The sequence below is a fragment of the Bidens hawaiensis genome, unplaced genomic scaffold, assembly GCF_021521415.1.
Source record: "Bidens hawaiensis isolate Kalapana, Puna unplaced genomic scaffold, B.hawaiensis_p1.1 tig00022676_1, whole genome shotgun sequence".
In the NCBI taxonomy this organism is placed as follows: Eukaryota; Viridiplantae; Streptophyta; class Magnoliopsida; order Asterales; family Asteraceae; genus Bidens; species Bidens hawaiensis.
Window position 1 is genome coordinate 54669 of NW_027493539.1, and position 72089 is coordinate 126757.

General features: G+C 36.4%; 2 protein-coding genes and 1 pseudogene across 5 annotated transcripts; 1 reads left to right on the forward strand and 2 right to left on the reverse strand.

The window, feature by feature from the left end:
• Nucleotides 1-10640: 10640 nt before the first annotated feature.
• On the reverse strand, nt 10641-20618 carry LOC143566027 (dammarenediol II synthase-like; annotated as a pseudogene). Its single transcript, XR_013141170.1, has 13 exons — nt 20411-20618; nt 17627-17815; nt 17029-17118; nt 16751-16945; nt 16563-16647; nt 15923-16089; nt 15322-15510; nt 13528-13884; nt 13301-13450; nt 13182-13228; nt 12960-13103; nt 11872-12130; nt 10641-10957 (listed from the first exon to the last, which is right to left on the reverse strand). The product of XR_013141170.1 is annotated as a dammarenediol II synthase-like (transcript).
• A 20831-nt stretch (nt 20619-41449) lies between these two features.
• Nucleotides 41450-47640, forward strand: LOC143566028 (uncharacterized). Of its 3 annotated transcripts, none has more exons than XM_077052816.1 (11): nt 41450-41640; nt 42405-42581; nt 42695-42747; nt 43881-43946; nt 44049-44156; nt 44256-44322; nt 44977-45061; nt 45162-45322; nt 45898-45999; nt 46276-46495; nt 47356-47640. In XM_077052816.1, exons 1-11 carry the CDS (start codon nt 41602-41604, stop codon nt 47487-47489), a joined length of 1212 nt encoding a protein of 403 aa, XP_076908931.1. In that variant the 5' UTR covers nt 41450-41601; the 3' UTR covers nt 47490-47640. The 3 variants fall into 3 exon arrangements, with proteins under 3 accessions (XP_076908931.1, XP_076908932.1, XP_076908934.1); XM_077052817.1 differs by having other exon boundaries at nt 42704-42747; XM_077052819.1 differs by having other exon boundaries at nt 42432-42581.
• Nucleotides 47641-48419: 779 nt separating this feature from the next.
• Nucleotides 48420-51398, reverse strand: LOC143566022 (uncharacterized). The gene is made up of 5 exons (XM_077052814.1): nt 51247-51398; nt 50842-50991; nt 49698-49937; nt 49544-49603; nt 48420-48629 (listed from the first exon to the last, which is right to left on the reverse strand). Exons 1-5 carry the CDS (start codon nt 51355-51357, stop codon nt 48525-48527), a joined length of 666 nt encoding a protein of 221 aa, XP_076908929.1. The 5' UTR covers nt 51358-51398; the 3' UTR covers nt 48420-48524.
• Nucleotides 51399-72089: the final 20691 nt, after the last annotated feature.

Here is a 72089-nt window from a genome sequence, read left to right on the forward strand (position 1 = left end):
TCTTTGACTATGTTTGAAAACCTTCCAGAATGTTTTGGCCACACATGTTATTCTTCATGTGACCATTCTATACCTACTCAGGTACTTTTTGCCACACTTTGAAAAAACTGTGACAAAATCTAGCCACATTATAAAAACGTGTGGTGAAATGTGACCTACAGTCATAGTTTGTTTGATCTTTGATACATGTGACCAAAAACACCTGCATTAGCCACAAACTGTGACATTTAACTAGCCACATGTTTTAATAGTGTGGCCAAATGTGACGAACGACTACTGTATTGATAAGAGATGTGTATAAAAGGTAAAAGATATAGCCACTTATATTACGTTGTGTGGCCTAATGTCACATTTGTTAGCCACATTATTAATAATGTGGCGAAATATGACGAACAACCATTGTATTTATTAGTAATGTGGCTAAAACGCTTATAATATATGGCCACTTATACGAGGTTGTGTGACCAAATAGTAGTTTAGTTTTATATGGCTACAACGCTTTATGTTTCCTAAGTACCATCACCTTCACCTCCTCCCAATTACAAACCTAATCCATAAACATCGATTGAATCTCATTACTCTTCTTCATCACTTTGATTCTTGCTCCAAACTTCATCAATCATCCTGCGATCAAATCTAACGGGGGTTTTCAACATGATTAATTAGAACCCTAGAGATGTCAAAAAATGTTAGGGTTTGAGTTTTGTTGAGATCAGTTGGTTGACAGATTCGTTCTCGTTTATTGATTGGTCTGTAACTCGATTTTAAACAACGATTATGTAACATCCCAAATTTCAAGATTTTTATAAATATGGATTTTAAACCAAAGAGGGGTCAAAGAGGAAATAAAACAAAAGGGTGGGTGATGTATATTTTTGTATGTTCTGGATGTGTGTGTGGACAGAAGAAGAAAACAAGCAAGAAGAATAGAACGAGCAAGAAGGAGAACAGATGATTTCACTTCTCAAATCGATTATCAAATCGAGCATTAGAAAATACATAATCATCGTCTAGTAGATGGATTATTGGGTAAGTGTTTCTAACCCTAAAGTTGGGGCTTTGTTATCTACACTTCATGCATGATGATCTAGTACGTGTTTTATGTGATTATTGATGAACTGATAGTGATAATATTGATTATGTGATCTATTACTAGTTATAATTGTTGATTCTATCATAGTAGTGTCAAACTGTGTTCAAGAGTATACCATATTTGATGAACACAGTTGATAAATTAGAGATCTTTTATGGATGTGGTTAAATGATTATAATCTGTACACATAAGTTTATTGTTGTAATGCATCAAACATAAGAGGTCATTGTTAAAATGTGTGAGCAAATAGGCATTTCAGATCGTGTGTAGAGATTTAAAGTAATGATTTCAAATGAATGCACACAAGATGTTTGTGAAAATGTCTCAACCAACAAGGAATTAAAAGAGTTGTTAAGATGTGAAATTCATATTACTGCTGTCAATAAAGTTCGTATAAAATCATAGAAAAATCGGGTGAATGTGTATTATACATGCTTGAAAACCTCTTTTTATGTACTAGGTTTCATCTTTGAACACGATAAGCTAATTCAGACTTAAAACGGATCAAAACAGTAGATTAAAATGATGACAGCATGTTGTTTGAAGTTAAATTATGTTGCTGTCCTGTTCTTTGAATAATCATATAAAATAGTATAAAAATCAGAGAAAGATGTATTTTATATTCTTGAAAAGCTCCTTGAGTCTACTACGTTTTATATGTGAACATGAAAAGCTGTTTCGGATGAAATATTGTTCAAAACAGTTAGGTTCTAGAGCAATACAGCAGATTCAGCATACTGTTTTGACAGAAAATAGGTTGCTGACCTGTTTTGCTAAAAATCACATATAATAAACCGTAGCTCCGATAAAGGTGAACTTTATATGCTTGGAAACCTCTGTGAGTTTACTACATTTTACTTTTGAGCATATTAAGTTAGTTCTAACTTTTAACTGGTCAAAAGTTGAGGTGAATAGGTGCTGCACAAAAGGTGCAGTACTGAAAATAGTTTTTTTCATAATAATAAATGGTGTGCGCACTTGTTTAGAAGAGATTATGACATAACTGCTTTAATGTAAATTAATGCCATAATGTATGAAGTTGCTAAGTAGAGCCTAGTCGTATATGTACTGAGTTAACCGTTAAAACGGGGGAAGTGGATAAATGACTTGAAAATGTTTAACTGATAACTTGATGAACACATTGATGATTCTTGGCTTGTTAATTATTTGGTATGAATGAGAGTGGTATGAAAATATAAATAATACTAATGCCGAGTGTCCACATTATGTATTCTAACTTGTTGAAAGTTGACTTTAACAAGCTAGGTATGTTGAAGCTTGGAAGCCAACGAGTCAAATGGACGAAGTGTAATCAAGCACCTACGAACAAAGGTAAGTTTATCTTACATCTATTTAAAGAAGTTACAAGTCTTATTAGTATGTTTTGATTTATTATGAATATCAAATGGATACGGGCCGCCTTGACCCATTAACTGAAAGTTGATTCTTTTGACTATACTTAGTGCGTATTGGTTGTTTTAACTCGTTACAGTTTGAAGTTTACCCTACCAAATGTCTAAGTGGGAATTACTCATGTCTAGAATATAAATAGTACTAGCATTGTGTAGTACGGTTTATTTGGGTTTCGGACCACCTTGTCGATTATAAGAATAATATAGTAACTAGATGAAGATTTAACTCGTTGGTGAAATATAAATTAGTAGCATGATTTAATTAGAGAAATGATTCGTTAAGTTGTTTAGACGGGTTGTAAATAATATGTTGAAAAGTTGTAACCGTTTCTAAAGTTGAATAATAGTTGAGACGTGAAATAGCATTAAGATTAATTTAAATGGGTTGTAATTATGTTGATGGGTTATAATCATGCTGATTAGAAACAGGTACGCGAATCTTATGATCAATCGGCGAGTTAAGATACATAATAAATTGAATCTTTGGAGTTGCATAACGGTAGCCGGCATAGACTACGCTGGACCTGGTTTGGCTTAATATTTTGATTAATGTTACTCCGGGATTAATATCTTATTTATATATAATATTTAAATATTGGCAATAACTAATATTTGGTATTGGATTGCTTTAGGCGAAGCCCACAAATGGAAGCGAAAATCCGAAGATCAAGTGCTCGGATTTGGACACCAATACACATCAAAGTGCAAGTTTCTAATATTGATAATGAATTATGAATAAGTTTTAAAATATGTACTATCTTTGATTAAAAGACAAGTTTCTACGGATATTATACGTGATGTTCGGATATTATACGTGATGTGTGGATACATGTTAGGACTTTTGGTACTGTTGACATTACTTATTATCACCAACGATTTTTTTAATTGAGTCGTTCCGACCCTGACCTGTTTCGACCCTGACCCGTTCCGACCCATAACCCATTTCGACCCAACCCAACCCATTTGTCACCCCTATGTTTAATGTATATTGACAGGTTAGGCGAGTTGTACCTCTTAAGACACAATTTAAAAAAATATTCAAAAATAATAAGAAGAAAAATCATAAGTCAAAATATAAATAAAAAACGGAAAAAGTAAAAAAACTAAAACATTTCCTCCGTTCTCCTTGTTCAAAAAAAAAATCGACCCGAAACATGTTTTGACACGTTCCGACCTTGGCCCATTTTGACCCGGACCCTTTATGACCCGAACCTTTTAACCCTGGCCCATTCCGACCCGAACCATAACAACCCCTTTTTTTAATTGACCCGTTTGGACCTGACCCGTTTCGACCCATAACCCGTTCCGACCCATAACCCGTTCTGACCCAACCCAACCCATTTGCCACCCCTATGTTTAATGTATATTGACGGGTTATGCGAGTTGTACCTCTTAAGACACAATTTAAAATTATATGCATAATGGGCCCATTAAAGATTTCAAGGCCCAATATGATCCATTAGGACATGTATGAGTTGTTTTTGTCTATTATGGTCTAATATGACTCCCTATAACACGATATAACCCTTAAATATCTAATGTTACATATCACATGCCATAATAGACCACTAAGAGATTTCAAGCCCTAATATGACCCATTAGAGAGACTATGACATGAAAAAGGCTATAATGGGCCACTAACACCAACAAGGCCAATAAGACCTATGATGAAAGTATCACATGTTATCGGCCATTAACATCTAACTATGACTAATGACATTCCTATACAACCTTCTTAGAGCAACTATGATGTGATAAATGCTATAATGGGCCAGAAACACCAGTTAAGGTCCAATAAGGCCCATTGATGAAAGTAAGACATTTTGTTGGGCGTTAACCAAACTATGACTCACTAAACTCATATTCAACCCATTTAGAGCAACTATGATATGATAAAGACTACAATGGGTCACTAACAACAATCAAGGCCCAAGAAGGCCCATTAATGCAAAGTATAACGACCAACTATGCCTATGGCTCACTACACTCATATACAACTCTCTTGTAGCAACGGGGACATGATAGATGCTATAATGGCCACTAGTACCATTCAAGGCCCATTGATGAATGTATGACATGTTTTGGGCGTTAATATCTAAGTATGACTAATGATAGTCATATACAAACTTCCTAAAGCAACTATGACATAACCAAGGGACACTAACATCTAACTATGAGTCTATGACTGATGATAGCAAAATAAGGCCTATTGACGAAAGTATGGTGTGTTTCGGGCGTTAACATCTAACCATGACTAATGACACTCCTATACAACTCTTTTAGAGCAACTGTGACATGATAGATGCTATAATGAGACACTGACACCGATCAAGAACTAGGATGACCCACTAATAAGCGTATGGTTTATTATTGGGCATTAACACTGATTACTACACTCTTATACAATTCTTTTAGAGCAACTATAAATATCATTTGTATTTATTTCATATGTTTTTATATTTAAAATACAATTTGTTATATTATTTAAGGTTTCATTAGTTGTTATACACACACACACACAAACATACACACACACACACTAACAACTCTTTATTTTAATTAAAAATAAAAATATTTAATTCTATTTATTTCCTATTAATTTTACTTCCCTCAAAATTTCAAATTAAATTCACCCCCTCTTTTCTTCAAAAAATTTTGAATTACCCTCCCATTCTTAAATCTAATTTCTAATTTACCTACCTTTTTTTCTTTCTCTTCATTACTTCTTATTCTTCTTCTTCATCTCTCTACACCCACCATCTTTCATCTTTAATTCTCTAACTCACTCAATTTATAACCAAATCCTTTGATTCCGGGCTCTAATCTTATTATTTTTGCGAGAGGAATTCACGTATGGTGTCGGTTTCCATCAATTTTATCTCGATTTTTGCCGGATTCGTGTTGAGTGTGAAGAACCCTAAGAACCAAGTTTGGGGATTTTCAATTTTAAGTGTTATTTTTTGTAATTGAAGCTTAGTACATCTTCTTTCATCGCTAAAAAGGTATGTATTTCACTTGTAATTGAAGCTTAATACATCTTCTTTCATTGCTGACAGATTCGTTTTTGTTTATTTATTAGTATGTAACTTGATGTTAAACGATGATTATTGAACGATTGTTGATTCTAGGATATAGTATTATGAGTCTAGTTTCCAGAAAGGTAAAATTTGTAATTTTTGAACGAGTTTTGAATAGTTTTTATAATTTTACAAAAACACTGGTCAAAGCTGATTTGGGGAGTTATATTCTTGCCTGTCTTTCCGACACCATAACTCCCTAATGACAAAACCAAACGGGTTGGTTCCAGTTCTGAAACTTAGTATTATGAGCTTTGTAGACAACCCAATTGGTCTTGCACAATTTGGATTAATGAGTTGATGGAACCATTAAACAAGTGTTTGTTGTGCAATCTGCTAAATTGTTGGTATATATCTTTAATGCTTGAATTATTGTGAGTTTTGTATGCATGAGAAAAATATAATAAAAATTGTTTGAGACACTTAATTCAAATATTCTACTGTGGTAAATTTTGTTGAATTAATACTTCATCTTTTCATAGTGAATAAAATCAGTTTGTACATGTTATAATCTGTCTCGTGAACTAAGTGATCATATGTTAAGTTGTATGATGAATGTTTGGTTGATTTGCCATGATACGATGTGTGAATACATGTTAGGACTTTTTAGTACAGTTTTCTAATGTGATTGTGCGTGAAGGTCGTTGTGCTATGCGTCGATTCAAGTTTTTATTTTTATATTTTTACCCTATATATGTATCATATATTTTTCTCTCTTTATAGGGTTGGAACACAGAAAAATGGCTAAAGAAGTCCGCGAGTGGGAGAGACAACCGCACGAAAGAGGGTAATGATGGCAGTATATCTCAGCATACGGGCGGTTCAATAGGGTTTGATGAGCATCGTATCCTCTTGGTAAGCTAGTTTTATTTGTAAATTCAATCTTAAAAAAATAAGTCAAAAATTATAATTGTTTGTGCTTTAACGTTTATTACATTACTTCTTATTAGGAAAAAGAACATGGTCGAAAATTTAAGTGGATTGAAGTATTCTTAGATACCCACCTTAGCAAAGAAAGCAAGAAAAAGTATTGGGTGGGCGAGCTCAACATTAATAGCCTTGTTGGATTTGATTTTTGTACGGATGAGTCAGAACACGCATTTGTAAGTTATCTTTATCAATTTTCGTTTTGTTATATAATTAGGTATAACATATCAACCAGGGGCGAGCAAATGAAATAGACCGTTTCATATTTCATATACATGTGGTAACATAAAAACTGCTAACACTATAATTTAATATACATGTGGTATAATCATAAACGGGTTGGTTCGGTTTATAACTAAAAATTTAAATGAAAATTACATACTGATTTTGTGGGTGTAATATATAAACGGGTTGGTTCGGGTTCAGGTCCATGAAACCAAACCGTTAGTAATGGTTTGGTTTGGTTCGGTTTAAAAGTTATACGGTTTGGTTTTGGTTTACATAAATTAAAAACCGTTACCAACGGTTTGGTTTATAGTTTGACGAAAAACCGCGAAAACCGGACCGTGAACACTCCTACTTGGCTTTGAGGTTTTGCCTTACATTAACCCTTTATTAGTTATGATGCTAATATTTTTAACAATTTTAGGTTCAAAAAGTTAGAGCCGAAATGGAAAAAGAACTAGAAAATGAATGGAAGTCAAGAAACGAGTTGGAAGAACGAGCAACGAATGGAAAAAATGGAAAAAGAACGTAAGGAAAATGAAGAAAGGAGGCAAAAACAATTTGATGAGCTTATGAGAAAGTTTGAGGTCGGTAGTAATTAGTAGTAGTTTCAAATATTTTGAATTTATAACTTATTAGTGAAGGTTTGGTAATGTAAACCTGTTTTAAATTTATGTTGTTAGGTTTGTTAAACTTATGAAAAAACATGTTTTGAATTTATGCTAATGTGTTTAGTTACATTTTTAGCCACATTGACAATAACCTCCAGTGTCTATATGATATAATTGGCCACGCAATACATCACTATGTGTGACGAAAAGTTTGACATTAGCCACACTTTAAATTAGGAAAAACATTATGTGTGACAAACGGTAATACAACAGCCACACCACAAACTACAAAAGAGTGTTTGACTGGCAAGTTCACATTTTTAGCCACATTGACAATAACCTCTGGTGTCTATAAAATATGACTAGCTACACGGTACCTCACTATGTGTGACGAAAAGTTTGACAATAGCCACACTTTAAATTACGAATAACATTATGTGTGACAAACGATAAGACAATGGCCACACCACAAACTACAAAAGAGTTTTTGACTAGCAAGTTCACATTTTTAGCCACATTGACAATAACCTCCAGTGTCTATATGATATTATTAGCCACACAGTACCTCACTATGTGTGATGAAAAGTTTGACAATGGCCACACTTTAAATTAAGAAAAGCATTATGTGTGACAAACGGTAAGACAATAGCCACACTATAATCTACAAATGAGTGTTTGAGTGGCAAGTAAACATATTTAGCCATTTTTAATATAATATCCAGTGTCTATATCATATAATTAGCCACTATATTATTAAATTTAAGTGGTCATCTCTTTGCTATATCCACACGGTATAGGTCATAATGCAAGCTTAACACAACCCTATTGGCCACATTAATATAAAATTCATGTGGCTGAAGCATGAATTCATGTGGCTATATAGATGCAATGGTCACTCATAGTAAATTGTCATGTAACCATTTTCTACCGTTTAGCCACACTTATTGGAGAGGCTTCTTGATAGCCAGCAACTAATGCCTGTACCCTTTAGCCACACTTATTAACACATAAGGCCACTAAAAACTCGGTGTGGCCATATCATACCCACGATGTCGCGACCTTTGGCCACATATGACCTGAACCAAATGTGCGTGGCTAAAGGCCTACGGCCACACTTTTTTCGTGTGGCCGAAGGTCAATTTTCACGTAGTGAAATTAGCACAAAAATAAGGAGTTCATATTATTTTTTTAAAAAGTTGCGTTTTTTTATGATTTCGAGTTTCGGGTTTAGGGTTCGGGTTTAGAGTTTAGGGTTTATGGTTTAAGTTTTCGTGTTTCGGGTTTAGGGTTTTAGGTTTTCGAGTTTCGGATTTACTTTGTAAAAGATAAAGAGGTAAAATAAGGATATTATAAATATATATACTATTAAAATTAAAAAAAAGATATTACAAATATTTACAATATTAATACTAAATAAATAATTTAGTAGTAATACTTGATAGTTTTTAATCTGATATATGTAGTGGAGATTATTAAGTAAAAAAATTGTTGTAGGGACTAATATGTATATAAATAATGTTAGGAAGTAATAATAATTTATCTAATAACTTAAGGGGTGTATATTTAGTAAAAATTAGGGGTGAGCAAAAAACGGTTCGGAACCGTCAGAACCGAGGAACCGGAACCGAACCGGTGCCTCAGAACTGCTAATGTGTGTACCGGTTCGGTTCTTGGTTCTCAGAATTTGCATTAAACGGTTGCCAGATCGGTTCCGGGTAAAACCGGTGGTTATTGACTTGGAACCGAAGAACCGGAATATTCAAAACGTTTTAAATAAATTTACCAATCCCCATTTCTAAAGAGTAACTTATTAACCGGCATCCATTCAATCATTTTCTAATTTAAATCTTCTTTCTTTACGTTGAAGAGCTAGCACCCATGATCAATTTTGATTTAAGCTATCAAGGTAATTTAATATAAAATGATATGATCTTCCATTAATCTATCTTTTCTAATGATTTATTTAACTTAAACACATTGGTTTTAATAAAAAATATAACGGATGTTCATGTTGTAAACTAAATTAGTTTTACCGTGAAAGAAGACATACAATTGTATAAACTTGTTTTGCAATTTGCAAAGTTTGCATAACTCATTTAATAAATAAATGATCGAACCGGTTCTAGACAGAACCGGCTTTAGCGGTTCTGAAACCGAACCGGTTTACTATAATAGGTTCCGGTTCTATTTTTCACTCATTTTCGGTTCCGGTTCGGTTCTTGCGGTTCTGAACCGTTGCACAGCCCTAGTAAAAATGGTGTAAGGAGGGGGTACGTTTAGCAGCTCCCATTATTTAAGGTTAATCAATTTAATGCCGACTTGTCTTTGGAATCATTTTATTGTAAAGGAAAGTATCATTTAATGCACATTTACTACATAATTACACGTATGGAAACCAGGTTAGACATTAAAATTATTTTTAAATTCAACCCGGTTTAAAACCAATTCAAGTAAAACCAATTTGGAATTGACCCCAACCGGTTACACTAGTTTCGAGTTTCCATAGCTTCTAATTGGTTCGGGTTCTGACCAGTTTTGACTCCTTTGACTGAAAACAGGTTCGGTTTAACTCGAAACTAGTTTAGGTTAAAAAAATGTTCTGTGCACTCCAATCTCTATATGTCACGAAGCTAATCACGCCATCTATCCATTGTAGATTCCTAGGTCACATACATTTTCCACCCACTATAAAAGTAATTATATTCTATTCGCCCAAAATTCATATAAACAACAAGGCCGTGTAGTCTATGAATTACAAAATAGGACGACTTGCAATATGTGACGCACGAAGTTTTTGTTTTAAGGATGCAAATACACCTTTAGTTAGGATCGTCATCAGCCAAGTGTTAAGTTGAGACTGTTATTTGCCAATGGGGCGTAACTGGATTGGGATTATTTGAAACCAATTTTTCTATTTTTATTAGTTCTTTATGCTTTCTGTTTTTATGCCTTTAAATATGTATTCTTTTTATGGAGTTGCAGGTCTTCTCTATCTCCTAGATAGAGATATGATTCGCCTAGATCCTTGCATCCCCATGCATTACTAATAATTTTGCCACGAATGAGATTTCTACTTGGTATGAGTATTGTTGTTTAATGTGGGAACTAGGAACTAAGTTAATTATACTAGTTGATCCTCATAAATGTGAGGCTATGGGTTTAAATTCTTGCAAGTGCAAGATAAAAATGATATTTTGTTGTTAAAAAAATCGATAAACTGTAAGCCAACTTAACTAATGAATTAGAACTTATTTTCATATAGTTTATTCTTCGACCTGACAATAATTAAAGCGACATGAGGTATTCGGGTTTGACCCAAACAAGCAATTCTAGAGTATATTGTTACTTAACCCAAAAACGCTTGCGATATTCAGAAAGTGCCAATAATGGGAAGATATTTCTGTATAACGGATAATGCAGCATGCAGTTCCTCATCGAGGCTCCAGTCATGTTCTGCAAAATCGTTTAATTTGTTAATAGAGTGATTATGAAAGTGTTTCGATGCCCATATATTCGAAGCAAAGCTACCTCTTGGGGAAAATCTCCATTATCCATTTGTGCGTTAATCAAGATCTTAGCTGCTTTGTGCAATGGCGCCGGGTCTCTTTCAGACTAGTCATTAGCCCAAAACCCAATGTTAGTTGCTTACAAGTCATGCACCCGATAACCTTTCATTCACTACAACAAATATGCAGTTCACATACATTATGTTTTCTTTCGTTGCCCAATAAATGGTATAATTAGGGTGTCACGGCACGACATGAACCAATAAATAAATTATGGGTTTATGTTTAGCATAAATGGATTTGGGTCAGTTTCATGTTGAACCTAGCCACCTAGGAACACGTTTAGCTAAACACATTGTGTTCCCGTGACCGGTTGTGCTTTCATAGTTTTTTTCGTATGTGCTTTATACCACAACTAAAATTATAACATCGTTTTGAGCTAAGTTTATCATTCGACTTGTATCCTCCTTCCGATCAAAAACCCTAAAAATTAGTTTGAAATTCTATTAAAAAGTTAACGTTGTTAATTATTTATCTTAATAGGGCCACTAAGAGCCATTTTTTAAATTTGGGACCATCAGTGTTGATAAACTCAGTTGGGATTATTATCGGCCAATAGCCTTTAATTGAGATTATTAAAATCCAATAAACCATTTTTTAGGAGTATTAAGATCAAAGCGAGGAAAAAGGAAAGAGAAAAAAAGAAACTAAAACAAGATTAAAATTTTTGGTTAAAGTAGTATTCGTGTTAAGCAAGGTGCCTGGCAAGATATTCGGGTTTATATCGGTCTAACCCATGAACACATGACACATTTTAACACCCCTAGTGTGAATTTTGTTAGCTTATTTGCACTTGTAACATTTAAAGGAACATGATCTCTTAATTTGTAAGTTTCGATTATGTCCTTACCGCATTGTAGACTTGCAGTATACAACGTAATGTACGATGTATAGTTCTAAGTAACTGAAAATAACATGTATGCTTTAGTTAACGTGTGGTGGTGCCTAGAGAAAGCTAACCTGCCCGGCTGACATGAGACCAAGCATAGCCCACGACGTTTGCACTATGTTAGTTCGATTTCCAGCTAACGGTGTGTATACTTCACTAGGACAAGATTTGTAGCTCTCACCCCAGCCACCTTCTTCATTACGGGTTGAAAGTAAAAACTTTACCCCTTTACGAACCGCTTCACAATTGTTATATGTTTTTCCAGCTGATTCTAAACCTCCTAGCGAAAAGAATGCACCATATATGAAACATATCCCCCAATAGCCATACCTATAGATATTATAAAGTTTTTAATATGTGAAATAGAGGCATCATTATTAAATAAATAAACAGCTTCAAGAACGGTATAAACACTTTATGTGCTGATATACTATGATAAATAGACGGTCAGAAAACAATATAACAGCTTGTGTTTCAGTGGCGGATCCATAAACTTTCACCAGGGGGAATATTCGATATAAACACTCGGTTGTACCGGGTCAAAACAGGTCGAATATAATGGGTCAAAACATGTCGATAGTGCAAGTTTTGCTTTTAAAAGCTACATTGTATAAATCAATTCAACTTAAGGGGAAAAAAACATGTAGAATGAATAGCCATTATGTTCGGACTCTGGAGCCTTGTAGTTGTATAGACCTATGTACTCCATTGTCAGTTACCCACTTACCCGTGCATTAAAAATATATATGCAGAAACGTAATAATTAATGCATACTATTGCTTTAAGGGTTGATATTATAACCAGTTCATTTAAAAAAAAACAAGAAACTGATTTGATGTTTTCCGTTTCCAGTTTGTTAGACTAAACTAAACACACTAGTTAGGATAAATTAGAGCTTCTCATTTGGGCTTTCTAACGGCCAAGGTGCATTCTTAATTTTTTCGTGGGGGGACATGAGGATTATTTCTTGGATTCCACTAGCGTATTAAGTTTGATGGGCTAATTTCAGTGGGGTCCCTCTCCTCCCCCTCAAGCATGAATGAATCCGCCTATGTTGTGTTTCTTTCTCCCAATGTATCTTTACGCGTATAAATGATTTTGATGGTTTATGAGATTCTCTATTTAAAACTGATTATATATATATAGTTCATAACATTACCATGAACCGTCTTTCCATTGGGTGTTCTCTAGATAACGCACTGCTTTCGTGACCGAATTATCTATTTCTTTTTCTCTATACCCGGGGTGCAACCGTTTGAACGCTATAAGAGCTTGCATCACAGAAGTTGTGCACTCAACATGCCTGATTTGATCACCGAGAAAAGAAAACTTAAGGATCTACACAAGTTCTTTAAATTTTACGATTTGTAAGAAACTTTACTCTCGTTCGACGACAATGTCAGCAAACATTTCCGAAGGATTCAACATCTACATGTAAGAACACAAAATATGTTTTATATATTAACATATCAGAAAGCTCTAACAAACAAGTTCATGTACCTGTAAATATGGTTGTGGGATTGGTGGTTCCCAAACTGCGAAACCTCCGTTTGTCGGACTTTGTACATAAAGTAGAAAATCGACCGCATCATATAACCGCTGCGTTTCAAACTTTTCGCCCTCGGGCATTTCAGATAGCAACAACAAGCACTGTAATATATTTACCATCAAAACAATATTATCTCCAAAATACGAAAAATAAACATAAGACAAGGTTAAATGATCACTTTCAATGCCTCCCCAGTGCAATCTGAGACGGGCCAACCATGATCTTGATCTGAAAATGTCCATGCCCCTTTGCTAAACTGTCGACACATTTTACTAAAATCGCTGGTCGGGTTCTGCCTAACTTGTGATTCTTTAAGATAGAAATGTGCTTTTTTAAGGGAATCTCCATATTCATCGGACATGTTACTTGCGATTATTGCTTGAGTTGCGAATGCGGTGATCCATAATTGGCTACCGAATGTTTGGGACTTCATTCCGTCTTCTGCTAGCCATAAGTAATCAGGTACTCGAGCTAGGTGACGCTTAAACTCGTCCCCGTTGGGGTTCTCTGCCCACCAACACATCATTTGGAATCCCTGTCTCGTTAAAAGAATTAATTACCTGATGGTTTTGCGACAAATAAGGCTGTCGCATATCTTGTGAGTTTTACCACATACAAGTACGGTGCTAATTTTTGGTCTGTTTGTACACCGGTTCGGTTTTTGGTTATTTGGTCGAATCATAAAACCGAACCGAACAGAATTCAGGTAGATCCAAAACGAAAACTGAATTTGAATTCGATCAGTTTTAACCGAACAACTTTTTTACCTTTTAAAAACTTTCTACTTTTTTTTTACATTTATTTATTATTAGGTTGAGTTGGAATAAAGATATAATTGGATTGAGCTAAAATGATAAATAACCATTTTTTTTTCATTCAGGTTGAACATAATTCAAAATTTTGTGAAACCAATAACCGAATCACTAATTCAGTTTTAGTTTAAAAGCGAACCAAAAAAGAAACTTATAATTAGTGTGGCTTTGATTAATTTTGGTTCGGTTTAACTGATTTTAAAGCACATAAGGAACACCCATAGTTCTGAGGAAATTTTGTGACCAAATTTGCTTTTCAGTGTCGAGACGAAAATCGTCTCAATTGTTGCGACGAATCTTCTCACTCTAATCGTCAAAATCTGCAACAGAGATTTGCGACGACTTTTTATGTCATTTACCTGTCGCTAAAATATCATATCCGGTCAGTTTAGGCAACCATACACAAATTTTATTAAACGCGGTCAATAGTCAAACATAGCCATTATTAATAGGGTGTTCAGTATTCGAATCGGACTCGAATAACTCGAAATTCGATACGACTCGCATTCGAATTTGAAGGTTCGAATTCGATTTTCAATTATTCGAGTTTGATTCGGTTCGAATTCGATTTTAGAAATCGAATTTCGAATCGAATACGAATTTATGATTTAAATTCGATTTGAAATTCGAATTCAAATTATACAAATATTTTTTTGTTATATATATACATACTTATGAATCAACTACATAAATCTTTTGAGTTATAGTGATTAAAAATTGAAAGTTCATCACTTTGGTCAATAATTAATGTAATTGGACATGATAACTTTAAACGGTTTATTTATTTTATGTGCTTGTACATTTTTTTGTTAAAAAACTCAAATTTGTAGTGATTTTGAAAGTGAAATAGATTTTTAACTGAATTCGAATCGATTAAAATTTCATTCTTGAATCTAATCGAATTTCGAATTAGCTTTTCTGAATTCGAATCGAATTTGTCGAATCTATTTTGAATTCGAATCCAACCTCATAATTTAAAATTTTGAATAGATTCGTATATTCGAAATTTTATTCGTTAAACACCGCTAATTATTAATTATTAGTGAAAATAGCTATATATGGTCAAATATTACCCAGAAACCCAGAAAGTTGTGACGGCTTTGCAACGGGTTTGTCTACCACATTGCTAATTGATCCCTATTAGTTAACTCGACACATACCTTTTCGATGCTTGCCATGGTAATGTACCGGCTCTCTTCCGCGTTGTAACGCGTCAACTCAATCGTCCTTTTGAGGGCTCTTTCTCTTAGTTTGGTAAAAGGCCAATACTTGAAAAGTGGTTCACTCAAGTAATGAAGACCATCCCATAACATATCTTGGACTATTGAATGAGGGTAGTACAAATCCTCCTATAATAAAAGAAAATCACAACACATTTGTGACAACATAGAACACTTTTTAAAGTATAGCCGCTCGTGAGATATTTGATGTCAGCTTGTTAAAAGCTTGAATGATCAGGATGAACTTAAACAAGCCTGAGCTCGAATTACCTCACGAGCCTAAACGCGCCTATGTTATATGTATTATCTAATAATTGTTTTATATAAAAGAGTGAAACAAATTTAACAAATTATATATTATGTTATATATAAAAGTTTTATTTAAAAATACATATAAAAATAATTAAAATGTATATAACATAATTAACTAATTATGAATAATAAATAAGTTGAGCCCACGTGGATTTTGAGTTTGAAAACTACTTAAAAGTTGAGTTCGAGCTTTATAAATAACATTCTTAGAAAATGACCATTGAGCAACCTTGCAACATCTATGGCGTTGTTTATTCCAATTTATCTCGTTGTATGGCATGGGATAAATCTCTTGACGTAGTTGAAGAACAAGATCGGTGATCGGGCCATGAAATTTTCTTCCGTATAAGTATGACACGGGCATGTAGACCGTTCGACAATAGCACCACATTTTAGCTACATTATGGACATGAAAAGCGATGAGAACAACTAAACTAATTTGGCTCAAGGTCCAAAACATCATTGAACATTTGTGACTATCAAGTAAGTCGCTAAAAGCATATGCGACGGACTATGACCACCACATGTTTAGCCAACCATTTTCCCATTTTAGCGACTAAATACTAATCTCTATATTTGCGGCAGCAACCACCTGGGACGTTTTTAGTTTTAATAATTAGTTAATTAACTTTCAAAAAATATTTGCCGCCCTTTCATGATCTTTTTTATTTATTTTTTAAAAAGCATTTGACCGTTTATTTTTGTTACATTTTTATCAGGGTTTTTACATATTTCCCCTCCAGCAATATTTGCTACCGCTTTTGCTATGGCTTTATGATTATTTTCATTGTTGACATTTATCTAATTTTATACATATGTAATTGCGATCATTATGTTCGGTCTCCATTACTTGGATATGCAATGTGTACCTGGATGAAAGGGTAGAGCTTCTGGGAAAATCCAAAATTCTGGTGGAACCGGGTTGCATCCTTCCCATTCATACACACCAAGTACCTACACACGTTATAAGCATTTGAAATGGCGCACAATTGGTTTAATCGAACAATTTTATATAACGAAGAATTTATATAGATGAACCGAGTGTCAAGTATGTTACCGAGAGATAAAGTTTGCCCCAAGAGGGTATGGAAGTCGCACCACCATGGTCGAGTATCCATCTTTGGGCTCGAGTGAGTGCCACATTTGCATCATCATAATCTTCACCGAGTAGTCGTAGGGCTACGTAGCTCAACACGGTCACAAACATGGTGCTATGCCCTTCTATATGAAATCCCCATCCTCCATCTTCACCCTAACATCGATCAATATCACCAACACCGATCATCTACGCAACGCTATTGAAAATGCAAGTATATATGAAGTATGGTTTCTTACTTGATGGTTGTAGATAAAACGTTTCATCTCTTTTTTGTGCTCATTTGTTAAATGTGTACCTATGGCTCCACTTATGTAGAAGATAATAATCTGCACATGTAAGTGTTGTTAATAACTTGTTGAAACTGACTAGACCGTCCAAACAAAACAAAACCAAACCAAACCAAACCAACTAATTTGGCCGGTATAAAAGTTAAACGGTTCATTTTGACGTTTGAGAACTGAAACCAACCGTATAAACTGAACCAAGCGTTAACAATTACATTTATTATTTTATTTTAGAAATATAGAGTTATTTAACACTCCTTATACATTTTTTTTGTTCAAAACCAGAGTTGCTTTTGTTCAAAACGAACAATATTGATTGATATTGAGGGTCTTGATATTACAAAATAAGATTTAACGGCTTGGTTTTGATCCTAACACTTTAGTATTCTTGTTCTTACATCTTACTGACTGACCATATGCAACTAGACAATTAGTTGTAAGATTTTCATAAGCGACATCAAATCAGGCATTAGGCTCAAATGTTTTCCATATCTTTACACCAAATCAAACATTACACCTTTTAGTGACAGAATGAATTGTTTTAACTTACAAGTGGAGGAGTGAAGAACAAAGGGCCAGCATGTTCAGTAGCCCAGTGACCATCTTTTGCTTGGATTGCACGAATTAGCCGAACAGCTTTTCTCGTTGCCGTTATCACGGCTTCATAATCCGCATTCTCGTCCTCTTTTAACCTTGCGGGTGGTATACTCAGCACATCTATTCCGCTCTCCCTGATCAACTACACAAGGTAATCCACGTTATTATCCATAATGTAAAAGAATACAACCTCTAGTCGCTAAATATGTCCGAGCAAGTATTAAGTATATAATAACAACAATATTAGTAATATTATAATAATCAACAAAATAATAATGGTTTTTTTTTTGTGGCTTTGTTGTTTTCTCTTGAATTCTCTCATGTTGTATCTATCTATTCTAATAAATAACTACCCATTTTTGCCATTTGTCACTCTTATAGCTCTCTTCATCTTTTTTTTCAACTTTTCAATATTGATTATTATATTTTAAGTCATTTTAATATATGAATTGAAGTTTATTTTTCTTGAATGTAAATCTTATTCGATTCATTCATTAACATTAATGGTGAAAGATAATAAAATAAGGAAATATCAAAATTGAAATTACAGACATATTAGAATAAAATTTTAAAATCATAGGTAATTAAAATCAAGGTAAAATATATAACTTTTTAAACTGAGATTTGAACAACAATGCATAATTTTTTATATAAGATTGATTTCAAATTTGGATTTAAAATTTTCTCATATGTATTTGAACTCCGAAAAATGTGTATTTTCTTAATTTTCTCTAACCATTTTATATAAATATTGCGAACATGAAGAATACATTTTATATATATCTCGGTGTTTAGCATTAAATCATTGAAGTTGAATATTATAATTATAATCCATGTGAATAGCAATTTACTATATGAACTATCTATCATTTATTTATATGACTTTTTTGTGTAGTATAAAAGGTTAGTAACAAGAAGATCAATATTTAGTTTTCAACATTTTCTTTCATAACTCAAGACAAAAATGCTCCAGAAACACATATTTTATGACTTGATTTATACTTTTTTATACATTCAAATATATTTAATTTAATATGCATTATAATACAAATTACTTAATTAAAAACATTTAAATTTAAAAAAAAAAATATGTTTCAATCCATTTCCACTATTTTTGCTTTCCAAAAATCATTTAGGATATGAAAACCTAGAATATCGTTTTCATTCGGTTATTTAAGTTATTTCAATATTATATTAACTTAGTAATTTTATTTTTAGACAAATACAATGATTTGAGGTAATATTAGTGTTACCTGTTGGGTATTACATAATTAAAGTGTCTATTATAGTTTATATTCAAAATAATAAAGCTATATACAAATTAATATTTTTTTTTAAATTTTTACTGTTATTTAAACACGGCTTTAAGGTTAGTATGTCTTTCTCATTTTTCATTCATATGAAATAAAACAAACCATTTTGTTATATTTAAATTTGGGTTTTATATGTTTCTTGATTATACAATTATCAATTTTAATATATAAAATTAATTAAAATTTGTCATATGCAGAATATTAATAACAACAAATAATTTATTATGATTAATCAATTTCAGATTTTAAGAATGATTATATCATCAAAGTTCAGGTAAATTTTTTTTTTTTTGGGATAATCGTTTTTTTTTTTTTTGATAAACATGAACAAATGATCTCAAATGACATCATATATATTAATTGATCAAAAAGTATGTTATTTTGAATATTTTTTTTATTAGTTTCATGGATATATATTATAATTTATCTAGGGTCGCGGTATGTATTTGAATAACCTTATTTGTCACACAGACATCTATATATGGCTATATCAAGAGTTATAAGCAGACATATATAAAGATTTTGATTTTTGATAAACGATGTATATCAACCAATACAATCACAAATATATTGTACAAGGAAAGTTTTACTCCCGTCCAATTAAAAGTGTCAATGTTTCTTTTTTTTGTTTGTCCTATTACAAATGTTCACTTTCAAAATGTATTAATCAACTTCCGAATTTACCCTTAAACACACACAATTAACATTAATAACCAATATTGATGGACCCAATTTTCAAGGGCATTATTATCATTTGATAAGAAAGAAAAATAATCATTCAATCTACATTAAACTTTGTGTTTTTCAAACCATGACACTTTTAATTGGATGGAAGGAGTACTTATTTGTAACATATTTGTGTAATCTTAGTTATGTAATTTCTGAAATTTTTATATAAATTTTAATTGTATTAACAATATATGATTATTTTGTTGACTGTAATTCACTTAATGGTTAAAGTTTCAAATTTTCATTAATTACCCGTGTAATACACGGGCCTCAATCTAGTATGCATATAGTTGATTAGTACTACATAAAACATTATGTAGCTAATCTATATTTGGTTGGCTGGTTATAAGTGATCCTGATTTTTTCCCGCTACTCTTATATATATCACCAGTTGATATTTATAGTAATAAAACATAGTGTATCAAAATATTGGGTTACAATTCTTAAATCTTTACACAACAAATTAAATATTTTCTTTATTCAACTCATGTAACACACAAATTTCTATGACAGTAATATAAATAAATAGTTAACCAAGTTAAAAAGAAAATGGAGTCCTTGTAAATTTAAAGGCCTAGAACAAGTGATTACATATGTATGAAAATATAATCATATAATTTGTTTTGAATAAAACGATTCAAAACTCTCCTTCATTAACCAAGCACATGCAAGTTTTTTAAAGTGATGGATTTTACCTGTATCCGCATAAGTAAATCACCGGATGTTTGGAAACCCTCCTTTTTTCGTTCTAGGAAATTTTGACGTGCGTTTTCGACTTCTTGTCGTTCTTCTGGAGTTCCAGCATCTGGGTCGAACTCCCAAAACTGACGACCAACAAAGTTGTTGGTGGTAATCAAGTAAGGATCATTACCTTCGGCTATCTTCAACTTCCACATCTTTTGTTTTTTTGTTAACTGATGGCCCAAAGAGATGTAGTATCATGCAATAGGAATGAGGATGTGTTTGTGGTGTTTTATAGGGTTAATTTGTTTTCCTTTATTTCCTTTTGGTGTAACAAACTAGGGTCATAGTGGGGGAGTTTACTCCTTTAAAACTTAAATGATTATTACTTAAATTATAAAAATATATTGGATAGCATCATAGCAACTTGTTTTATGCATATGCTTTATTTTGTATATGTTCATAATTTTAGTACTATACCGTATTATATCATCCTATATTCATTTTGTGTTAATTTTAGATGGTCATTTTGGGTAACAAAAGATGTTTGAAAGAGATGTTAGATCGAATAATTTTTTCTACAAATGACTGATCGATAAAATTAATAATAATCCATGGTTTTTAAGAAAAGGGAAGAATTTGATGTTTCTAAACATTTGATACCATGAACAATAGTGTTACATGTACAAAAGGATTATTATTGCAAATCACTAGCCAAATGATTATACAAAAGGAATTGAAACGAAATTGAAAAACTGAGTTATAAGTAATCGCCAACGGTCCCTATTATGTTGTTAACGATCTTTTAACAACCAAACTTCTAAATGATCGAACACTAACGATCCATGCAAAAACTTCACCAACTATTAAAGAATGACTAGAACACCCTGAACTTTAATCAAACTCTGTTAACTTCAATGAATTAGTAACATGATAACTTCATTATTAGTCTCAATGTTTAAAAAATCGGTATTTTACTTGTACCGGACTGGGCTAAAAAACGGTACAATCGGTTGAACCGGGTTATAACGGAAGGTTCAACTGGTTGAATAGTTTACCTTATAATTTCCTATAAATGCAACTTTAACTCCAAAAATAACCCAAAATGTAAATGATTTCATAAAAAAAAGTAATACAAAAACACTCAATTTAAAAAAAAAAATAGTCATGTTTACACGTTTCGATGTTAATTGTTGGGTTGAAAGTAATTATAGGAAAATATGGGCTGCAAATATAAAAAAAATTCTCGTACTTAAAACCAGTTTGTCGGTAAAAACCGGTATTTTAGAAAAAACCGCCGGTACGATGTTCTAGCAAACCGGTCAAATATACCGGGCTTAAAATACCGGTCTGCTGTGCGAAATACGGTTTAACCGGTTCAACCGGCCAGTTTGAACCGGTTTTTAAAACACTGATTAGTCCTCAACTTTTTAATTCTTCTTCCAATCTAAGTTTCAACCAATGCCTTCCGCTCTTTCAATTTGTAGAATGCATTATTCTTGTCTTTTAGACTATGCTTAATAGGCTATAAAGATGGGCGATAAGGGCGGCTTTTAGAGGGGAACACCCCTCCCCCCTTCCCGAGGCTACAAAAGGGGTGACAATGCTGAGGGTGAAAAATACATTTCGCCTAAGTTATTTTGTTGTTTATTTAGTATGTGTGATATATATATATATGTGTATATATATATATAGTGTGTGTGTTGGGCTATAACACCACTACACCCCTAAAACAAAATTCTCTCATTTGCTGACTGGACGTCACATGACACAAGTCACCCTATTTTATATATAGCTCATTCACTACACATAGCCTTAGAGCATTCACATCCCGTTCCCCATCCCTATCTCTATAATTACACTACAAACAATACATTTCTCTTTCCTGTTTAATTAAATAATACTTTTATCATTACAGTTTTCTCTCTCCTCTACTCACAATCAATCCAACAAATATTAAAAAATAAATAGGGGCAAACAATGTTCCCTAAATGTTTCCCCAAATTTACAAAAAAAAACACTACATTTCTCTCTCCACCCTATAATTTACACTCACAATCATCCAAAACCTCACCCTATAATTTACCAATCTCCCTCACATAATTATAGGGGATGGGATGGGATGGGAATGCTCTTATGGTGACCACCCAAACCATTCTTGAGAAATCATCTAAAGTGAACATAAGACACCTTGCGTCTCCGGCCCAGAGAATCGACCCTTGTAGAAACTTATTGATTAGAGTGAACATAATCTAAGATTCCTTTTGTGTATCTTTCCCTTTATCAAGTTGACCTCTCGTCTCCTTTCTTACCACACAAGTTTCACAGATGCCAACATCATGGAATTTGTTGGAAAATTCAAACAGTAAATATTAATACGACATAATTTTTTAAGTTGTGTGGTTGAGAATTTAAATTACGGAAAATCGGTTTGTCCCGTATTGGTGAAATGTAGAAGAGGTAAAATGATAAACTTTGAAGTAGCTTACAAGTGGGAGCAGAGGCGGCCCGACTATTTTGGAGGCCTAAAACGAAGAAAAAGTTTGAGGCCCTTACTAAGAGTTTGAGACAAAATGATAGAATTTATAATTTTTATTTGTTAATTACCAAGCTTTTTCATGTTTCATAATTAAAATTACAAATTTTAGTGTTTGTTTTGATTTTTTAAGTTTGATTTATGTATAATATAAGAAAGATATGAATATTTAAAAGCACCCAAATTCATGTTTCATAATTAAAATTACAAATTATTCTTTGATAATTAAGGAGTTATTTTACAAATAAATGAGATGTTATAACCCGTTTAAGGGTTATCCGGGTTTGATGAAACTCATGACCCGTGAAAATTATTGTGTGCTTATAAAATAGTTTTACACATAAATGAGATCTTATAACCCACTTAAAGACTATTCGGGTTTGGTGAGACCCATAGCCACGATTCGGGTCAAATGCATGAGAAGCCTCCATTTAATCAAGCAATCTGGTGACTCTAGAGAATGTGGGGAACAACCTGAGAGCGACACCTAGGATTTTATGGTAGGCAATTATATAGATAGTTAGATATATATATATATATATATATATATATATATAATAAACAAATAATATTCTTTACTTTTGGGACGCATGTTTGTAGAAAAAAAAACTATTTGGGAGTGAAATATTAATATTGAATGTATAACTAGTTTTGTTTTCCTTGCGCGGGGCTGTCAAAATATGGTTATACACCCTTCGTGAATCGGTCGGGTTTGGTTATGTTCATTGCGGTGCATAAACTAAAAAAAGCTCGTATAACTTATGATACAAATAATAACATGTTTAAAGTGACGTTTATATGGTCAGTAATCCTCGAATGTTGCGGTGGCACTCAACGCAAATTCAGTCACATTTTCAAACGACCTTTATTTGGTCGGTAAAACTTGGACGTTTGGCACGATGGTGACTTGATACGAATTCGGTCGGTCTCGGTTACAACACATTTCAAACTACATTTATTCGATTGGTAAAACCTGAGCGTTGCGAGGGTGCTTGACGTGTTTTGTTTATGTTCGTTATGATACTGAAACTAAAAAAACAAAAACAAAAAAGTTACATGTGAAAGCAAAAAAAGAAATAAAATTCATTGCAATATTAAAAAAAATTATTTTGTACGGCGGACATGAATTACGGCCTAACATCTACTAGACCAACCCAAAAAAAAACAAACAAAAAAGAACATATCGTCAATGGGGTTCAAACATGCATGCACATGGAAGTAAAAATAATGTTTAGAAAATACAACGTGCCATCAAGCCACATACATATATTGTGCTTAGATATCAAATGAATTACTTAAATACTCAAACTAATTATAAGTTTCAAGATTTTGTGACACCAACATGCGATATTTATCTTATGCATATAGTATCTAGGATTGATTTATTAGTCACTAATAATGCTTTTTTAGGGTTGATGGTCTTTGCATAATCTCCTTCTTTTTGTCTTTGTTTCTTTATGGCGTTTATCTATTATCATATTGTTTACCATTTGTTTATTATTCGTAGCTTACTAATGCTATGTTTTGAGTTTTCCTTACTTCTTTCTATTTTCTGTTCGTATGTTCATAATATACTTTTCTGGTCCACGTATAGTTTTTTTCTTTTTTCTTTTTTGAAGAAGACAGAATTGAAGATGTTGATGATGTGTTTGAAAAATAGGAATTCAAGATGAAGATGCCATGGATGATTCTTTAGTAAAAGACTAAATTTGAGATGAAACTCAAATAGATAGATGGAACATCCCATGGTAATTACCTTCAACTTATACCAACATAGAGAAAACTTAATTTGAATGTTGATAACAACCGGATGATATCACATTGAGGGAGTAAAAATGATTTTACTAGTGACTTAGGAAAATATTCTTTCAACGATGAGGAGTAATTTATTAGAGTTTTCACACACTACCATATCAAGTCACATAAAACATTTTATGATGTTCATAAGATGTAAGTTACAGTGTACATGAAAAAGATTGCAAATGGCACATTAGTAAACGTAAACGTAAACGTAGTGGCTCTTTTAAAATCGCACAATACACATGTCCACGTACTTGTTTGCATTATAAGATTACACAAGATCATCCAAATTTAGATGCAACCTTAATCGCTCAAGAAATCCAACACCTTATAAAAGAGCAAACTTCTATTAGTATTACCACTTTGAATAAATTAGGCTATGTTGATGTAGATGAGGTGGAAAACTTCTTTGAACACCAATTATATATATACATGTATATATTATAATTTTTAACTTCTGCTCAACACACATAATCATTCATCTGTCTTTCATACTTTACCTTCGTCTCTCTCAACTCCTTGCTTCTTTACCGGCGATGCATCGCTTTTGCATTAGCGTTAGGGTAGTGCTTTATTGCAATTTACCATTACGATATTCGTCTTTAGGGTGTTTCTGGGCAGCCAATCAGGTTCAATCAATCTCTTCAATTGACCATTGTTTTATCTTTTCATTTGGGTTGCTGTGTTGTTGATTGCTTAACCGCCGGGTTTTTTCGACACTAGTCGACCTTCACATTGCTGTTGAAACGGAGATGGCGGTGGAAGAGGACTAACTTATATATGTTGGTTAAGGAAAGGTGAAAAATTATTAAATTCTTTTGTTGACATAAACTTCCAGATGGATTATGAATGGGGTTATGGGGCAATGGAGTATTTTGTTATGCTGCAAAAGCGAGATTCGTGCTCACAGTTGAAGATAGGGCTGTTCAAAACCGGATATCCGAGAAACCGGATATCCAAACCTTTCGGATAGTGAAAAACACTATCCGAATCCGAAACTTCGGATATCCGAAGTTTCGGATAGTGAACCGGATATCCGAAATTGTTAAAAATCAACAATCAAAATTGACCATCATCATTACTCCCAAATCAAAAGATAGAAATCATCACAGCTTCATAATCAAAGTCCATTCCATATCATTACTTGAATAATTTTTCTTTCAAAGTCGTATTAGTTGATGTTGTATAACTCTCAGATTACCAAACACTTGCAACAATTTCTGAAAACTCTTCAAAATTGATTACTTATTATGGGAGTAGGGTTTAAAGAGGCACGAGAAGGTCAGGATGATGATTCTGATTTTGGTATTACGAGAAGGTCAGGATGATCATACCAAATACATGAAGGTATTGGCGGCGAGAAGTGATGGGGCTGCTGCCTGGTGATGGTGTAGGCGGTATTGAGTTAAGGAGGTGGTGGTCGGTGATGTTAATCGGCGGTGAGAAAGGGAGACAGGAAATAGATTCAGATGTAGAATTATTAAATTATCCTAAAACCTCTATAAGCTGTATTATTATATCGTTTAATACATTATATAATTTTTATTTTCGGATATTTCGGATATCCGAAATATCCGAATTTTTATAAAACAGCATCCGAATCTGAATCCGAAAATTCGGATAATTCAGATTCGGATACTTTTGAACACCCCTAGTTGAAGCTCATGTGGGCTGAGTAATACCTTCACCAGAAAGTGCATAAACAAAAGAATTATGTAAAAATGGTAATGAGCTTTTGTAGGCACTAAATGCATATATCTGTTTTTTCAATTGTTATAACTAGGAGACAACTAAATATACCACTGACATCACTAGTAGTATGGTCATTATTTGATTACTTCAACAAAGAATATTGTATATCCTGATCTTTTGTTGTTGACCATTGTTTTGGCACACTTTTTCGAGCTTAAATCGTGTATGTCGTGTTGCCGGCGTGTATCTTCAATGGTAATCTCTCTCCACTTCATTATAAATCGGTTGTGGTGTTACCGGGTTCTGATTTGTAACCCTTGGTGGCGCCAGACAACAACGGTTTCATGATTGGGTGCTTGGGTTTATGGCGTTTCGTCACCATGGCTAGCTCCATAGAGCATTAGCCCTCTGTTTTTCTCATTTTGTTGGCTAATTTTTGTAGGTTTCTTTGTTAAAATTTCTCATTAGGGGTTCACCAATTTCAAATCGTGTCGTTAGCTGGTTGTGTGGTGGCGGTGTTTTGACCTACTGTTGTCGGTTTATTGGTGATCTCACTTCAAGCTAAACAATGTAATTCTTACTCAATCGCTTATAAATAGATTGTCTTCGAGGAATGGCAAGTTTAGTTTTACCCTCTAAACTTCATTTCATTTAAATCGTTGTTTCAGCTCACATCCAATATTCAACTCTTTGTTTTATAATATGTTAGGTTTCAGTATTATTCTTGGACTTGAAAACTCTAAAGGAATCTGGGCACGAATATGTTTACAGTAACATTGGGAGGTCCATATTACTAGCTCAATCAGCAGCCCTTTCTGAGGTAATTACAAAGCTCCTTTTATTAATTACTTCAATGTTTATTATAAAATTTAGATTTTTGAAGCTAAAAGATTACGTATTTTATTAGTTTATTCAATTACTTGATTTAAATTAGTTTAAAATCCTTGGCAGTGATGGCTGATGGTGGCAGTGGCGGTGGTTCAGTGGTCTCTTACCACCTCTATCTGCCAGCATAAGGTGGTGACATGCACTCTTTGTGCTTCTCTACTGTGGCTTTTTACAGATTAATAATGAATTTCATTGTCATTCAGTTATTTGAAGGAATTGACTTTTGACTCAACAATGATGTGTATCTAAGCCCGTACCATCTTGGATTGGCAACTGAGACGGCTTGGTTGCCTATATGAAAGGAAGACCGCGTTCGTTAAAAGTCCAATGGCGTGATGATGTTCAGTCATAAGCGTGACAACTTATGTTGCAGCCATGGTCCGAGCTGAACCTATTGACCTATTGTGATACCGCCTCTTCAAATCGATTTATGGTTGTGATGATGTTCGGTTATTGGCGTAGCAATGTATGTTGCATCTGGTGATACTCAAAGGAACCTCGAGTTGACTTCCATCTTTACTTTTTTATTATGTCTTTACATTCGTTCTTCACAGCTATGGTTTCATAAACCCCCGCATTACTAGTTACGTCTTATAAGTGTTCTCATGTTGAGTGCATGAGTTGCCAAACTTTCCTTGAACACTTGGCAACACATTTATTAGTGTTACTCACTTTTTGATTGTTATGCTACTTGGTTATTCAAGTTTTCCCTAACTTCCTAATGAGGCTTATTGGCCAAACTCATCATCTATTAGAAAAATCACTTCCAAATCCAAATCCAAATCCAAAGCGTGACAGAAAGAGTCGCCCTCGTTATAATGTTCTACAAAATTGATGGATATTTAAAAGGGAAACATACTAACCTTTGTAGAATTTGTGAACAACATGGTCATAATAAGGTAAGATGTCCCTCTAGGGCTAGAAGAATGAATGACTAAGCGGGTCAAGTTGTTTTGGCATTTCTCTGTTGATTGGTGTTGAGGAATTTCTGCAAATCGTATATCTTTACAAAATCTGAGAGTCGTGAAACACTTTCAGATCAAAACTACTTGTTGGTTCCCAAATGTTTTGACCGGATAAAATTCAGATTGAGTGCAAGAATCATTATGGAAATTGAGAGAGTTTTTATGAACCAGAGAACGTATCATATGATCAAACTACGTTATATTAGGGTTTGAAAACGGGGATGATTTGCAGTTATCTAACTAATAACTGAAAAGACGCTCCTCTTATTTCATTAACTTTGTAACAAAAATTAATTAATTAATTTTCTAATACGTTTTTAATACAGAAACATATGTTCGAAATAAAAAATTTCCAAGCTCGACCCCTGCCAGGGGCTGCCACCCAATGGACCCTGCTACCAGGGGCGCTGCCCCCCCCGACCCCCGCCAAGGGGAGTTGCCCCCTTGGAACCCCAATGACTTAGGTTCTTCGCCCCTAAGTTCCAATTATAATAAGATCAAATAAGTGTGCACTCCACACCAGACTTATTTAGATTCATATTACAATTAACTTGGTTAACAATTTAATCCCCAATTACACTAAAATAACTAACAATTGGTATTTGATACTCGAACCCTAGCAAGCTGACTTTACTTAAAAAATAAAAACAAATAATTTTTTGTTAGAATCATATAATTCAGTTAGGTCTGTAAATGAACCAAATGAGCACGAATATGAACACTTAATTGAACAAGTATTTTGTGTTCGTGTTCGCTTATTAAAAATGAATATGTTCATGTTTGTTTATGTCCGTTTGTTTAAATTTTAAACCAACAGTTCACGAACATAACTGAATAAAGATAAACAAACATATATGAACAAATGCAAATGAATACAGACAAACATAAACGAACACAAATAAACACATCTAAATAAACACAAATGTGAAAGTTGGTAAAGATTGTATATTCATTGATTGCAAAACCTTGTACAGAAAGTCCTTAATATAGGACAATTGTCTAACAAACTAATCTATATAAATAGAAATAAATATCTCCAAAATAATTAAGAAGATATAATAAAACCATATAGAAGGTACTAGAATATACACATTAATACGCTCCCGCAGTTCGAGCGGGATCTTGACTAACGCTCAAACTGGTTCTGAAAGACTGAAACAATTCACGAGGTAACCCTTTGGTAAAAATATCAGAGTATTGATACGGAGCCGGAACATGGAGGACCCGAACATGTCCTAATCCAACCTTTTCCCGTACAAAATGAATTTCGATCTCGATGTGCTTCGTGCGTTGATGTTGCACTGGGTTACCAGATAAGTAAACAGCGGAGATATTGTCACAGTAGACTATAGTTGCTCGAGAAGTGGGAACATGAAGCTCTAACAATAAATTTCGCAGCCAAGCAGTCTCGGCAACTACATTAGCAGCCAAGCAGTCTCGGAATACCCCTCGGTATTCCGCTTCGGCACTAGACCGAGATATCGTAGGCTGACGTTTAGAAGACCACGATACCAAATTATTCCCGATAAAGACACAATATCCTGAGGTGGATCGTCTACAATCTAGACACCCTCCCCAATCCGCGTCCGAATATGCCGTCATGGACGTAGAAGCGGAGGGTGTAAGTCGCAACCTAAATTCTAGTGTACCACGAATATACCGTAAGATGCGTTGCAGAAACGCAAGATGAGGTTTGCGTGGAGCATGCATGAATAAGCATACCTGTTGAACCGCATACGTGATATCAGGACGAGTGAAGGTGAGATATTGTAACACACATGCCAAGCAACGGCACAAAGTCCCGTCTTCAAGAAGCGGTCGTCTTCTAGGACCCGTGTCTACTGGAGTGGCACAAGGGTTACAGGAAGAAATCGAGGCTCTTTCTAGAATTTCTAATGTATACTGAGATTGTGATAGAAACATGCCATTTTGATCACGAGTTATAGAGATGCCGAGAAAGTGGTGTAGGGGCCCCAAATCCTTTATTGCGAATTCATGTGATAGAGAACCTATTATGTTGTTGAGTAACATGGTTGAGGAAACTGTTAGTATGATGTCATCGACGTATAACAACAAATATGCCATATCATTCCTATTGCGATAGACGAACAACGAGTTATCACTAGTGTTGCCTTTGAATCCTTTACTGAGGATAAACTAAGAGAAACGATCAAACCAAGCCCGTGGTGCCTGCTTGAGGCCATAAAGTGACCGACGAAGATGGCACACAAAAGTTTGGGTTTTTCGGGTCAACAAACCAGGCTGGTTGGTGCATGAAAACTGTTTCGGTAAGGTTACCATGTAAAAACACGTTTTTGACATCCAATTGATGAATCGTCCAAAAACGAGATAACCCAAGCGAGAGAACGGTGCGTATCGTTGTCGGTTTGACCACCGGACTAAAGGTTTCCTCGCAATCCACGCCCAACGTTTGGGGTTTTCCATTAAGAACCAAACGCGCTTTGTACCATTCTAGAGATCCGTCTGCTTTGAACTTATGACGGAATAGCCACATACATCTAATGATGGGATGGTTATCTGGGTAAGGCACCAAGTCCCACGTACCATTTTTATTTTAACGTTGTAAACTCATCGATCATGGCCAATCTCCAATTTGGATCAGATAATGTTTTTTGGTAATTGGTTTGGATAGGTGAGATCGGCGTATTGGATTGTGTAATGTGAAGGGTGTATTTAGGATTTGGCACGAATTTGCATTGAGTGAGAACTGTTAGGGAGGGGCTGGTCATTTGGTTCGTCGGTAGAGAGTAGGAGGTGGTAACAGGTAGTTGTGAAGTGATAACGGTTGTGGGTGTAATATTTTCGGGTTGGGTGGAAGTGGATTGAGTGGTAGTGGATTGGGGTGGTGGTGTTAGAGGCTGTTGGTTTATTGCTTGGGATGGGGAAGGTATATTTGTGTGGGCTGTAGGTGTGGCCGATGGGTTAGGGGGGAAAGAAACATGATGAGTAAAAGGTTCATCGTCAAGGAAATCGTAATTTTGGCCAGGAAGAGGTTTGGTAAACGGGAATGAAAATTCATCAAAAACTATATGGCGAGAGATATGGATCCGGCCGGTGGCAGGGTCGAGACATCGATAACCTCGAAAGTCCGAAGGATATCCGAGGAAGATGCAACGAGTTGAATGAGGGTAAAGTTTGTGTGGTGTGGTGGCGGAAAGGTTAGGGTAACATGCACACCCAAACACGCGAAGATGATCGTAAGTGGGGTGTCGATGGTAAAAGGCATAGGTTAGGGTTAGGTAATTAAGCCGTTTAGTGGGAAGTATATTATGTAGGTAAACGGCGGTGCGGAGCGCCTCTACCCAAAATGTGGATGGTAGGTGGGCATGCATGAGGAGTGCGCGAATAATGTCATTGAGACGCCGAATCATTCAACGCGTCCATTTTGTGGAGATGTTTGAGGACACAGAAATTGGAAAACGAATCCATGGGTGGAGGCAAAATTGTGGAAGGCGAGGTTATCAAATTTCACCACCCAAATCACACTGAAAAGTTTTTATGTTGTGTTGGAACTGAGTTACAACAAATTTATAGAATTTGGTAAAATTTGTAAAAACTTCGGATTTGAACTTAAGAGGATATACCCATACGTAATTCGCAAAATTATCAACAAGGACCATGTAATATTTATAGATAGAGTTGCTTAATATTGGCGAGGTCCATAAGTCATAATGAATAATGTCGAAAGGGAAAACCGTTATAAAACTAGATTCAACAGAAGGTAACCATTTACTGTTTGAAATTAAGAAATTTGACAAGAATGACAAGTATTTGAAATATCCTTATTACAAGAAATTAAAGATTGACTGGAAAGTAAATGCAAAATAGGTTGTCCCGGATGTCCAAGACGGTTGTGCCAGTTGCTTGTAGTGGTTGTGAGCAAACAGTTTGCGGAAGCGGCGGTAAGTTCAGTGAACTGGTAGAGATCCCCTGTGTTATCATGGCGCGAAAGGATCTTTCCAGTGGTAAGGTCCTTCAAAGAAAAACCATACGGTTCAAATTGAATAGAAACCAAATTTTCACGACTAAATTTACGAACAACAATTAAATCTTTAATAACGTTGGGAGCGAGTAGAATATTATTTAGGTGAACGGTTTTTGGTTGCTAGTTGGTACGTCGAATTACCCGATCCGTCAATTGGTAGTGATTGGCCATTGCCGACAAGAATAGTACCGTTAAAAGGAATAGTAGATGGGGATTGGGTTTTACATGGATCAGATGTTAAATGAGATGTTGCACCGGAATCCATGTGCCATGGATTATTGTATGGACTAAGTTGCATAGCCTGAAGAGCGGCTCCTAACTCGGTGGGACAAAGAGAATTCGGACCTGCTGAGCTGTTACCATTAAAAACCATATTGGCCTATTGCTGTTGGGCTTCAAATCCAGGAGATGCATATTCGGTTTGTTGGTCCATGGGGAAGTCCAATTAGGTTGGGCTGGGTGGGGACAAGGAGGGGGCCCAGTCCATCCATGTTGTGTAGGCCCATTCCATCCATTCCATTGAGAGCCACCCCATCCCTGTGCAGATCCATTATTCCAACCAGAGCCATTATTCCATCCATTCCATTGTTGTGACTGATATCTACCACCACCACGACCGCCCTTGTTCCGACCTCTTCCACGACCCTAAAACTGATTTGTTGGCTTATAGGATGGGGGTTGGGTCGCGTTCTGATTGTTTAGTGCAGAATTGGGGTTAGATTGGGCTTGTGTGGTAAGCACAGTTTGAGTCGGGTAGGCTTGAGCTTGAGCCTACAACCGTAATTGTTCCAAACCAATTTGATTCCGGGGCATGATCCCATGTAGCTTGCCCTTGATTAATTATGGCGGCAGCAACATTGTACTCACTTGGTAGTCCGTTAATCATCTGAAGGACAAGTCGTGTCTCGTCCACCGACCGTTCGACATCTTCTAACTGATTTGCGAGATCTTTCAACTGCTGAAAATAGTGAACATGCTGCTAGTTTGAGGTTGGTGAATTAGTGCTCTAGAATTTGTGCCCTTTCCGCCATGTTGTTAAGAAAAATTTCCCGAATTTTGTTCCATGCCCGTTGAGCAATTGAATCAGCTTCTAAAACCCGGCGCAAGATTTTGTTGTTGATGGTCCCATAAATCCATTGTAGAACAATGGCATCGATCTCAGCCCAAGACTCGTAAGTCTCATCGGTGGCGGCGGGAGGCGTTGTCCCGTCGATGTGGTGAGAAACTTTGTTACCCTTGGCATGAAGTTTTAACAACTTAGGTGCTGTTTGTTTTTGCAGACATAAACTGTCTGCAAGCTGATTTCATCTGTTTTCATGTCTGCAACTGAAGATGTGGTCTGAAGATCTGCAAGCTGAAAATATAAGACTGTTTGTTTTTATAAGCTGATACTGTCTGCATAACTGTCAAACTTATCTCACAAGATAGAAGTCATTTATTCAAGTTACATAGAAAATATAATAATAAAACCAAGTTTGAAAACACAAATAGTGAAATAAACTCAAAGTACATTATTTTGCATTAATTCTTGTGCTATCTGATCTCGAAGTTGACTCATGAATTCACGGTCCGCTGCACTTCCATGTCGATCTACTTCTTCTTCACCACCATCTTGTGCATGTTCATCTCCATCTTGAAGGCGTACATTTGGGTGATCATATTCATCAAAAAGTTCATCACTTAAGCCCTCTTTCCGTATAAAATTGTGAAGCGCAAAACATGCAATCGTAACATTTCGTTGTGTAAGCAATGAGAATGGGGCCATTTTTTTTAATATTGGAAAACGTGCCTTTAATACCCCATAAGAACGTTCAATAACATTTCTAAGTTTTGCATGTGCGTGGTTGAATTTTTCTTTGTCGGTCAATGCACGATTTCGGCGAAAATCTCCAAGCCAATACCTCACATTTCGATATGGTGTCATAAATCCACGAATGTGTGCATACGCAGCATCACATAGATAATATTTATCTAAAATAGACAATACACGCATCATCTTAAAACTATGTATGTAATATAAATAATAAAGTTGAGATCGTAAATATATACCCGGAGGAGGAAGTGGAAATGGTGCATTAGCATTTGTTAAAGATTCAGATAATATTCTAGAATCATGTGCTACTCCTTCCCATCCGGCCACGAGAAAAGTAAATACCATGTTGAAGTCACATATGGCCAAAACATTTTGATAACACTCGCCTTTTCCTCTTCCTCTATACAAATGTTGTTTCTGAACAGGGACAATAGCATGTATCAAAGTTCCATCAAGTGCACCAATCGCTCCCTATATATAATTTAATTGTTAATAATATACATGGAAAGAAATCACAATAGAACTTGTATAATGTACCTTAAAAACTCGTCGTAATCTCTTATTACGCCCTGGAATATCTGGATTAGGATTAAAAGATGTTGGTACTATAACCTCTTTAGCAAACTCCATCATTGTTGCCAATACTTCATGAAAATACTTATGAATTGTTTGTTTCGAGTGTTGAAATCTACGCTTAATAACCGAAAAACGTTGATTGTGACCAATCATCATCAAAAACATAGCCATTTTTTCTTCAAGGGAGATGTGTTTGCTATCTTTTAACCAACCTTTTACTCTAAAATGTGTGCAAAGTCGAACAAATGAATCACGTGACATACGTAGGAGTTCAATGCATTGTCTATCATTCCCTTGCAACAACTCTAAAGTAAAATGGTGTCCGGACATAACCGAAGTGTTATCTCTTTTTCTTTTGGGATTTCTCGGCCAAAAGTATCGAAGATATAAGAACATCACAATGAGGAGCAATAACTTTTGATTATAATCCATGATAAACCTGTCGAAAACAAGCAAAAATAACTGTCAAAAAACTGCACAAAAAACTGCTCAAAACCTGCAGCAATTTGCTGTAAAAAACAGCTCAAAAACTACACACAAACAGCAACAAAACAGCTCTAAAACAGCCCAAAAACTGCACCAAACATATAAAAAACAGCTTCAGTTTGCCAAACTACTGCCAAACTACCAATACAATACACATAACGGTGTCAACTTACATAATTGTTCAAAATACAAAGCAAATAACGGTTCACATAATACGAATCACATAACATGAATCACACCAAGAAAACAAATACCGACATCCCTCCCTACTTGAACATCCCTAATGTCGTCCCGGTCATCTTAATCCACCCTTTCAACACCTCAGGGTCTGATGGCAATGTCATCCATGCCTGTCTCATTTGTAAAGATTGACCAAAAATGTTAAATGCTGCCAAAAACAAGGGATCTATAGGCTCTAAGCCAACTAATTTCAACTTCTCATAACATTCGTCAATTGATGGTCCTTCCATGCTTTTCACCATATGCTTGAGTGCTTGTTGCATATCTTTAGCCAAATCATCTAGGGTAATGGTGGTCTTAGAGGTTTTAGCCTTTTTGTTGGGCCTAGCTTCATTATCATTAGATGTTTGAGCCTTATTATTGGTAGGAACTTCATCACCATTTTGAAAACTTTGTTCATGAGAGTCTCCATCATCATTTTCTAGATTATGAAAGCTACCATCTTGTATCTGAAGTGTTTGGACATGTGGGGATGATGAAACTCCAGATGTTTGAGTAGATGTCCATTGATTACCACCTGTAGCACTAAGCCCTTCAAACACAGCTATGTGAAGGTCAAGATGAGGCAACGGGCGCGTTTTTAATGACATTGCCCTCGGGTGACCCTGCGCCAAATTAATAGGAACTATAATAAATACTTTTCACTTTAACATATGACATAATACTGGAAACCTAAACAAATGCACACCTTCTTAAAATCTTCCCATTCCTGAGGCGTTAAAGTGAACATATTTGTTTCTTGGTTGTATGGATTCCAGTCTTGTTTCTCAAATAGCACCATCCTACATATTTTGATTTCATAGTATCAAAAGCATTTCTAATTTGCTTTTGAGTCAAATCCATGTGAAATTGTTCCTTGAGTTTCTTCCCTACTATAACCCAAGACTCCCTGCACAAGCTTTGTCCATTTCTACCTATCCTCCCTATTTCTTCAAGACATGTTTCTAATAAGCATTTAACAGCCTCATCCGTCCATTGTTGTCGACCATCATTAGTTTCCATCTAGAATTAAATCACACATAACATACAAGACAAACTGCTCTAATAAACAACACAAAACAGCTCAAAAAACTGCACAAAACATGCAGCAAAACTGCTCTAATAAACAGCACAAAATAGCTCAAAAAACTGCACAAAACAGCAGCAAAATAGCTCTAAAAACTGAATAAAAACTGCAGCAAAACTACTCTAATAAACAGCAGCAAAACACCTCAAAAAACTGCACAAAACATGCAGCAAAACTGCTCTAATAAACAGCACAAAATAGCTCAAAAAACTGCACAAAACAGCAGCAAAATAGCTCTAAAAACTGAATAAAGCTAAACAAAATATCATCGCATATATAAAATAGCAAATTGCAACAAATAATAATCCACTTTCACTTCATTTATAACTTAGCAACTGGACAACAAAAACCATTACTAAAAAACCATCCAAACCGTTATACACGCAAACCACCGAATTTCAAAAAACCTTTGTAAAAACCCATCATACCAGGTCAGCAGAGGAACCAATCCACTGTTATCTATTAGAGATACTTTTCATTAAAATTCATTAAAAAAAATCAAAACTTTAAATTCAAAAATTTCAAATACATGATTCTTGCCAACAAACATTAGATATCTCACTGCATCTAACACATCCATGTGTAATTAACTCATGGAATGGTATAAAATCAGTTTATAGCATGGATAATGGTATAATCAGTTTATAACATTAGATAGATGATGACCTGAAATTCATCTCAAACAATCAGTTTATATAAAGTTTGTTATTGTTGATATTATATAGCATGGATAATGGTATAAAGTTTAGGGTTTTGTTTTTCAATCAACACCATGGGAGGGGCTGGTCGGAGGAGAAGAGGGAGGTACCTGGTCGGAGGAGAAGAGGGAGGTCACCGGAAAAATGATCGGAGGAGGAGGAGGAGGAGGAGCGCCGTCTGATGTTGTGTGCGTATATGAGGGAGTAGGGTTTTGTGAAGATGTTATAAGAATGAGATCATGTCTTATTTTTTAAGAGGAAATAAGATGTGTTCAGATCTGTTTAAAAAAAAACAAACAGTCTTCAAGGGTGACGTCTGCGCGCCTGCAGACATAAGCTCCCTTGAAGATGTTTGAAGAAAAAACAAACACCCCCTTAGTCTAGGATGAGTATGTGACTTCTTCAACATCCAAGACTCTGATTTTATTTTGTATATTTGTGACCGAATACACAGGATGTAAGGGTTTGGGGTCGGGTTTGGCAGGGGCATCACCGGAGCTGGAGTCGCCGGCCATGTATGAACAAACACGAAAAGGAGAAAAAAAAAAGAAAAGAAAGGAAGAAAAAAATTAGGATTGATAAAGGGAATGATGTGATAACATGAAAGTTGGTAAAGATTGTATATTCATTGATTGTAAAACCTTGTACAGAATTGTGTAACAAACTGATCTATATAAATAGAAATAGATATCTCTTAAATAATTAAAAAGATATAATAAAACCATATAGAAGATACTAGAATATACACATTAATAAAATGAACAAATATAAAATAATTAAGTAAATGATGACCCTTTACGATAATATTTAATTATTTTCTTTAATATGTAAACAAACATAAATAAACGTATATAAATGAATATAAACAAACATTTATGAACATAAATGAATGAACGAAACATGTGTTCATGTTCGTTCGCTTATTAAATAAACAAATTTTCCGCCAATAATTCACGAACAGTTCACCAAACGTTATGTTCATTCACATATCTAAATTAAGTAAATATCTTTCGTGAACCCCATTTTAGGAAAAACATAGAATGATTTAGATATTTTTTGAGTCAAGTGCCATTTTAGTACCTGTGGTTTCGCCAACTACGCAACTTTAGTACCTATTCTTTATTTTGTGCAAATGACTACCTCGGTTTCAAAAAACTTGCAATTTTAGTACTTTTTTCTAACCCCGTCTAATTTTTCCTTTAAGTCATGGGTAATTTGGTAATTTCATTATTATTATTATTATTATTATTATTATTATTATTATTATCCTTTTCTTTTCTTGTAAGATAATGGCCTATTTAAAATTGTTTCTTGAGCCATTTTTCTAACCAGCTTCTGTATAACAAACCCTTTGTGTCTTTAGTCAAAACCACAACAATATGCAACCTCCGATGTGTTTTTGGCAAAGGTCTACGGTATTCCGATGTGGTGGTGAGCTCGATCGGTTTTCCGGCCTAGGTCTACGGCGGAGAACCAGCCCCAAATCGAACACACCAGGTTTTTCCGGCAAATGTTTGGCGGCGGCAGTGGTCGGAGCTTCCAGATCTGCGGGGGGTGGTTGCTGATTTCAGGTATGTAGCGTAAAGCACATACAAACAGTGGTTGGCTGCTGATCTCAGGTATGTTAATCTGTTGAAGGAAGCCGCTAGAGAATGAAATCGAAGAAGCTATTGTTGTCGAACAGTCAATTGACGGTGGCAACGATTCGTCGGACGTTGTAGAACCGTCATACATAGGTGGAGTGAGGTTGTCGGAGAGACGATTTGATGGTTGTTAAAGTGGGGTTTGTATAAATGTAAGTTAGGGTTAAGATTTGAGTTTTGAAGAGAGGAGGTGAAAGAGGAATCGGTGTGCCGACGCCGACAGTGGACTAATTCGCAGGTGAGGTCTCTGCGCTCCGGCACGGTGGTCGGCATCCATGGACGGCGGTAGACACTGGTTGAGAGAGCAGGGTTGTTTACCGGATATAAACATGAAAAGTTTTTGGAAAGAATGAAAAAATAAATAAAATAAGGATGGGTAGGAAATTACCAAATTACCCTTTACATAACGGACAAAATTAGACGGGGTTAGAAAAAAGTACTAAAATTGCATGTTTTTTGAAACTGAGGTAGCCATTTACACAAAATAAAAAATATGTACTAAAGTTGCGTAGTTGATGAAACCAAGGTACTAAAATCTCTGTTTGTTTTCATGACCGTCTGTTTGTCTATTAGGCTGAGGGGTGGGGGGGGCTTTAATGGGGGCTTTAGTGGGGGCTCCAACCAATAATATTATGACGTGTGGCAGAGAGAGAAACTGGATAAGGGGGTTGTTGGAGCCCCCGTTGGAGCCCTGGCCCCTGGTGTGGAGGGGCTCCAGCGAAATTTTTTTTTTATTTTTTTATAAATATATTCAAACAACGTATTATTAAAAAAACACATTAATATCTAAAATTCAAATTACAAAAAAAAAACATACTAAAAATTAAACAAACAATAATACTTAATAATAACACTAATCTAATACAAGATCATCGGGTCGCCTCGCCCACAAATGTTCAACCAACTCATGTCGAAGATTCCCGTGTATCTCACGGCTCTTGATATTTGCTATGTTATGAAGTCTTTGTTGATCACTGATTGTGGACGGTTGTGGCGGAATGTCACCTTGGTAGTTTTGGCAGATAGCTTTGCCTTCGTCTTCTAACGTCATGTTGTGTAGGATCAGACACGTGTAGACGACGTCCGTTATCCTCTCCCGAGTCCAATAACGTATCGGGTTCGCCAGTACATAACATTGTTTTTTCAGAGCTCCAAAAGCTCTTTCAATATCTTTTCTAGCAGACTCTTGCTTCTTCGTAAAATACTTTCATTTGTCGGCGATTGGATCTGTAAAAGCTTGAACTAACAAAGCCCATTCGTTGTAAATACCATCGACCAGATAGTACCCGTACTTGAAGAGTTCTCCATTTGCAACAAAAGATTGAGGTGGTTCAACCCCGTCGATAAGGTCGTTGATCAAATGTGACTGATCGATAACATTAAGGTCGTTATTTGACTCAGCAACACCAAAAAAAGCATGCCAAAACCAAAGATCCTGTGACACCGCCGCCTCAAGTATAAGGGTCGGCCCTTCATGATCACCACGGTGGAACTGACCTCGCCAGGCCGTTGGACACATAGCCCATCCAACATGCGTACAATCGATGCTACCTAGCATCTCAGGAAAACCATGTTTTTCTGCGTGCACCTCATATATGCGTTGGATGTCATACATTGTAGGTTTACGCAGATATCTCCGAGAGTAAATCGATATGACTCCTACGTATATAAAATAATCTATAAACATATAATATATATTACAAAATGTAATAAATATTTAATAAAAACTAAAATTAATGTTTTTACCTTGGCAGAAAAAATGAAGGGATTCACGTGCAACCCTTTTCGACATCTGTAAATACTCATCCAAAGCGTCCGACGAGATGCCGTACGCTAATTGACGGATAGCAGCCGTGCATTTTTGAAGAGGGGTAAAACCGGGGAGACCCCTAGCATCCTCCCTTTGTTGAAAAAAGGGATACCGTGCCTCTAAATCACTTGCTATACGCATGAACAATTGTCTGCTCATTCGGAAACGAGTTCGAAAATCCGACTCCTCGTATACCGGTTGAGGGCTAAAATAATGCCTAATCAAAGTATCGTTAGCACCCGATCGATCACGATCACGAGGTGGTGCTCTAACTCTCGGGACTCGAGGTTGATGGGCTTGATTTTGCAAGAGATCCACCACGATTGCGGTCAAAACTCCCCCTACATGAAGAAGCAAATCATCCTCTTCGGAGGAGTCGGAATCAGACGAGTACCACGACATTTTTTTTAAAAAAAGTTGAGAAGATGAACTGATTTTGGGTGAAGGTTTGAAGTTGTGGTATAAAAATGGGATGAAATGGGGTATTATATAAGAAAAATATATTTTTTTTAATTAAATAAGAGCCCAACTGCTCTTTTCCATTACCAAGACACCTTTATCTCTCTCTTCTGCCGCTAACCCCATCACGCCTGCATGTTTTTTCGCGCTAGCGCCCCGTTAGCGCCCCCGCTAGCGCCTCGGTTGTGTGGTGTTAACGCCTGGAGGCGCGAGCGAAGGGGCTCTAGCGCCCCCGTTGAAGCCCCACACCCCTAAGCCTTAGAAATGTGCGTCTTGGCACATGGCCAAATAACACGCTGTTAAACCCACCCTTGTCTATTATTAATATTATTATTCAGTCTACTCAACAGCTTGCCAAGTATCTACTCAACAGCTTGCCAAGTATCTTCTTCTTCTTCTGCTTGATTCTCACTGAGCTAATAATAAACACACGCATCCAGATCTCTAATATTCAACTGTTAATCTCTTCTTTCTTTCTGCTGTGTTGATTGAGATTCATTACAATCAACAGAAGAAGCACACACGCAATGTCAGACGAACCTTCACTCACTCGCTGGTCCTTTCAGGTAACCCTAATTCATTTATTCATTCATTTTCCTATTCCATTTTATTATTATTGTTATTATACTTGATGTAAGTGAAATTAAGTCGAATCGGATGCAATCGGTGTTCATTTTAGCTGCAAATTTTGTAGAATCGGTAACTGTTGTACGACTAGGGTTTAGAAATGAGAAGTTGTTCAAATTCGTATTCCGTTTTGTGGTTATTACTTGATGTTAGTGAAATTTAAGTCGAATCGGATGCAATCGGCAGTATGCGCATGTTAATTTTAGCTTTGATTTTGTGGAATCGGAAAATATTGTACTGTTAGGGTTTATAGCTGAGATGTTATTTGGATTCGTATTTTGTTTTGTGAAATTTAGTCAGATAGGATGCAATCGGTAGTATGAACATGTTAATTTAGCTGCGAATTTGTAGAATCGGAAACTATTCTACAGTTAGGGTTTAGAACTGACAAGTTATTTAAATTTCGTGTTTTGTTTTGTGAAATTAAGTCACATCGAATGCAATCGGTAGAGTATGACGTTATGAACATGTGAATGTTAGCTGCTTGGTGTGAATTTACGGAATCGGAATCTGTTTTTGTGTAGAAATGAGAATTTTGTGCGATTAGGGTTTAGAACTGAAGTTATATGAATTCGAACTGGTTGTTAATGCAATTATGTGATTTGCAGCTTAGCTTAATTGATTTGATGTTTTGAGAAACAGTTAGAAGCTGATTGATGATAATGTGATTATGTTACTGTAATTGTGTTTTTTCTACATCTAGGATTTTAAGATGTTTTATGATATTAAGTTTGGGAGGAAAAGGGAAGTCACTCCAAAAGATGCTAGTGCAAATGGTCAACAGACTACTGCTCAACCTTCAAGTAATGGGAACTCATCAAATGGAAATGGACACCCGAACAACGCATCTGAGTTATCAATATATGAACAGTATAGACAGGTACTATTGATCTTTATCACTCTCATATAGCAAACTAAAAACAAGTCTTACTTTGACCACAACATCAACATATGCATTGTTACTTGTTTGTATTAATATTTTGTTTTGTTCAGGCAAGAGAGAATTCAACATCCAACGGAGTTGCATTGTCAGATGCTGAGAAACCGTATGCTCTCTTTTCTTGCTATTTGGTTTTTCTTGGTAACTTATTAAACTTTGTATGAGTTTTGGTTAATATAGGGTTTGGATCCATTTGTAAGTTTTTAAGGTAAAATGGTCAACGATCGTGCAAATATGCAATGTACCAATTTAATAATTTATAGCTTCATTCAACTTAATGTTCTATGTTAGTTAAATATGCAAACTTGCTACTAAAACTTTTATAAAATTTAGGACATAAAAATGTGAATTAGAAGCTTAAAGGGTATAATTGTACTTGCACTTGTATATATGGATTATGGTTTGTAGAATGTAGATGTGGAGTAATGTGGCTTGCAGGGCTGTTCCAAGGGTGATCCGAGTGAAGCAAGGGATTTGGGCCCCCATTTTTTTACAGCCATAATTTAAAAAAATGTTTTTATGTGTCTAATTTGGGCGTGAAGAGGATGAGAATTCAGGAGCGGTAAAGAAATTTAGGTCTAGGAACTTGGAAATTCTGGAATTGAGATGAACATAGAGAATTGAAGTCCAAGAGGCATTACTCATTCGTTATAGAATATACTAGATCTATGAACTTGGGAGTTCAGGAACTGAGAAGCTCACAGAGAAATCAAGCATCCCACTCTCTACAGTGCTAGTTGTCATTGAACTATGAAATGTTGGGAGGGTTTTGTTCAAATCTGGTTTAGTGTCTATCTTCTCATTCTTCACTCGTTGAAACCCTCTTGTTGAAACCCTCTTTGATTAATGAGGATTTTTGATAAATGAGCTATGAAGTGTCTGAAGACTGGGTTTGAACAAAGGTTTCACGATGCTTTATTGTTTGGTTGACTAGCATTCTAGCATAGGTACACTAGAATTTGATTTGTTATTCTCAGTTCCTGAATACCCAAGTCCTAGACTTAATTTCCTGTGACTAATGAGTGATAACACATAAGATTAATTTTAATGATGAAATGTTTTGAAACATTCTTTAAACCATGTGACATGGAGGGAGTGCAAATTTTCATTTGTATAAAAATATTAACGAATTTGACCCATTATATGATGAAATAACATATACCAAAGAAAAAAGTACATTGTGACGCACCAATTAAAGTACAAATTAATTTCAACTTTTTTATTAACTTATTTTTGCAGGAAAAAATCTCTGCTTCCTCCTTTTGAATCAGCAGAAATGCGAACATTGGCTGAGAGTTTAAGTAGGTATTGGCTCGAATTTTCAAGCTCTTTTTTAAAAATATTTTGTTACTTAGTTTACTTGCTCTAAAATATACATTACTTATCTCATAAATACTTCATATGCAGGGATATTATTCGTGGTAGTCCTGATGTGAAGTGGGAAAGCATAAAGGGGTTAGAAAATGCAAAACGCCTGCTTAAAGAAGCAGTCGTTATGCCAATAAAATATCCCAAGTAAGTATTATACTTATATCTTGAGAATCATTTCTTCGCAAGCAAGAGGGTAAAAATGTAAATACTTATTAAGTCGAATTACTCTTGGTCCATATATAGGTACTTCACTGGGCTTTTATCCCCATGGAAAGGCATTCTCTTGTTTGGCCCTCCAGGAACCGGAAAGGTTTCAAGCTTCTTATTTTTTTTTTTACCTTTTTCTCATTATTTGTTTAAGCGTTTAGACGCTTTTATAACTTTTACTGCTTCGGAAAATTTAATAAAATGTATTTTTCTACTTACTTTTTCTTTGAGCTGAAAATTAGGGGTTTAGGTTGGTTTTGGGACATCAAATCGAACCAAAAAAACTGAAAATTTGTTATTTTTTTTGTTTCTGAAAATGGTTTGGTTTCTGTTCTTTTGGTTTTTGGTTTTCGAATGGGGTCAGTAATCAGTTTGGTATTAGTTGTTTCAGTTTTACCATAAAAGTTTGGACCGAAAATAAAAGTGTAACAAATTTGGGCCTGAAACTTTGGCTTAAACTTTTTTGTTAATTAATGATTAATTGATTATTACACATCTGGAACTAAAATTTTTGGGCTACACCATTTTTTAACTTCTATTTGAAATAGGGTTTTTCGGTTTGGTTTGTTTGGGTTCCAGTCAGTTCGGTTTTTTGTTTTTGGTTGATAGCAAAACTGAAACAAATAAAAAATTCGTTTTGTTTTAAACCAAAAACCAAACTGTCTGTTTTTTTGGGTTTGGTTATATAGGTTAGATTATGATTCGGTTATATCAGTTTCACACGCATCCCTATTGAATATATTGTTTGATTCCGCAGACCATGCTTGCAAAAGCTGTTGCAACCGAGTGCAATACTACATTTTTCAACATTTCTGCGTCATCCATTGTCAGCAAATGGCGTGGTATGTCACTGTTTACGGTTACTGCAGGTTCTAAATTCAGAAAAATATAATCATGGGCAGGGGGTATCCTTATATGTGTCTGTGTGTGTATTAATAACAGGTGACTCTGAAAAGTTGGTGAAAGTGCTGTTTGAGCTTGCGAGACATCATGCACCGTCAACTATATTTCTGGATGAAATTGATGCGATTATTAGTCAACGTGGCGAATCAAGAAGTGAACATGAATCAAGTAGACGTCTCAAAACAGAGTTACTAATACAGGTTAAATTTCTTTCTTAATTATTTGATTTTCACCAACTTACTGTCTTTGAATATTCATTTAGTACATATTAATTTAGGGGTGTAAATGAGCTGAGCCTGAGCTTGAGTAGGCTAAAACTTGGCGCGTTTAACTTATGAGAGCTTGTGTTTAGCTCGTGAGTAAATTTTCAAGCTCGGGCTCGGCTCATTATTTATTTGTAAAGTAATTTATTTACATATATAGTTATTTTTATATGTATTTTAATTATAATATTTATATATAATAATTATTTTATTATTTTTATCATAATTATATATGTACTAATTATTATAAATATATATTTAGTACATCAAATGAAAGTTATATCAACAATAGGCTCGTTTAGCCTCACAAGCCAGCTCGAGCTTGATAAGTGAAGCTTGGGTTCGGCCTGGACTCGTTATTGAACACGCTTATTTTTAGGCTCGAGTTTGCTTAAGCTTGGCTCGATTTGAGTTTTTAACGAGTCACTCTCGAGTAGTCCACAAACGACTTGGCTTGTATACACCTTACATATTATGAACTAACACACAATCATTCGCACGTGTGATTGCAGATGGATGGTCTGACAAAAACAGACGAACTCGTGTTTGTATTAGCGGCTACAAACCTCCCTTGGGAACTTGATGCTGCCATGCTCAGGCGTCTTGAGAAGAGAGTATCCTACTCTTAAAACAATTAAACTACATCGTTTTTATATTCTGTTAATCTTTTAAATATCTTTTAAATATGTAAAAGTGGCCCATGGGTCAAGGCTGGTTCGGGTAAAAAATGGATACTTCTTTAACGTGTCAGTTCAAAATGGTTGTTTCTTAAATGGTTCGGGTCAAAATGGATGATTCTTTAATGGGTCAGGTCAAAATGGATAATTCTGTACGGGTTGACTGAAGTCTGGATCGTATGTTATTTAGTGATTCTTTAACTACTATTCAAGATTCTTGTACCTCTACCGGAGCCCGAAGCAAGAAAAGCAATGTTTGAGGAATTATTGCCTTCAGCACCCGACGAAGAGACACTGCCTTACGATTTGCTGGTGGAAAAAACGGAAGGTTATTCGGGTTCTGATATACGGTTGTTATGCAAAGAGGCTGCCATGCAACCTCTGAGACGTGTTATGGCAATTCTTGAACAACAAGACATCTTGCCTGATGATGGTATGTTGCGTTTTATCACATTTTGTCCCTTTTACTCATTTTTGGTAAACCTATATAAAATTTTACTGTTCTTCTCAAATAAAAGGTATACTCTAAATGTGGCAAAAGGACCAGGTTGGGTAGCGTGTAACTTTATAGTAAGTGGTGAAATGGGTTGGGTCAAAATGTATAACTTTTTAGCGAGGAAACAGATTAGGTCAAAAACGTGCAACCTTTTGTTATTGGTGAAACGGGCCAGGTCAAAACATTTTAGTAATGGTGAAATGAGCTGGGTCAAATGTGTAACTTCATTGTAAAAATTAAATGGGTCAGGTCAAAACGTTAACTTTTTAGTAGGTGGTGAAATGGGCCGGGGTCAAAACGATTAACTTTGTAGTGGTGAAATATCAAAACATTAAACTTTAAAGTGGTGAAATGGGTTGGGGTCAAAACGGGTAACTTTATAGTAAGTTGGGGGAATGGGTTGGGTCAAAACGTGGAACTTTATAGTAAGCGGTGAAGAGGGCCAGGTCAAAACATGCAACTTTACAGTAAGTGGTGAAATGGGCCTGGTCATAACGTGTAACATTACAGTAACTGGTGAAATTTGTCGGGTCAAAGCATGTACCTTTACTGTAAGTGGTGAAATGGGTCATGTTAAACGTGTTGCTTTTTAGCAAGTGATGAAATAGGCCGGGTCAAAACTTGCAACTTTTTTTAGCAAGTGTTGAAATGGGCCGGGTCAGAACGTGTACCTTTATAACAAGTAGTGAAATGGGGTCTGTCGAACGTGACCCTTTTTAGTAAATGGTAAAAGGGGCCGGTCAGGCTATCCTGAAAACACCATTATTTTCTGTATTCATCTGGATAACTTATTGCAGAGCTGCCGAAGGTGGGCCCAATCAAACACGAAGACATTCAAATGGCGATAAAGAACACGAGGCCTTCTGCACATCTGCACGCACCTCGTTATGAAAAGTTTAACTCTGATTATGGCAGTCAGATACTTCAGTAATGGAACAAGTTTCATTGAATTCATTGCGACTGTTGCTAGTTACTCCATTGTATCATTTTTTCTTATCGTACTGTGCTTTGCCATTGGAACGCTAGTGACATTCCCATTTGATTTTGCTCTAAAAAATAAGCACGTTATCTGGCACCTTGTATGACTATGCGCGAAGGTTGCAATTTACGTGCCGTGTTCAAGGCAATATGTATGATCTTTGCTGCATGGTATTCTTCATATGCTTAGTGCGTTCTGCATTGACAGTGTTCTTTAAGGTGCCGTTTGGTTGGTAGTTTGCTTTGCCGAGGCACAAAAGCCTTTATGTACGTGATATGCTGTTTATTTTAATAAACAACTTGTATATAAAACCAAAAAAGCTATATAGTACAACATTTTCAAAAAAACTTCCAAGGTGGTTCTTGAGAGATGCCTCATGCCACTTCTTCATGTGCTATTGAGTCTCAAATGCGCTTATTGTATTTGAACACCGTAATCACCTAGTAAGATGCGCTTATTGTATTTGAACACCGTAGTCACCTAGTAAGAAGCAATACACAGCACCCGATCATATAAAGGAATGAAACTACATATGAGATTACACTAACATGATGAAAATAATAATTATATTTTAGGTTTTCTAAGTAACAAATTGTGCCCTGATTGTATTACACTAACCAAACCCATCAAGAAGTCAACTACTCAATAAAACATGTAAATGCATCCGCAATCAAGCAATTTACGACCCGCTAAACCCATTAATCATGACTGTCATTACATCCCGTTTAACTTGCTAACATTTTAGTACATCATGTCTAGATGTCTAGATAATATGTAGGTTAGGTTTCAACCTTACCCTATTTTAGCCCATTATCCAACCCGACCCTCTTGAAACCGTAAACATATAAAATGAACTATCATCCATAAAAAAACCAAGGCAAAAACATGGTCCAAAAGAGCATTCCTCAACAATAACATCAAGGGCTACATTATACATCATAATTCAAAACCAAACCCATCTTCATTTCAAACGAAAAAGAACCACACCTATTTGTAACTCTTCATAGGATCCGCTACCTTGCCAGTCCTAGCATCGGTCCATGCTTTTGCAATCGTCTTCTTCATTTCATCATCACCTTCCTCATACATATTCTGCACAACCACCATTCACTTATTTTAGTCCACCATAAATATACTCAACAGAAAACCCGGGCTACCAAATTGGGAAGGTCATGTTGGGTTCATCCATTTTGATACCTTTTTGTTAAAGGTTTCATTTCAGTCTGATCCCAATGACCTAATCCAAATTGATAGTTTCTTTTTCAAAATGGCCTGTTTTATCCTGAACTCATTTTGACCAGTTCCGGCACATTTTGCCAGGCTTAGCTATATTTGATTGCAATACTTAAAAGCAATCAGCTATAGTTTTTAAATTTTATACAGATGTTTAAATACAAATTCAATAAAGATACAAATCCTTTTTGACCCGGTTAATTAAGCAAAGTTTTTCAAACGAGCCAAGCCGCTCGTGAACTACCCAAGATCGGCTCGCTAAAAGCTTAAGCCTAAAACAAGCTTGAGCTGGCTAACAAGACGAATCGAGCTATTGTCTATATAATTTTTATTTAACATATTAAATATACAACAATTACTATATAAAATCAATGATAAAAAAAACTAAATAATATATTATGTTCTATATAAAAATTGTAATTAAAATATATATATATATAAATCATTACAAATGTAATATAAAAATCATTACAAATGTATATAAATTAATTGATATATAATAAACGAGCGGAGCTAGAGCTTTAGAAGTAAAACTCGAAAAAGTCGAGCTCGAGTCTAGTCGAGCTCACGCTCGGCACATTTCATTTAGTCCCCTACCAACAAACTTAGTTAAATACAATTACAAAACTTAAATGAAATCATTTATAATATTCTTTATAAAAAATATTTGTTAGAAGGTCTTACACAACAACACAACTCCATTTTGACCGCATTTATAAACCAACTTTTTGACCCATTAAAGATAAACAATAAAAAAAATAAGCCACTCATACCTTCATTAAATCCATAATTCCAGCCATTGGATCACGCTCCTTGTCAAGACTTGGCTTAAACTAATAATTAAAACCAAAGAACGGGCACGTTACATCAATAACTAGTGAAGATAACAAGCCATTATTTGAGCAGAACAAGTAGTTAGTTAGTTACCTTATCCTCCTTAAAGTGCAGATCCAACCAGTTACTCTTTGAAGCCTTAACCAACGTGATGATGACTTTTGTGGGTTTAACTAACACTTTACACTTCTCGGGTACAATCTCCTTGTTTAGCTTCGGGATCGCACATCTGTAATTTTTCCCTTGGACATCATGAAATTTCACATCAACGGACATGGGGTTGAACTCGGTTTTAATCTTTTCTTGGTCAACTCCCTCAAGAAAAACATATATCTGAAAAAGTCATGAAATTAAACATATAAAGGTTTAAACATATTTGCTTCTTAGAGTAAATGGACATGTAGAGGTGGTAAAACAGTCCAATTGGGTAATGGGCAAATAAGTTTAAGCCGAAAAAGATTTGGGTCAGGCAGCAGACATAAGGGTGTAAACGATCCAAGCCGCTCATGAGCTACTTGAGATGGGCTCGATAAAAGCTCGAATCAAACAAACTCCAGTCAAAAAATAAGCTTGTTTAACAAACAAGCCTGAGCTCATGCTGCCTCATGAGCCTAAACAAGCCTATTATTTGAAAACTTTTGAACAAATTGCACTTTCCGACCTTTATGTATATAGCAAATTTCACTTTCCGTCCTTAAACTCTGACGTTTATGTATATAGCAAATTTCACTTTCCGTCCTTAAACTAAGAAAATAACAGAAATCTTCCTTTATGTTGGTATATTGTCACCGTTTACATCCTTTCCCCAGACGAGCGTTAGTTTTTTTCTGTTAATCAGTCATGTGCCTTGCACATGAGGGCATTTTGTCCTTTCAACTTTCTAGAGTAAGGACTATAACATTGCTCACTAATGCATCTCCAATTAATAATCGAATGCGTTAAATATGATTTCTAAAAGTATAACATTACAACAATATACTATCTTTTCTAATACAATGATTTACAGACAATTTAGATAACTTTCAGCCTGTTTAATCCATTTTAGATTTATAAGAAGAGGTACCCAAAATCATCCAATTCATAATTAAACAGGTACCCGAATGAAGCATTCATTCATAAAAGAGCATGAAATCGATAAAGAGTAAAAATGGTCTTTCATTTGAAAGCTAACAAAAATAAAGAATATATAGTTATATACTCACAACTGGCAGATGAATACTCCAATCTACACACTCACCTTGACTTTGTCAGCATCTTGATCCCAACTAAAAGATCCAAGCGTAGTGTATTTCAATGTTGGTTCAGCAGCCACCTTTACATTTGTTTGAACTGGAACTGGAACCGGAACCGGAGTTGGAGTTGGTGCAGCAGCAGCAGCATTTACTTCCTGCATAAGTCAAAAAAATCAAATATAAAAAACAGAATTGTTACACTTGGATTTATTAAAAAACTCTTAATTTCGCAAACATCAATCGTAAACCCTAACCATATTTATATTCATTCACGAAACAAAACAAAACGAAATGAAATTTGTAATTTCACACAAACAGTCGTAAATTCTTTCTCGGTCACCCATGAACCAGTCACCAAAATAACAACAGAACGAAACAGAATCAGTAGTAAGTTAATAATAATAACCAACCTTCTGGAGGTTGCTAATCTCGGAAGCAATGAGAGAAATGACACGTGGCCTCTTGGCAATGGCTTGAAGGTGTCGGAGTTCTTCCAAATCAAGACACAAATCATTCGCCATCTTAATCTTAATCTTATTGTTGATACAGCTAATTAATTAATTAACAGTAGTGAAGTGAGAGAAGAATACAATGTGTATGTATATGTGGCGACGCTCAGGAGGTCTAGAAATGGTTAGAAACAAACAAAGTCGTTCCTTCAAGAATGATCCTGAATCCCCGCTCGCTAATTTTGTATGCCCATGGGCTTCAGGCCCATGTGTGTAGAGATGTTCAAAACGGTTTGGGACTAGGAACCCTATATTCAAAACCCCATTTTAAACCGGTTCCAGGCTCGAACTGGTTAGGGAACCGAACCGGTTCTCCCACCCTCGGACCCCTAACCTATCTAACCGGTTCCTAACCCGGTTCCTAACCCGGTTCCTGTACTGTAACCGGTTCCAACCGGTTACAACCGGTTACATTGTAAATAATTTTTTTTTTTCGTTTTTCGTTTGCGATTTGGATTCTAAACTACGATTCGTTTTTGTATAACATGAAAAATAAAAAAAACAATTAACATAAAATTCATTTTATTTACTTTAAGAAGTTCAAAAAAAAAGGTTACATGTTTTAAAATCTTCAAAAACAAACTAACAAAACATTAAACTTATAAATATAAAGTTGTGACATATTATTTCTAGAAAAGCCTTCTTGTTCGTCGTAATTATTGAGCGGCGACTTCTTCCTCGGAATTACTTGTAGAAATGCCTTCTTGTTCGTCGTGCACTCGAACATCAAGTGGTGTTTCATCTTCGAGAGTGGTTACGTGTTGAATACGATCGATTGAGTCCAAGTGATCCTTTAAGCAAATGCACATCTCCACCGACTCCGAATTTAGTCTTGTTCTTCTCACCGATATTACCCTGCCACTAAGAGAAAAAGCGGATTCCTAAGCTACCGTAGAAGCTTGAACGGTTAGTAAATCACGGGCCATGGTGGCAAGAATCGGAAACTCGGTTTCCTTTACCTTCCACCAAGCCAAAACATCAAAAGTGCCATATTCCTCTTCGGATAAACCGGTAGAGTAATCATTTGTACTATACCTTCCTAGTTCGCTTGAAGGGGTGTTACCCCTTTGTTTTTTAGCCGTTACGTTGCGAACGGTGTTCATAAGGCTAATCATGGGATCTCGTACTCTAGTAGCACTTGAACTTGATGAAGACCCCCCCGGCATAGGCATGTGTATGTTTGACCCATATTTATTTAAATAAAAGTCATACATAAATTTAAAATTCAAGTTAAAATAATTACTTGAACTTGATGAAGACCCCCCCGGCATAGGCATGTGTATGTTTGACCCATATTTATTTAAATAAAAGTCATACATAAATTTAAAATTCAAGTTAAAATAATTTTTTGCCTCTGTTGAAAAGTTTGGGTCAACTTCATGCATATCTAAGGCTGAAAAAATTTCGTCTATCACACATTCAACCCCCGTAACATTTAACATTGGGTTTAAAGCGGCGGCGCAAGTAAAAACCGGTGGCAGTTCAAGAAAGTATTTTTTTAATTTAAACTTCATTGGTAATATGATGTTTGAAAACATTGGACTTTTATTTTCAAATTCTTTAAGATTGTTAACCATTAAAAATAACTCCGAAAGAACCAAGGGACTTGTCGGATAATACGTTCCCGATAGTTTCGTAGTTGATGTTTTAAAACTTCAAGAAAAGTCGATAAGTCATTGATAATTTCCCATTTCTCATTTGAAAAGGGGATTGCCAAATCATTCTCGGCAAGACTAGAATGAAACATTTGTAATGTTTCTCTTTGTTCCAAAGCACTTTGAAACATTATGCAAGTGGAATTCCATCGATGAGGTACATCCCAATTAGCTCCCAAAGCTTTTCTTCCCGTATCTTTACAAAATTTTCTATAATCCATTTGTCTTTTTTTCTTTTCTTAAAAACTTCATGTATCATTAGTCTAAAATCGTTTATAACCGATGTAACCTCATCCGAAGCAAGTCCGTCTTGCACGATTAAATTAATGATATGTGCAACACACCTTGAGTGAAAAAATACACCATTGCAAATCGGCGTATATTTTAATTTTAATTTATCAACCGCCGATGTATTATTCGACGCGTTATCAAATGCCATTGAAAATATTTTATTTTCTAGTTTATAAGTTTTTATAACATAATTTAAAATTTCAAACAAATTATCTCCCGTATGTGGATACTCAAAGAGTTCGAAAGCAATGGTGCGTTTCATCATTTCCCACGATGACGGGTCTACCCAATGAGCGGTGACACAAAGATAAGATTCGGGTAGACCATGTGGAGCCGACCAAACATCACTAGTTAAGTTTATTCCCGTATTTATATTTTCAAAATATGCAATTAGTACCTCTTTGGCCTTCTTCCACAATTTTAAACAATAACGTTTAAGAGTATGATGACTTACGTGAGTGTATTGTGGTTGAAGCGTATCTCGAATCATGGCGGTTAAGCGAGGGTTGTCGAAGTGGCTAAACGGCAAAGCTTCTTGAATCACAAACTTCGCCATACGATCTTGAACTCGATCAATTTGGTATGTAAATATTCCGCCTTCACTATCCATTTGCGTTTGTTGCGAATCGACGTTCTTTTTCAACGCCTTGCAATACGGTTTTTTGATGTGTTTCTTCAAATTTGAATTCGAAATTGGGTTTAAATAAACCCCACAAAACTTGCACCGAGCCTTCAATGAATGGTCACTCAATTCAACCAAATCCCAATTGCACCAAATCTCTTGATTACGATTATGAGGTACAATACGAATGAAACTTGGTTCGGCGTTGGAAGACCAACCGATGATTGTGAGGCAGCCATAACAACAAATATGAATATAGAAGAAGAGAAAACAAGAGATTAGAGAACTCAAAACGTTGTAATAGCGTTTTTTTTGTATTTTTTTGCGTTCGGGTTTGCGTTTTGAGTGTTGTGATGAACCCATGACACCAAATACCTATTTATACTAGTAGTGGGGTGCTTGGGGGAGCCAAAAAACGGCTATTTTTGACCCCAACTGTCAAAAAACGGCCAAAAAAACGATTTCCAACGGCTATACTCGATCCAACGGCTAGAACCGGTTAGGAACCGGTTCCGGTTCGGTTCCGGTTCCTACCCGCCCCCACTCAGAAACGCAAGAACCGGTCACGGATCATCGGGTTGAATCAGATAGGGTCCGGTTCCTACAAAAAACGGGTAGGAACCGGTTCGGTTCCGGTTCGGTTCCAGGAACCGGTTTGAATGATCATCTCTACATGTGTGTGTGTGTTTTTTTATAAAATTTGCATAAAATACAACTAGAGTCTAGAGGTGAAAAACAAAACCAACCCCGACAATTTCTCAAGAATGATAAACGATAATTAGCGCATCTTATAAATAACCGACTTATATTATAATCAGAAAATATAACTCAAAAAACTGGTTACAATAACTTTGGTAGTGATGGAGGGGATTGTTGTGTTTGTTGTTGTTGTTGTTGTTGTTGTTGTTGCATCTAACACTAACTTTGTACATGTATTTATACTAATAACCCAACTTGGTCACCAAACATAATATGTGGTCACCACTCAACTTGGCCACCAAGGTCAACTTGGCCAACAAGGTGAACTTGGCCACCAAGCATATGGAAGAATGTTTCATAATACCTCTTAGACTTTAACCGACTTATTAAAACCTCTTAGGCCCGGTTCAAAGACTTGTGACCCGGAATAGAAATTAATCCAACATTCACCCCCCTAATTTCTGATTCGGATTAGAAAGGTCTTCAACTCCAAGTAACTCGCGCATCTCCGTGAACTTGATTCTTGCGAGTGCTTTAGTGAGGATATCGGCCCGTTGCTCTTTCCCGCTAATGTGCTCAACATCGACCTCGCCGTCGTTGTAGCAATCTCGGATAAAATGAAAGCGAGACTTTATATGCTTTGTTCTGTTGTGAAAAACCGGATTTTTCGCAAGGGCTATTGCGGACGTGTTATCAACTTTCAACATAACTTTCTGCAATGCTTCTTCAGTCAACTCGCTTAACAATTCTCGGAGCCATACAGCTTGACATGCGGCTGCTGAAGCCGCCATGTATTCGGCTTCACACGATGAGAGTGCAACTGTCACTTGCTTTTGTGAGCACCATGTAATTGGAGATTGCCCGTAATAAAACACGTGCCCCGTGGTACCTCTACCATCATCCTCATCTATGTTGTGACTACTATCACTAACCTACAAGTCGTTTGGACCCGTTCTTCCCGTACTTGATCCCATAACTCGTTGTTTTCTTCAAATATCTCAATAGGTGTTGTATTGCCATACCATGAGATTCTCGTGGGCTTTGCATATATTGACTAACAATACCCACAGAGTACGCCATATCCGGAAGAGTGTGTAATAAATACCGTAAGCAACCCACTACCTTTAGATACTCGGTTGCATCGAGTTCGACTTCATTCTCGGCTTTTGAGTATTTCACACCATGATCCATCGGGACTTGAGACGGATTACAGTTTTGCATACCGGTCTCCTTTAGAATTCTTTTGGCGTATCCTTATTGTGTAAGTACTATCCCGTCCTCTTGTTGGACTACTTCGATTTCGAGATAGTAGGTCAACTTCCCGAGATCCGACATCTCAAACTTGGTTGCCATACCCTTTTTGAAATCTGAAATTATACTCGAGCTTGTACCTGTCACAAATAATTCATCCACATACACGGCTACGATCAAAAAATGTTTCATATCCATCTTTCGGTAAACCGATTGTTCCTTGGAACATTTTTGAAACTTCACGTCTCGTAGGATGTTATTGAACTTTGTGTTCCAAGCTCGGGGAGCTTGCCTTAACCCGTACAAGTCATTTGCAAACTTGTAAACTTTTGCCTCCTCGCCTTTTTTCTCGTATCCTTCGGGTTGTGAAAACAACTTCTTTCAATTCACCATGTAGAAAAGCCGTTTTTACATCAAGATGGTGGATTTCCCACCCGTTTGATGCAGCCAATGCGATTAGTAGCCGAATAGTCTCGATTCGGGCTACCGGAGTGAAACCATCATCAAAGTCAATCCCGGGTTGTTGCACGTAACCCTTTGCAACCAACCGAGCTTTGTACTTATTTATCATTCCATCCGCATTTCGTTTGATTTTGAACACCCATTTCAACCCGATATATTTTGCACCCTTTGGAAGTTTGACTAACTTCCATGTTTCATTCTTGTTTATCAAATCAATCTCGGTATTCATAGCACGAACCCATTCTTGGTTCGACTTAGCCTCAAAATAGCTACTCGGTTCACCACTTGATGTAAGAAGCAATTGTTCATAGTTAGAGTCAACATGTAACACATAATCTTCTTGGTAAAACTGAGACTCGGGTTGAACGTATTAGACCCGTTTGGGCCTCATTATCACCCGAATGGACCTGTGACCCATTACTCATCGACTGAACTTGAGAGCGGGTTGAGGAATTAGGCCCGATATGATTTGGTTCGGCTGAGTCGTTGGACTGGGGTTGAACTGGTGATGTAGGTTCGACTTCATTCTCGGCTTTTGAGTATTTCACACCATGATCCATCGGGACTTGAGACGGATTACAGTTTTGCATACCGGTCTCCTTTAGAATTCTTTTGGCGTATCCTTATTGTGTAATTACTATCCCGTCCTCTTGTTGGACTACTTCGATTTCGAGATAGTAGGTCAACTTCCCGAGATCCGACATCTCAAACTTGGTTGCCATACCCTTTTTGAAATCTGAAATTATACTCGAGCTTGTACCTGTCACAAATAATTCATCCACATACACGGCTACGATCAAAAAATGTTTCATATCCATCTTTCGGTAAACCGATTGTTCCTTGGAACATTTTTGAAACTTCACGTCTCGTAGGATGTTATTGAACTTTGTGTTCCAAGCTCGGGGAGCTTGCCTTAACCCGTACAAGTCATTTGCAAACTTGTAAACTTTTGCCTCCTCGCCTTTTTTCTCGTATCCTTCGGGTTGTGAAAACAACTTCTTTCAATTCACCATGTAGAAAAGCCGTTTTTACATCAAGATGGTGGATTTCCCACCCGTTTGATGCAGCCAATGCGATTAGTAGCCGAATAGTCTCGATTCGGGCTACCGGAGTGAAACCATCATCAAAGTCAATCCCGGGTTGTTGCACGTAACCCTTTGCAACCAACCGAGCTTTGTACTTATTTATCATTCCATCCGCATTTCGTTTGATTTTGAACACCCATTTCAACCCGATATATTTTGCACCCTTTGGAAGTTTGACTAACTTCCATGTTTCATTCTTGTTTATCAAATCAATCTCGGTATTCATAGCACGAACCCATTCTTGGTTCGACTTAGCCTCAAAATAGCTACTCGGTTCACCACTTGATGTAAGAAGCAATTGTTCATAGTTAGAGTCAACATGTAACACATAATCTTCTTGGTAAAACTGAGACTCGGGTTGAACGTATTAGACCCGTTTGGGCCTCATTATCACCCGAATGGACCTGTGACCCATTACTCATCGACTGAACTTGAGAGCGGGTTGAGGAATTAGGCCCGATATGATTTGGTTCGGCTGAGTCGTTGGACTGGGGTTGAACTGGTGATGTAGGTTCAGAGCTTGGGCTACCTGGGTTGCTTCTAGACGTTTCTTCAATAGTGGGTTCGATTTGACCAGTTCCATAGTCAACCGCACCCCCCAAACAATAGAAAACATACCCGGCTCGTAGTCATTCTTCTCGACTTTCTTTACCCACTTCCACCCTTTGTTTTCGTCAAACACAACGTCTCGACTAACAACAATTTTCTGGGTGTTCGGATCGAAGAGACGGTATGCTTTTGAACCCGTCTCTGACCCGAGATAAACGAGCTGTCTTGACCTGTCATCAAGTTTCTTTAGATGTACACTATCAACTTTAGCATACGCCATGCACCCAAATACTCGAACGTGTTCAATAATCGATTTCTTTTTCTTGAACCCTTCATATGGAGTTTGATCAACCAAGGCCCGGGTTGGGACCTGATGCGTGCTGCGTAGCTTGTATAAAATATGATAGATTGGATTTTTAGCTTTTGCACAAGATCATGTTTTAAATTTATAAAAGTGATTTCTACAAAGACTAAACACACACAAAATAAGCAAGTGTACCTATCGTATATGTATAATAGTATTGGTAAGAACCAAGTATCGATCCGTGGACACAAATGTTTCTAATGATAAATCGTTGTTTTTACTTTAATCGAAGGTTTTAATCATTTTAGGGTTAGTTTTTGAACTTTTTATAAAATATAAATACTTATATAATATATAGGTGACCAAGAAGAGAGATTCTAAACAAGTTGTTTAGTTATGCGAAGGTTACCATCTAAGATCAAGAACCCACTCCATTTTAGCATTGATAATTAATATTCAAACATGTGGTAAACTTGCCGTAGCAATATATGATAGATAGCTCCTAAAGCCTTAAGTGAGCATCTTTGGCACTAAGGAGGTAACATGCGCATTTTAAAGTCCACCCTTTTCTAATGTCATGCCACCTCAATGATGTCAATTTAAGTTGGCAAGTAGTTTTGTAAAGTAGAAAGATTAGGATTGACTTCGATTTCTCAAATACCAATTCTAACAACTTCGGGTGGTTGTAGTTAACTCACACAACCTCCCCTTGGTTGATTTATGTAGGTTATAATTACGCATTACTTTAACATATGACTTCTTTAACTAACATGATATCCTAAGCAAAGCCAATTTCGGATTACCAAGACTTAGAGAAATACATCATAACTTACATCTCATCATTTCTAAGTACAATATAAGGATCCATGTTTCGATAATGTATTAAAGTATTTCTATCTTTCAAGAACATGAGTGGATCATGAACGATTGCCAATAGAATTGACAACCACCAACTTTGAATTAGTGATTTAAGATGGTGAAACATTTCACATCAAAAGATTATTGTAATATGACCATGTACTTTACTAGACTACACCACATGTTTTGTATAATTATCAAGTAAAACAAAGCCTTTTCATAGATTTTAGATGGTAAAAGGAGTTTAGCTCATAATGAGCATGATGATAAACATTAGAATGAATGATGATAACAAATACATGATTAAACTTGGAACAATCTAACCAAATGTAGATGAATATTCCTTCTTAATGGTGATGATGATGGATGATGATGATAGTTGATGGTGATGGCCTCCAAGCCTTCAAAATCTTCACTAAGTCTTCTATGTGAGTGTTAGTGTGTGTTTTTATAAGAGAAACCGGATATAATTTTTTTCAAGGCACACTAAATGAGTGCAACATGAGCTACTATTTATAGGCAATCTGGAGAGAAAGGCACGGCCCCGTGTCCACGTAGGCACGCCCCCGTGCTTTTTAGTGACATGTGCTAAATTCATTTTGTCTTTTCTGGTAGACTTCCACGGCCCCGTGGTCAAGGGGCACGGCCCCGTTTTTTTGTTCCTAGTTTTTGTCTTTTGTAGATTTTTGTCTTTTCTGGTGTTTAGAAGCATGGGGCGTGTTTCTTGAGGCATGGGGGCGTGTTTCTTTGCTTTTCTTGTGTTTTCTTCTGTTTTTCTTTGTCTTTTTTCTTGTTTCTTCGTTTGGGGCTTGGTTTCACCTGAAATTATATTTTATTATGATAAGTAGCCGTTTATGCTATGTTATTTGATAGAAATTGCAGTTTTTAGAGATTATTTGATGCCGAAAAGATGTATAGTTTTATGTACATCAAACATCCCCACACTTGAAAATTGCTTGTCCTCAAGCAATCTGTTTATAAATATTCTCTAAAAACAGCAAACTTATATTATAACCATTTATTAAGTGAGCTCCAAGGAAATGGAAACAAAATAACCAATCTTAATTCGTATTAGTGATAAATAAAAAAGAAAATTTTGTTTTTATGAGCTTCCGTTTATGCAAAACGTCACTTTCTCACAATGTTCACTCTCACTCGGTTTTATATCTGATCATACCTGTGATGTATGTATGTGAACACTCTTAGTAATAATGCAACCTGTGATAAATAAGCTTGTAACAAGTTCAAATCTCCACCTTTGTGAAGGGTTGCATAGATCAGAAGGTAATACCGGTTGGTTTTGTGTGAGTTGGGATTTTTATTAATTTGTGGTTGATAAGAGCTCTTGGTTGAGGATGGTAAATACAACTTTTCTGGTAATCGGGGATTCTGAGATGTCTTCGATGGTTAGCTTTTCATCCCGATTATTATTATTATTATTTTTAGAGACCTAGTGACTCTTTTAAGGTCAGATCGTCAAGACCAGTTTTGTCGAGGATGTGGATCAGTTCTTTCTCAATTCTGTTCTGAACATAACTTCCAACTCTAGTGGATCGTTCGACTTTGAGCCTAATAGCCCCCACCCTCATTAGTTCGGTATATTAATGCTGAGACTGAGTTTGAATTTTTCTACATCTTCCTTCGTGGGACCAATTTCTGCAACCTACGCATCGTTCGTATCTTTTCGCTTTTCTCTTCATTGCGTTTTTGGAAATTCCACAAAATGATGGCCTTTGTTCGTCTTAGCACCACTTTTTCCTCACCTCATTGCTAAAGAGAAAGATTCTCTCCCTAAGCTCTGGGGGCAACCTAGGTTTTGTGAAATGTATGCAGCAAAGGAAATTGAAATCGAAAGAATGCATTTCCAGTTCTTTAGGGTCTGCCGGTAAAAGACCAGTGTTGTATTTTACCGGTGACATGGATAAAGTGGTAGGGTTTTGGTTAAGGTTTTTGGGTTTGGAGAATGGTTTGAGGGAAAGGAGATATAATTACCTTCTTCTTTATACAACGCTTCGTACGGTCTTGAAATGAATAGTTGGGACAAGTTCTAAATCACACGAAACATATGACTCACTCAAAACTTCCGAAAAAATATTTATATGGCGTGAGGTTTATCTCACAATAACGGAGGAATTGGGTATTAACGCCATATTTTGCATAAATTTATTCTCAATATTACAAAACTTCTTTTTACTTTTTCACTTTCCTTTGTTTATTGGAGTAATGATTGGTTATTTGCGAAAAAATTTTCTTGGATTTCTCTTCAGGTTTTATAAAAATAATCTTTGTTTGCTACAAAAATATTTGTTGATTAGAGAATTTTTATAATTATTTGAAAAAACAATTGGTCAAGTAATTCCCCTCCCCATACTTGAATCTCACATTGTCCTCAATGTTGAAAGATTCATGAAAAGATAAAAATTCTAATTGAGTATAGTGGGTTAAAATGGAGAGTTACTTCCCTACGGTTTAACGAAATTTTGACAGAGCGTCCCCTGTTTATCGTTCGTTTTCCTGTTTTTTGTACATGTATAAAATAAAACCACAAACAACCACAAACAACCAAGCATAAACTGCTAAAAATTGGGTATGGAATCATCCATCCCTTGCCCTATCGGGCTAAATTAGTACCTACCATAATGTCTTTGGCACCCAAGGCCATAAAAGTATTCAAACCAACAAATAAACAAACAAACAAGTACGACAAAAAGTAAATTGTTTAAAACACACATAATAATAACGTCATAAAATACTCCCAGCCCATGCCCATGCCCGACCTACCGTGCCGCCAGTCATCAGTTACCCGTGTTCGGGTCAAATGGTCCCCACTGTCTGTCCATGCGATAGCCCAACCGATCAATCTCTCGCCTCGTCTCCTCATACTCTGCTGCTCTCTATGCGTCCGAGGCTGCAATCTGGCTTGTGATCCTGTCAAATGAGGCGGTAGAGTTAGATGAGATTTGATTAATGAGTCCATATAGACCCTCGAAAGAATATCGGCTGTCGTATGACGAGCTGGGGCTGGCCCCTGATGAAGATGAGCCTCCTCCCTGATGGTAGGTACAGCGGCGGTACTGTCTGGGCGGTAATCCTCTCCTCTCGTGCACATCCTGAAGCATCATTTCTGCAGGGTCTTCGGGATCCCAAACCTGGTTATTTATGTCACAAAATCTCCACACATCTGGGTTCCGCCCGATTTGCTGAATCATCTGCATGCTTTCACAATAGACAAGGCTGAGGGCTATCGGATCTGGGATTCGGGTCTCTTCTGTGTCTGCATTGTATGCCCTGTAAAGGTTATAAATCCACGGGCCATCAAAAATCAGGGTATTTCCTTTGGCAGCTGCATTTGTCATGAAAAGCTTGCAGAATAACATTGTGATGTTGCAATGTATATCATTCTTCATGCAGTAAAGTGCCCAAAGATCTCTCAAGTTAACGACCCCCTCACTTTGTCCTCGAGCCGTGGCAGTGTGACTGAGCATACGGTGAATGTATCTTATGAGAGGGTCACGTAGTGCTGTGCTCTTTGAGACATTTGCATTGTATTCTTCAGTACCATAACTTAGTTATTCCCAAGCGTCTAATCGTGTGTTTCCTGCTTCATCTTCATCATCAGCATCTTCATTTGCAAACTTTGTTTTAGCATTAAACCAAATGTCTGAGTCAGTTTCCTCGGTTGTGTATATTCCCAGATCAATTCCCAGTTGGGTGACTGATGTTGTGTACCATTCACCCCCCATCTAAACTCGATTGCATCTTCATCCCATATGTCAAATTTCTTCTTCTTTATGTTGAAAGAGGCCAAGAACTCATTTGTCAGTTTTGTCACTGCCTTTCCCGTTTGTTCAAAGACTCATTTCCACGGCCCATTCACAAATGTGTTGTATCGGTCCCATTGGTTAACTTGGCGCAATGTATCTTGGTAAGCGTAGAAATTTGGTTCTGGGAATCGTCTATTTAAGTAGGTTAGTCTTGCATTAGCCTGTCTGTCTCTTGCCCTTCGTCCGGTGAAGACTAAGAATGCATGAACATCGTCTCCATACTCGGCCATCTTCAATTTATACCCAAATTGGTCAAAATTCATCAAAAATTTTCAATACGCTAGAACAGAGAGCAAAGCACGGCGGTGTGCTTTCAGAAGCACGGCCCCGTGCTGTTGCTACTGCTTCAGTTTCCTTTGGTTTTAACTTTTGGTTGACCACGATTCATGTGTTTTTAATACTAATTTCTACCCTATTCATATTCGAACCCTCGTTTCTTAACCGGTTATAACAATTGGGTTTATTAGTTTTGTTTTTTTGGTATTCATCTCAAGATCCAAAACCCGAATTGTTCCTTTCAATTAAACCTTAACAATCAAACTCTCAACAATCCATTCATCCTATACTAGTAGAATAACCCATATTATTTTCGGGTTTAGACCCTATTTGGTCAATTCGAGAGATTTTAGGGTTAAACTAAACCTAAAATGATGAATTTAAACAATACAATTGTTAAATTAACATACCTTTTGTACAGAATTGAAGATTTGATGAAGAAGTTAGTGTAATATGGAATGGTCGGCGACTTTTCGTCCAGAAATGAAGTGGGTGTTAGGGTTGATGTTTGGGAAAAGTTATTTTAATGTTTTAAAAATCGTAACTGTTCTGGGGTCAAAAGCACGGCGCCGTGCTTTTGGAAGCACGGTACCGTGCTGCATGATGCAGACAGTATTTCTTTTGATTTTGTTTATTTGTCGACCTGGTTCGTTTTTAACTGATTTTTTTTGCTGGTTAGTTTAATATAGTAATTAAAAGTCCTAAATTTCATTAAAACATAAAACATAAAGTTATAATTAAACATAGTAGAAATGAAAAGTACAACAACAATCCTAGATTCTAACACATAATACTAGTGGGAAAACTTCAACGCGAAACAAAGTCGGGACTTCAACGACCACCATTCCATTCCCGAACAAGTCTTGAATGTGTGGTGGTGCTCGTTTGGCTTCCAAGAGCTCGGAAAGCTTTTTGTTGAGCTTAATGATTTCTCGGTTGAGAAAGTTGAGCTTGGAAGCCACATATTTGTGGTGGCCATCCACAACATGGAAGTTTTCAAACCTAAGCATTTCGACTTTGTTGATTAACTCGACTACCCGAGCTTCGGTTTGAATGTTGCTTTCAACTTGATCTCTCATGATGCGTTGTAGCCTCATGACCTCTTCCTCAAGGTATGAGGAGGATTCATGTTTCTTGCCTTTCCTCACTGGCCTCCATTCAACCTTCTTGCTTTCCCTTCCAGTAATGTTGTGATTGGTGTGAATGGAATAGTGAGTTTATTCATGCATTATATAGAGATTGGAAAGTCGAACACGGCCCCGTGCTTTCCGAAGCACGGCCCCGCGCTGCAATAGGAATAAATGTGTCTGAGTCAGAGAATTGTACGGAGTCAGCGCGTATCATGCTGAAGATTCTAGGGTGACCGCGGCCCCGTGCTTAGGGAAGCACGACCCGTGCTTTTTGTCAGAGATAATTTTCTTGTAATATTCCGCCAAATGTGAGAGCTGAAATTCTTAGAATGATGTTTAGTATGATAATATAGAAGTTTAGTCATCCTAAAAATTATTTCATTAAAATTAAAAGGTCCTAAAACAACAACGGGATAAGCCCGGTTTTCCTAAAATTACGAAAATAATCAGGTTAAGCCCGAAATCCTAACACATTGTGCGTAATGCACTTGTTTATACATAAAAATAGAAAATTAAGTTTCCTAGATGTCTCCGAAAGGCCATCCTCCTCCGAATGGTCCTGGTGGTGGAAAGTATGTGAAACTTAGAACTTGAAATTAGAGTTGTTCATTGATGTCTCGGAGTTCCATTTTCATATTTTCCACTGATTCGGTGAGTTGAACGAGGCGCATCTCAGCAAGGAGATTCATTTCGGTGAGCTCTTTGACGAGTTATTGAAGTTTCAAGAGGAGCTCCGTTTTGGAAACATGGCGGGCATCGTTTCTTGGGTGTCGGGAAACGGGGATTGCTTCACTTATTTCATTCGGCATGTTGAATTTTAAGAGATTATTGGTTTGGTTTTGGTTGGTGAAAGGAATGCAATGACACAAGATGCCTTTTATAGCCAACCAGTATCCTAAGCACGGCCCCATGCTTTTGGAAGCACGGCCCGTGTCTTTGTTCTGACAATTCTGTTACAAACCAGTCTGACTGAGATTTTTGTAGCGAAGATTCCGATTCGCGATTTTTGGCACGGGAACGTGCTTTTGGAAGCACGCCCCCGTGTTTTTTTTTGTTTTTTTATAATAAAGCTTATGTATTTACAAGGCCGAGTTTTTTGAAGGTCTTGGCCAGACCTTGTTTCCTTGATTTCCTATTAAGGGAGTTGGAGGGCCAATACCTCCAGAACTTCTTCAAATGGTCCATCGATATATGGCTTTAATCGATGTCCATTTACTTTGAACTTTTGGCCATTTGAATTTGAGATCTCAACTGTCCCATAGTCAAAAACTGATTCAACTGTGTATGGACCTGTCCATCGAGATTTCAATTTTCCTGGGAAAAGGCGTAGACGAGTGTTGTATAACAGTACACGGTCACCAGCTTGAAATTTCTTGTTTCCCTTTAAATGGGCGTCGTGCAGGCATTTAGTCTTTTCCTTGTAAGACCAAGACTTTTCATAGGCCAATGTTCTCAGTTCCTCGAGCTCGTGAATTTGATCTTTCCGGTTTATGCCGGCGGACGTTAGATCAAAGTTTACTTCTCTGAGGGCCCAGTAGGCTTTGTGTTTTAATTCTACTGGTAGATGACATGCTTTCCCGTAAACGAGTTTGAAGGGTGTCGTTCCTATGGGGGTTTTGTAAGCCGTCCTGAGGGCCCACAAAGCGTCATCTAACTTTTCTACCCAATTCTTGCGATTCATTTCTATAGTTCTTTGTAAAATCCTTTTAATTCCTCGATTTGAGACCTCTACTTGCCCAGTAGTCTGGGGATGATATGGTGTTGCCAGTCCGTGGTGTACCCCATATCGTGCTAAGACTTTGTTCATTATAGTGTTGCAGAAGTGGGTACCTCTGTCGCTGATTAGGGCATTTGGAGTGCCGAATCGTGAAAATAACTTTTTCAGAAACCTTACAACCACTCGAGCATCGTTAGTGGGAAGAGCTTGTGCTTCTACCCATTTAGATACGTAATCGACTGCTACAAGGATGTATTTATTTCCGAATGAGTCAGGAAATGGGCCCGTGAAATCTATTCCCCATACATCAAAGATTTCACAAATTTGAATGCCTTTTTGAGCCATCTCATTTTTGGATGAGATGTTCCCAGCTCTTTGACAAGCATCGCATGCTTGGATCAAAGTATGTGTATATTTGTATATGGTGGGCCAGAAGAATCCTGCATCAAACACTTTTCTGACCGTAGTGGCGGTACCGTGGTGTCCACCAGTTGGTCCTTCATGGCAGTGTTTGAGAATATCTAAGGCTTCCTTGCCTGCTATCACCTACGAATAACTTGATCCGCGCCTATCCTAAACAAGTATGGATCTTCTCAGAAGTAGAACTTAAGGTCGGAGAAGAATTTCTTCCGCTGTTGATGAGTAAGCCCTTTTCTTAGGATTCTACAAGCTAGGTAGTTTGCGAAGTCGGTATACCAAGGACTTTCGTCTTCCTCCTCTATGACTGCTTGAATGCGCATGAGAATTTCATGTGGGAAATTATCGTTGATAATTTTCTTGTGAAGTTCTTCTGAAGCTGGGCATTCTAAACGTGAGAGGTGGTCTGCGGCGACATTTTCTGGTCCCGTTTTGTCTTTGACTTCTATGTCGAATAAGTCTGGATTTGGCATCTTGCTTGTTGAAGAGGTAACGTATTGCGGCGTGGTTGGTGTAAACTATGGTTTTGGAAAGAACTAGGTAGGATATAAACTTCTCAAAAGCAAAAACTACTGCTAGTAACTCTTTTTCTGTTGTGGTGTAATTTTCTTGTGCATCATTAAGAGTTTTACTGGCATAGTAAATTGGGTGAAAGTGTTTTTCCTTGCGTTGTCCGAGTACGGCTCCAACTGCAAAGTCACTTGCATCGCACATGATTTCGAATGGAAGGGTCCAATCGGATGTAGTCTTGATTGGTGGGTTGACAAGTTTGTCTTTTAATATGTTGAATGATTCAACACATTCGTCAGAGAAGACGAATGGTGCGTCTTTCTCCAGAAGTTTGGTCATAGGTCTAGCAATTTTGGAGAAGTCTTTTATGAAGCGGCGGTAGAAGCCTGCATGACCTAGAAAACTTCTAATGGCTTTTACTGAGGTTGGCGGTGGAAGTTTGGATATGGTTTCTATTTTGGCTCTATCAACTTCTAGTCCTTCTAGAGAAATCTTGTGACCGAGAACAATGCATTCCTTTACCATGAAGTGGCATTTTTCCCAGTTGAGCACTAGATTTACTTCTTCACATCTGGTTAACATTTTGTCGAGGTTGTTTAAACAATGATCGAAGGAATCTCCAAAGACTGAGAAGTCGTCCGTGAATACTCCATAGAGTTTTCGATCATTTCATGAAAGATGGCCACCATGCATCGTTGGAAGGTGGCTGTAGCATTACATAATACAAATGGCATTCTTCGATAGGCGAAGGTTCCGTATGGAAATGTAAAGGTGGTTTTCTCCTACTCTTCAGGAGCAATGGGAATTTGGAAATATCCGGGAAATCCGTCAAGAAAACAGTAGAACATTTTTACAGATAATCGCTCAAGCATTTGATCGATGAAAGGAAGTGCAAAATGATTTTTTCTTGTGGCGTCATTAAGCTTCCGGTAGTCAATGCAAACTCGCCAGCCTGTGATGGTTCTCATTGATATAAGCTCGTCCTTCTCGTTCATTACGACCGTCATTCCTCATTTCTTGGGTACTACTTGAACGGGACTTACCCAAGGTGAATCCGAGTCGGATAAATTAATCCGGCGTCTTGCAGTTTGATTACTTCCTTCTTCACCACATCTTACATGTTGGGATTGAGTTTGATGTTGGACCACGGGTTTGTAGTCTTCCTCCATGTGGATTTTGTGAGTACAAAAGGAGGGACTGATGCCCTTGATATCCATGATCTTCCATGAGATTGCCTTCTTATGGTTCTTAAGAACCTTAAGAAGTTCGTCTTTCTCTTCTTTAGAAAGGTGAGACGAAATAATTACTGGGAGTTGAGAGTCTTTCTCTAGAAAGGCGTATTCGAGATGTTTTGGTAGTTCTTTTAACTATAAGGCTGGTGGTTCTTCGATTGATGTTTTTGATTTTTCGTTGCATTTAGTGATCTCATATACTACTTCTGATGCTTCCTGATAATTTTCATTGATATTTTCGTTTTCTAACATGGGTGTGTTGAGTGTTTTGTCTAAGACTTGTGTTTCTAGCGGTGTATTAATGGAGGAATCTCGCATATAGCAACTTACGATGGAATCTATGATGTCAACACAGTATAATGTGTCATCGTGATGTTGCGGATATTGCATAGATTTTCCTATGTCAAAAGTGATTGCCTCGTCATTGACCATAAGAGTGAGCTTGCCGGTGCAAACATCAATAATAGCCTTTGCGGTGGCTAAAAAGGGTCTTCCTAAAATTAGAGGTACACTTTTGTCTTCCTCCATGTCTAGAATCACAAAATCTACTTGGAAAACAAATTTGTCAATTTTGACAAGCATGTTTTCAACAATGCCCCGAGGATATTTAACAGATCGGTCAGCTAATTGAATGCTCATGCGGGTGGGCTTTTGTTCTCCTACCCCTAGTTTTGCGAAAACCGCATAAGGCATTAAATTAATACTAGCTCCTAGGTCGGCCAGGGCATTGCTAACAGACAAATTTCCTATGAGACAAGGGATAGTAAAGCTCCCTGGATCGGTCATTTTTGTTGGCAGCTTGCTTTGTAGGATTGCTGAACATTCTTCACTTAGGGTGACATGTGAGAGCTCCTCCAGCTTCTTTTTGTTTGCCAGCAATTCTTTGAGAAACTTGGCATATTTTGGCATTTGAGCGATGGCTTCGACAAAATGGATGTTGATATGGAGTTGTTTGAAAAGTTCTAGAAACTTCCCGTACTGAGCTTCCAATCATTCCTGCTTCAGTCTTCCAGTGTATGGAATAATTGGAACATAAGTTCGGACTAGCTCCTTGGGTTGTATGGTGCCTGTCAGGGTTATTCTTTCCTGTGTTTCATCAGGAGGCTCCTTTTCCGTTATTGGTTATGAAGTTGGTGAGGCAACAGTGGTTATACCGCTTCAGAGTGTAACGGCGTTGGCTGTTGCATTCGGGTTGGTGATTGTGTTGCTTGGAAGAGTTGCCAGGTGGTCTTTCGGATAATTGTCGAGCAATTTGTCCGATTTGAGTTTCTAGATTCTGTAGTGATGCTTGTTGACTTTTGAGATCGGCTTCATGTTTTACTAACACTCCGCTGATATCAACAGCTCTTGAGTCGGCCTTCTTTTCTGCTTCATTTGTTTTGGTTATGAGTTGGATTAGCATTTCTTCGATTTTTTAGTAGCTTGGGATTTGATGGCTACTAGAACTTTGATCTTGAAATTGGGGTTTTGGCTGGAAGGGTTGATTCATCGGTCTTTTTTCGAATCCTGGTAAGGGTTGAGTGTTACCTCCGTCTTTCGAGCTGAAATTCGGGTGGTTTCTCCATCCTGGATTGTAGTTGTTGCTGAAAACGTTGTTCTGTCGAGCGATGAAATCGACTTCATCCATAGCCATGATGACTTGTTTACAGTCACTCTTCTTGTGATTTCCTCCACAAGTGTCACAGGTGAGTCTAGTTTTTGATAGTTCGGCTTAAAGTTGTTCGAATTTTTTAGAAAGGGCTTCAAGTTGTGCTGTGACAAGAGTATTGGAATCAACGTGGTGTATTCCTTTATAGGTTGGTGTAGATCTTGGTGGGTTGTAAGTGAAACTCTTCTTTGCGGCCTTCATCAGGACTTCAAATGCTTCGTTAGGTGATTTGGATCCCATGTCTCCACCAGCTATTTGGTCGATGACCTATTTGTTTTTACTGGATTGTGCGTCAAAGAAAGTTTATACTTGTAACCATATGCTCAGTCCATGATGTGGGCATCTTCTTTGAAGACTTTTGTATCTCTCCCATGCTGCATGTAACGACTCATCATCATCGGTCGGGAATCTGGTAATGCTGTAATGTGTGCTGTAAGTGTGGTGAAATAAAATATGAAAGGATGGAATGAGTTGCTTTTGCACAAGATCGTGTTTTAAATTTATAAAAGTGATTTCTATAAAGACTAAACACACACAAAATAGGCAAGTGTACCTATCGTATATGTAGAATAGTATTGGTAAGAACCAAGTATCGATCCGTGGACACAAAGGTTTCTAATAATAAATCGTTGTTTTGCTTTAATCGGAGGTTTTAATCATTTTGGGGTTAATTTTGAACTTTTTATAAAATGTAAATACTTATATATAATATATAGGTGACCAAGACAAGAAATTCTAAACGAGTTGTTCAATTATGCGAAGGTTACCATCTAAGATCAAGAACCCACTCCATTTTAACATTGATAATTAATATTTAGACATATGATAAACTTGCCATAGCAATATATGATAGATAGCTCCTAAAACCTTAAGTGAGCATCTTTGGCACTAAGGAGATAGCATGCGCATTTTAAAGTCCACCCTTTCCTAAAGTCATGCCATCTCAATGATGTCAATTAAATTTGGCAAGTAGTTTCGTAGAAAGATTAGGATTGACTCCGATTTCTCAAATACCAATTCTAACAACTTCGGGTGGTTGTAGTTCATCACACAACCTCCCCTTGGTTGATTTATGTAGGTTATAATTACACATTCCGTTAACATATGATTTCTTTAACTAATTTGATATCCTAAGCAAAGCCATTTTAGGATTACCAAGGTTTAGAGAAGTACATCATAACCTATATCTCATCATTTCTAAGTACAATATAAGGATCCATGTTTCGATAATGTATCAAAGTATTTCTATCTTTCAAGAACATGAATCGATCATGAACGATTGCCAATAAAATTGACAACCACCAACTTTGAATTAGTGATTTAAGATGGTGAAACATTTCTCATTAAAAGATAATTGTAGTATAACCATGTACTTTACTAGACTACATCATATGTCTTGATTAATTATCAAGTAAAACAAAGCTTCTTCATAGATTTTAGATGGCAAAAGGAGTTTAGCTCATATTGAGCATGATGATAAACATTAAGATGAAAGATGATAACAAATACATGATTAAACTTGGAACAATCTAACTAATTGTAGATGAATCTTCCTTCTTAATGATGGTGATGATGGTTGATGATGGTGATGACCTCCAAGCATTCAAACTCTTCACTAGATCTTCAATATGAGTGTTAGTGTGTGTTTTTATAAGAGAGAACCGGATAGAATTATTTTCAAGGCACACCAAATGAGTGCAACATGAGCCACTATTAATAGGCAATATGGAGTGTAAGGCACGGCCCCGTGGTTGGTGGACACGGCCCCGTGCATTTTTATGACATGTGCCAGATTTGTTTTGTCTTTTCTGCAAGGTGGCCACGGCCCTGTGGTTATTAGTGACATGTGCTAGATTTTTTTTGTCTTTTCTGCAAGGTGGCCACGGCCCCGTGGTTGATAGGCACGGTCTCGTGGTTTTTAGTGACATGTGCTAATTCTTCTTTGTCTTTTCTGTGTTCTCGTCCACGGCCCCGTGCTTTTGCTTCCAGATTATGTCTTTTCTTGTGTTCAGAAGCATGGAGGCGTGTTTCTTGAGGCATGGGGGCGTGTTTATTTGTTTTCTTATGTTTTTCTTCGTCTTTTTGCTTGTTTCTTCTTTTGGGGCTTGGTTTCATCTGAAATTATGTTTTATTATGATAAGTAGTCTTTTATGCTATGTTATCTGATAGAAATTGCAATTTTTAGAGATTATTTGATGCCGAAAAGATGTATAT

Coding starts and splice junctions, on each gene's coding strand:
- LOC143566028 (XM_077052816.1), top strand. CDS start 41,602: ATGTCAGACGAACCTTCACTCACTCGCTGGTCCTTTCAG. Junction 41,641..42,404: donor TCACTCGCTGGTCCTTTCAG/GTAACCCTAATT, acceptor TTCTACATCTAG/GATTTTAAGATGTTTTATGA. Junction 43,947..44,048: donor TTGGCTGAGAGTTTAAGTAG/GTATTGGCTCGA, acceptor CTTCATATGCAG/GGATATTATTCGTGGTAGTC.
- LOC143566022 (XM_077052814.1), bottom strand. CDS start 51,357: ATGGCGAATGATTTGTGTCTTGATTTGGAAGAACTCCGACACCTTCAA. Junction 49,938..50,841: donor AAGATGCTGACAAAGTCAAG/GTGAGTGTGTAG, acceptor TGACTTTTTCAG/ATATATGTTTTTCTTGAGGG. Junction 49,604..49,697: donor TGCACTTTAAGGAGGATAAG/GTAACTAACTAA, acceptor TTTAATTATTAG/TTTAAGCCAAGTCTTGACAA.